This window comes from Neomonachus schauinslandi, chromosome 4, assembly GCF_002201575.2.
Source record: "Neomonachus schauinslandi chromosome 4, ASM220157v2, whole genome shotgun sequence".
In the NCBI taxonomy this organism is placed as follows: domain Eukaryota; kingdom Metazoa; phylum Chordata; class Mammalia; order Carnivora; family Phocidae; genus Neomonachus; species Neomonachus schauinslandi.
The window spans coordinates 85988303-86060391 of record NC_058406.1 but is presented as its reverse complement, the minus strand read 5'-3'; the positions used below and the strand labels follow the sequence as shown (position 1 = coordinate 86060391).

General features: G+C 35.8%; 1 protein-coding gene across 1 annotated transcript; it reads right to left on the bottom strand.

The window, feature by feature from the left end:
- Window positions 1-39815: 39815 nt before the first annotated feature.
- LOC110580499 (pancreatic alpha-amylase) lies at window positions 39816-69175 on the bottom strand. Its single transcript, XM_021690215.1, has 11 exons — window positions 69011-69175; window positions 53371-53582; window positions 52904-53050; window positions 51856-52053; window positions 50989-51219; window positions 50091-50224; window positions 43251-43373; window positions 43042-43141; window positions 41560-41678; window positions 41328-41453; window positions 39816-40051 (listed from the first exon to the last, which is right to left on the bottom strand). Exons 2-11 carry the CDS (start codon window positions 53536-53538, stop codon window positions 39862-39864), a joined length of 1536 nt encoding a protein of 511 aa, XP_021545890.1. The 5' UTR covers window positions 53539-53582; window positions 69011-69175; the 3' UTR covers window positions 39816-39861.
- Window positions 69176-72089: the final 2914 nt, after the last annotated feature.

Genomic DNA, 72089 nt, shown 5'->3' with positions numbered 1-72089 from the left:
TGCTATTCTAATCTAAATCATTATCATCCCTTGCTTGGATCACTGAAGTAAGTGACTAATTGGTCCTCCTTATCACCTCTAGCTCTCTTCTATCCTGCAACCAAGGTAACTTTTCAAATACAAAGCTGATCTTGTCACGTTTTCAGCTTAATAATCTTCACTGTTCTCATAATAAAGGCCAAAGACCTTAATACACCCTTAATATATTCCACAAGATTCTGTTTTGCTATATATTGAAGGGATAAAGAAAAGAAACAACTTTATACAAAATGACTTAATTTTTATAAAACTGTCTCAGAAATTATACACACACATATATGTGTATATATATATGCTCAGGAAAGTCTGTGTGGTGTGTGTGTGTGTGTGGGTGTGGGTGTGTGTCAGTGAAGCAGTCAGCACACACACAATATTTATCAATTAAGTTTGCCATCTTATATGGATGTGGTTCACGGAACCCCAAAACAATAGTAACATCAAAAATCTGTCAGTTTTCTCTTCCGTAAAATTGTAATAGTAAATAACATCTTGAACATAGGGTCAATGAAACAACTGATTGAAATATCCAGGAATATTTCAGTACTGGATGTTGAAAGTGACCAATCAAGAGTAACTATTATTATTATTCTAAGATGGAAAAGAATTTTGGTTGAGAAAATCCTAATATTAAGTGGCTGCATGTGATGAGATGCTGGTACTCATCAGGGAGGAGGTATAAGTAAATTAGTCAGATTGGTCTTCATGATTATATTATTTTTCTGTTGCTGCATAACAAATCACCACAAACTTAAAAAAATATGCATTTATTGTTCTGTAGGTGAGTTGTTCAAGTTTGGGCTCTTCGTTCAGAGTCTCAAATCAAAGCTAAAATCGAGGTTTCAGTTGAGCTGCATGCTCAACTGGAGGTTAGGGATCTCCTCTGAGCTTATGTGGCTGAGGCAGGATTCAGTTTCTTGAAGTAATAGGACTGAAGTCCCTATTTCCTTCCTGGATCAGCAAGGGACTGCTCTAAGCTCCTAAAGACCTCACATTCCTTGCACATAGTCCTTTCCATCTTCAAAGCCAACAAGAGAGAATCCCCCTCACATCAAATTCTTCTCTCACATTGAAATCTTTCTTTATGAAAAAGGACTTACCTGTTGGATCAGTTCTCTCTAGGATAATTTTGCTTTCTTAAGGTCAACTGTGGCATATAACATAACCTAATCATGAGAGTGACTATTCCATAATATCCATATGTCGCTATTTTAGGGAGAGAAACTCTTGGGAAACCATCTTAGAATTTGACATAACACGATGATAATCCAATGAGTTAGACTGTTTTTATTTATTTGAGGATCAGATATTAAGATTTTTTATTCCAGCAATTCTTCTGGTGATGCTATATCCTTTACTAGGGTTTGGCTTGGGACTTATTAAGATAATCAGAGTCTCTTGAAGGCATATTTGGTGACACTGACTACATCAGTGAACTGGGAAAGGTGGGTGGGAGAAAAGATAGTTACTTCCATCTACGCTTAATTTTATGCCTTATATGTTGAATTCCATTACCTTTAATGCTTAAGATGACATAATGTTATATGGAAGAACCAACAATAATCTCAAGACAGCAAATTTCCAAATTTCAACATAAGTTTACTTCCTTATATGTTCTTCTTTGTCTCTCTCAATGCTTTCACACAAAAAGATGCAGTTATAGAGGGAGAATTTTTGAAAGATAAACATATATTAACAATGACAAATAAAAGCCTAGTGTGTAGAAGTAGCATTAAGTACTTTTACCCTCTGAAAGTTAGCCATATATAATCAGGGCAGAGATATGCTCTGGTAATAAATTCAGGTAGGAGCATCATTTTTTTCTTTCATTATTTGATACCCTTTAAACATTTTAACATTCTTAAATCTGGGGCATCTTACAACTGACGGATACATTTAAAGTGGCTTCTGTCTTTTCAGAAAAAAAAAAGAATGGTTAAGATATTGATAGAGTATCTTACAATCAATGGAGAAAATGCTAAATAACTCCTAGCCAGCAAGACTAAAGTATTAACATTTCTAAAAAAAAAAAAAAAAAAAAAAAAAAAATTGCCATTTAACAATGTCAGATTTTTAATTGAAATGACAAAAAAAATGGGGGAAGCGGACTTCAGTAGTGCTCATTTAAGCATTTTCCAGGGTATTCTGGTTCAGACTCTTGATGTATCTATCACAATAACATGCATACCTCTTTGGAGATGGATTTTGCAAATACACTTAATTTTTCTCTTCATGCTTCCTTTATTCTCCTTTATCTGTCTCTCTCCACTTGAATCCTACTCATCTAAGAAGGTTTTCCTGATAAAATTTCTGCTAAGTGAGGCTACATACCACCCCCCTCTCCAATGTTCATACCAGCCTGTATCCAATTCTATCATTGTATTTATCACACTGTAATTTGTTTATTAGTTTGTCTCCCAAACATATTGCACAGTACTGGGCACATAATAGGTGGACAAATACATAAATGGATGAATGATGGTGTAAACCACATTTCAAGCTGAGTGCAGTGTGACAGTGGGATATGAAGCCACAGGAGAGAACAGCAATCCAGAGCATCATCTTTTGACAGTAAGGTCAGAACATTATTTTTATTATAAAAGAAACATAGATATGTTATAAACTATAAAGTGTGTAAACACATTTTAGTTATAGTCTTAGAATTCAAGGTAAATTATTTCAAGCTATAATATCCAAACTCTGTCCATAGAGGCATATAGAGAAAATGTTTGGAAGCCACACTTATGCTTAGGCCTAGGCTGAAGCACTCTGCTTCACTTTATCCATACATTTCTTCAATCGCCCCCCCCAACCCCCTCCCGGGAGTACTTTGGCTGTAGCACTCAGCCAGCTATCCCCAGGAGCAAGTATGCCCGTTTGAGAAGTTAGAGTAGTTTAAATTATTATTCTGGAAACAATATAATCTCCAGTAAGAAGACTGAATAACAAGATTGATTGATTGTTTGCCTAAGGCTGAAATCAGGCCAAAAATATGTTGAATTTACCAAGTTAATGCCCCTTGGTGAGTCCCCTTGGTGACCACACCCCAAATATCTTGATTCACCAAACTTCTACATATGTCTTATGTGTTCTATGTTACAGATTAATCAGAGAAAACGACAACAACACAAGTTTCCAAGGCTCTGGTCATGTAAAACCAGACTTTAGGCATTGTCTAATAATAGTACGCCAAATTCATGTTTAGTAAATAGCTACTACAGATTGCTTATTATTTTTTTTTTAAAAATCATATCCCTACACACATGTATAAAAATTCATTTATTAAACAAATATTTATTGAGATACCTATTATGTGCTGAATGGACACTGAGGATGCAACAGTGAACCAAACAGTATTTCTGCTCCCACAGAGTTTATAGTCTAGTTAGGGAGACAGGCAAAATACAAGTCCATATCTGCCCTATTAGGACACTGGGGTAAAGAGCGAGGAGCAGTCAAGGAAGGGGCTCTCTGATAAGGTAACATTACTGCTGGAATCTCTAACTGGAGGGTTTTGTCTTTTCATGTAGAACTATACAGTCTTCTCTTCTCCTCTTCTTTCTCTTCCTCCTTCTTACTTCCAAGTAACTAATAAAAAGAATTTTCAGAGGACTGGCTCATTGCAGATTAACTGCAGAAGGTATACTTACGAGACTGCCATCGTCCACAAATGCTAGCATGACTGAATCATGAATTAAATCCAAAGACAAGAACACAAGCGCTTTATAAATGGCAAGCAGGTTCATTTAGGATTTGAGACCTAACTTAATTATCCCTTGAGAAGATACAATTTGCTAAGCTTAAAAGCTGTTATGCTATCTTTTCTAAAATTATATTTTTAAACTAATTCCATCTCTCTTGGTAACTTCAGGCAGGAAGGTTGTTTTTGGTATTATTCTTTTCTCTTTACACTTGTGAAGGTGACTATTTGCCTTTAGCAAACTTTTATCCTTATTCGTCTTCTCAGCCTGCTTAATGAGCACCACCTCTCACCTTTGGCTTCTGTAGCTCAGATACTTTATTCTGAGAGTACTGTTTTCATGTAAAAAATAAATACACTGTAATTATAGCTATAACTATAAAAACCGTGACTATTTATAGAGTGAAAATAAGCCTAAATGAATGTTTCTCAAAAGAATATAAGAACATATGATGTTATTTTACTCGGTTTTGATTTCAACTTGTGCATATGAGATACGTTTAATAAGCTCTTGTGATACTCCTTTTTTTCCCAAAATACCAATTCAGAATCTTAAATATTTCCTTTTTCCTAAAATTAATCATTACTAACTTGGACAAAAGTTGATTGTCACACCCTGATAATGACATTTAGAAAAATGGAATCAATTATCTTCTTAACAAGTTGATAAAGAAATGAAAGTAAAAAATAGACGTATTATGGTCTGGAATGTCCGTCTGCTTATTTTTTTGCCCCAGAGTATTAGATTATATTAGTATATCTAAATTTAATCAAAGCTGGATGTTTGAGACTGGGAATTTCAACATGCCTTGATTTTAAAAGAAAAAAAAATCTGCAAAAAATAAAAATTGTAGCCAGTAGGCAACATTAGTTGTGAATGTTTCTCTTTAAAAGTTTATCTGAGATCTAAGATCCTTAAAGTAGTATGAAGTAGTTTTAAAACATTTTAAACATTTTAAAAGATCACCCAAAAAAAGAGAAGTGCTGGACATAGATAGCCTCATATTTGAAACAGCAGTGCCATCTTGTGACAAGATATTTCAATATAACTGTATGCATATTTCGCTATTCTTAACGAATTCTCTTGACTATACCATGTATTTATTTATTTATGTATTTTTTGTATTCATTCATTTATTTATTTATTTTTATTAACATATAATGTATTATTTGTTTCAGGGGTACAGGTCTGTGATTCATCAGTCTTGCACAATTCACAGCGCTCACCATAGCACATACCCTCCCCAGTGTCCATCACCCAGTCACCCCATCGCTCCCACCTTGATCTATACCATATAAAGATATAATGAGAAAAATAAAGTACTTTGATTCCTTTAGGACATTTTAAAATAACTTATTAAAGGAAAAGAGTCAACTTTCCTTTATTTATTAAACTAACAATCATCAGCACTTTTAAACAGCCACTATATTTTAAACATTTTTCTATGCTTTACAAAATTTTGTAAAGGAAGTAGTAATTGGTTCTAAGTACTGCTAGCATAAGCAAATAGAAAGGCTGTCAAAAACAGGCTCAATAAACAAAAAAAATGGAAAATCAATTAAATAGTGAAAAGTAGCATTTGTCAGAGTACCTCAAACAAGAAAGGCATCCTGGAGAGGAGAGAAAATTTCTATTATCTCATAATCATTTACTTAGAATGGAACAGATATTTTAATAGAAGCTAGTTGGAAAGGACATTTTCTTTATCTTAACACTTTTGTTTTGCTCTGTATTTCTATTCCATTTTTCCAGTGATAAAATATGCAAAAATTTTTTGAATATTTAAATTTCTATAAAAAATGAAAAGGACCCAATACAGTGGGATTTTGTGTGGGTGTGCACGTTTGTGTGCCGGAGGCCTAAACTAATGGACCCTAAAAACTTTTTAATGTTTTCCAGTGTATTTTTTTTCTCCCAGCATGCAGTTGTTATGTTTAAAAGGAGATTTTTTAATCTACAGAATATTTAAATCATATAATATGAACTAAAGTGATATGGAAACTACAATGAGGTTTAGTGCATATGATTCAACCCAAATCAACAATTAGATTAAATGTTTACTAGACAATAAAAGGAATAACAAGTACTTTTATCTTCCTGATGTGCAAGTTACTTTTACAAAATTCTAGCTAATAACAAGGGAAATTGCCCATTCCTCTGCCTTAAAATCCAACTCTATCACTCTCCCAACTGTGGGGCCAGACTAGACTCTTGGCTGGACTACAGAGCCCTAATTTTGGAACACTAAAGAGAGAGGAAAAGAAACAATACCAATGACAATGTGTCTAGTTCTCTTCTTCATCCCAGTCATCAGTCTTTTAATTTAATCTTTTTCTACAATATTTAATTCAGCAATCAAAAAAGCAATCAACAAGAGCAAAAGGGTAAGTAAACTGGGCAAAAACAGTTTCTTTTTTTAAAATTTAAGCTTCTTGAAAACTGACGATTTTGTTCTCTGTGACCCAGTGTAGGCTTGAACAATGATAAATGTTCATATGCACCCATCAAAAGGAATGAAATCTTGCCATTTGCAATGACGTGGATGAAACTGGAGGGTAATATGCTGAGCGAAATAAGTCAGTCAGAGAAAGAAATGTATCATATGACCTCACTGATATGAGGAATTCTTAATCTCAGGAAACAAACTGAGGGTTGATGGAGTGGTGGGGGGTGGGAGGGATGGGGTGGCTGGGTGATAGACACTGGGGAGGGTATGTGCTATGGTGTGCGCTGTGAATTGTAAGACTGTTGACACACAGACCTGTACCTCTGAAGCAAATAATACATTATATGTTTTAAAAAAAGAAGAAGAAGAAGATAGTAGGAAGGGAGAAATGAAGCGGGGGGAATCGGTGGGGGACAAGAACCGTGAGAGACTGTGGACTCTGAGAAACAAACTGAGGGTTCTAGAGGGAGGGGGGTGGGGGGATGGGTTAGCCTGTGATGGGTATTAAGGAGGGCATGTACTGCATGGAGCACTGGGTGTTATACACAAAAATGAATCATGGAACACTACACCAAAAACTAATGATGTAATGTATGGTGATTAACATAACATAATAAAAAAATGTTCATTAAATTAAATTTTTTAATTCCTTCATCAATGCTGTTAAGCCCAGTATATTTCAACATTTTGGAGCTATTTTATTATGCTGTTGATAAGAAATTTAGCCATCATTATCCCTAAAAATAAGGCCTTATCCTCCAAAAAAATTTTTTATAACAGATATTTTCAGACATTAAGTTGCTTATAATTCATGTCTATTCATAATTTTAAAATAATCTAAGAGGTCCTTTACTCTCTCAAGACTGCTGAATATAAACCCCTTCTTAAATCCCTTGATATTTTAATACAGAAAATTAAAGAAGTATGTTTTTCCCCTAGGCTAGATTAAATAGAAAAGAGAGAGATTAAAGAAGAAATTCCTCACTACATAGAAATTTGGTGAGAAAATAGAACATTTTTCCCCTGGAAATTTGTTCGTTGATGAGGCACTTTCCCTCTTGACAGTAAAAGACACTTATAAGCCAGAAGCAAGACAAAAAAAAAAAAAAAAAAAGAAACAATATACAAACCAAGAAGAGAAAGAATGAACCTAGAGGGTAAAGAATTGGGGCTGGTTATAATCATTTCAATTTGGATTTCCTCAAAATTTTTTTGTTTCTTTTTATTGGTTTTCACTCATATCAAAAACATACTTATTTAATATCTAGCACTATATCTATCAATATAAAAATTCAAATGTAAAAGAACAATGTATAAAATTTTAAAACAAAGTTAATATTAAACTATAGCTTATTTTTAATGTGATTTAAGGAAAAAACTAGAGAAATATTTATTTAACAGTTCAAAATTAACAAGGATTTTAGATTTCTATTTCAAAATTTTAGCCATGAGAATCAGCTATGTCACAGGTAATGCTTATACATATTTTTAGGATGAAAACAATATCAAATGTAGCAACAGAAAAAGAAAAAATTGGACAAAAGCAACACAACAATGTTTTTAGTTGTAGTTTTAGATTTGCATTTTGAAACACATTAATCCATCCTTAATAAAGTCAGCAGGCATCCACTACTTAATCATTAGACTGAGAATAGTCATATCAATGTATGAATGTACGAGGCACCGATTTATTGTCTCTACCAGATGTTAACTCCAGATAACAGTTAAAACTGTTTAACTCCAGGTTGTATACATTAATTAAAAAATTATTAAAAGACACATTTCTATGTTTCCCATTTTCATATTTTCCATATTTATTAACTGCGTATTAAATCACTTAAAACAAAACTAAAGAAGGAAAAAATGACTTTCATTTTCCCTGCCCTCCCTCACCCAAGCAACAAATGGCTGAAAATATGGTTCTCTGTGTGTTCCCTGAGGCAACAGGATGCTCTTGTGGTTCCTGATGGTCTACAAAAAGTTTCTTCTTGGCAGCTTTCATGTATCTGAGAGCAGCCTCCCCCAAGTCTATTCTTCACTGCAGGGGGAGATGGGGATGGGAAGGCATGTATCTGCAGCAACTCCCCAGAGAAATGAATCTCAGCTTTGGGAGAGGCGGAAAAGGAGAGAAGTTTCCCTAAATTCTGAGTTCGTTCACAGTTCAAACTTCCCCAGTCCTAGGGGTGGCACAGCCTTCTGTAGTTGTTAAGCCATTACACTTAGAGCTTACTTTTACCCCTTTCCGTAGTTAACCCCTTTTTACCTGGTTAGCTATTCTTTATATTAAATACATTTTATTGAAGTTATTTGTGTAACTAAAACCTAAATGATACAAGTACCGAGCATAATAAAAGCAATAAACAGTCATTGTTTGAAAGAAGTATAAAAGTTGGGAGATATGGGGGGGGAAACATCAAAATTAAGTGGAATCATAGCAGATTATTAGCTTTGCTTTTGATTTCCCTTTTTCTGTATCATCTTATATACACATATATTATGTAATACTATATTACTTACATTATATTATATATATGTTTAAGCATCTGTTTCCTGCTTATTATAAATTATCTTATTCCAAAGTCATTATAAATTCTTTGAATCCATGCTTTTTAATGACTGAATAATGAGTCACTATACAGCTAGATTTTAATTTATTTACTCCATTTTCTTTTGTTTTTTGAAATTTAGTCTGCTTTCAACTCTCTTAACCTTTAAAGTGATACTTTAAGAGATAACATAAATATCTTTATTCATGGATAATTATTCTTTCTCCCCCAACCCTGCTCCTTCTTCCAAACCCATGCATCTCTCTGTCTCTCAATTTGGCAACAAAACTGTTAGCGATTAATGTGCAATTTTATAGAAGAGAATGAACTCCATAAACGGTGATATCTATTTTTAGTAAGGAAAAATACCAAATGTATCTCTTAATTATACAACCTGTAATATTTAAAATCTTATAAAATCTGGTGATTCTAGAATAAGAACTGGCATTCGTCAAACTAATTTCTAATCTGTTACCCTGTAGCTAAGAGAGTTGCTTCTGTTACAGTTTTGCAATTTTTTCATGGTACTTGAGCTTTGCCTTTGCTTTCGTTTTATATCCAATCTCCCCTAATGGTTTATCCCCTACATCCTGTAGTTACCAGTGATGGGAAGCCAATATCTCTTTGTTCCACATCTGCTGCAGCACTCGATTTAGACCCACCTTCCCAGACTGTTTGTTTTTCTTTAACTTTTTCAAGCTATAATTTCTTCACCTTCAGAGTTTGGATCTAACTAGATGACAGCTAGCTATCTTCCTGATATAAGATTATATGATTCTAGATTCTGCCCTCCCATGCAATCAATTTCTTACCAAAACTAAACATGGAGTCATCTACAATTCAATAGATTATATTGAGAACTCTAATTGACCTCCCTGCCGCTTAATAAAAATATCTGGCTCTGAAATTTAAAAAAATAATAATAATAATCCTGAAAACTCAACTCTTTCTTTTTAATTAAGTTTTATCTGTAATAAATAGTTGCTGGAATTTTTCCTTCTTTTGTACAGGAGGTTATTTGAATATATCAAATGTTCAAATCTATATTAGCTTCCTATATCTAGGCAAACCACTTCCTTCCATACTAACTTGTCCAGGTAATAGCAAAAAGTAATTTTGAAAGTCATATTTGTATAATTGGAGGTATTCATAGCACAGCTGCAAATCTCTTAAAGTTGTTATAAACCATGCAACACCACTTCTTTGAGACAGTTTGTTGAGCATTTAAATGGAAATCAGAGAACCTAAGCTATCTATTTCAATTCAGCTAGCAATTCTACAAAGCTTAAAAATCTAAATGCCACAGTACTGTGAAAACACAAACTATCAAAAATTTATACAATTAAATTAAAATCTATAAAAATAACTTCATTTTCCAGCATTTACTAATCTCCTTATAAATATACATTTCTTTTACAAAATCATTTAAGCTCTATAATGCCCCTATTATGCATATTGTCTTCAAATTACTCTTACGTTCTGAGTGAATTTAAGCTTTAGTTCAGGGTTTTTGTTTTTTTGGGTTTTTTTTGTTTGTTTTCTAAAGTTAGCTCCATGTCCACTGTGGAGCCAAACATTGGGCTTGAACTCAAAACCCTGAGATCATGAGCTGAGCTGAGATCAAGAGTCGGCCACTTAACTGACTGTGCCACCCAGGCGCCCCTAAGCTATGGAATTCTAAACACAGTTATTTGAAATTGTTTATCTTCCCCATATAAATCTTAGAGAGTAGGCTTCCAGTTGACCACCCTACTGCTACTGTTAAGGTCACCACTAGCAAGGTAACCAGTTGTCTCTTCAACCTTTCTGCCCCTTATGTCTCTCTTATTACTCTTTTTCCTGATTTTAGCTCCTTTGTTTTCATTACACTGATAAACCCTAATTCTGACCTCCAAAGCCATTTCTTATCTCCTTCTATTAATTCCTTTTTCCAATCTTTCACTATTTCTATTCCCATCTTTTCCACCCTCTTTTCTTTCCTTCCTTCCCTTTTCCTCCTCTCTTTTTAGTCTATAAATATAAGTAAAGCTCCACTTAAGGCCTCAACCACACTTATATATTGAAAACTCCCAAATACATATTTATAGCAAAGATTTTTCTTGTAAAGCCAGCTGTCTGTTGAACGTCACTACCTGGAAACTCATGTGTTCAAATCTGAGTTAATTATTATATTTATCTCATTTTATTCACTTCCATTCTTTATCCTTTATTCTTTATTAACCTCCACTTCTCCATTCATATTCACTATGTTCCCCGTTATAGTAATGGCACCATCTATCTCCTAAACTAAATCAGAAATGTATAGATTATTTTTAAAGCATTCTTCTTCACCATCCACATTTCATTCCATTCTCTTAATTCCACTTCTTGAATACTTTTAAAGATCATTTCCTTAATTTCTATCTTCATAACACTGTCTATATTCAGGTTCTCCCCATCTCTCACTAGCAACTACCTGACTAGTTTCCCAACCTCATCAAAATCATCATCCTCACTAATAATAACAACCCATTGCTTTCTTTGTCTTTTTTTTAAATAAAAGTTCCTTGCTATCTCCCTTATCAAGTCATAGATATAGTAAATATAAAATATAATAATCTCTGGAGAACTAACACAAATAAAATGGTCTTCTCCTTTTCCCACTCATGTTTTGCCAAACATTTGACAGTGAATCTTTACACTACCTAATCAGATGTCATGTAGTTGGTGACAGAAACACAAATACTGGCTTCCCTGGAAACATGTCTGATTTGTAATGCTGGGCCCTGTCAACCTATATTTTTCCCTCACTTGCCATGCTTTTAAGCATTCCACTCCTACACCATTTTGGTGGCATTTCTGCAAACATCTCTAGTTACTAGCTGCATTTACTCTCTCTTAGAATTTCAATGATCAGGGTGCCTGGGAGGCTCAGTCGGTTAAGCATCTGCCTTCGGCTCAGGTCATGATCCCAGGGTTCTGGGATCGAGTCCCACATTGGGCTCCCTGCTCCGCGGGAAGCCTGCTTCTCCCTCTCCCACTCCCCCTGCTTGTGTTCGCTCTCTCACTATGTCTCTCTGTGTTAAATAAATAAAATCTTAAAAAAAAAAAAGAATTTCAATGATCAACTATATTATAGCTACAGAATATGGATGGAATGTGATGGGGACTTTAAGCCATCAAACAAAAATGTTATGGGCTACCTTTGAGCAAATCTCTAACCTGTTAAGAAAGCATGTGTTACATATGAATTTTAAGATTGTTTTTTCCTTTTCTGCGAAAAATGGCATTGGAATTTTGATAAGGATAGCGTTGAAGTCTGTAAATTGCTTCAAGGAGATGGACATTTTAACAAATTAATTCTTTCAATCCATGAACATGAGTTATCTTTCCATTTATTTGTGTCTTCATTTCTTTCAACAATGTTCTGTAGTTTTCAGCATACAGGTTTTTCACCTGCTTGATTTAATTTATACCTAGGTATTTTATAGTTTTTCATGCTATTGTAAATAGGATTGCTTTCTAAATTTCTCTTTCAGATAGTTCACTGTTAGTATGTAGAAAATGCAACCGGTTTCTGTATGTTGATTTTGTATCCTACAACTTTACTGAATTAGCTTATTAGTGCTCATAGTTATTTTGGTGGAGTCACTATGATTTTCTGTATATAAGATCATGGCATCTGCAAAAAGAGACAATTTTACTTCTTCCTTTCTAATTTGGATGCCTTGTATTTCTTTGTTATGCCTAATTGTCCTGGTGGGACTTTCAGTGCTGTGTTGAAAATAAGTGGCAAGAGTAGGCATCATTGTCTCGTTCCTGGCCTTAGAGGAAAAGCTTGTAATTTTTCACCATTGAATATGATGTTAGCTGTTGGCTTGTCACATATGGCCCTTATTATGTTGAGGTACATTGTTTCTATATCCAATTTGTTGATACGTGATATCATAAAAGTATATTGAGTTTTGACCAATGTGTTTTTTAATTTATTGAGATAATTTATTTTTGACCTTCATTCTGTTAATGTGGTGTGTCACATTTATTGATTTGGCATATTGAACCATCTTTGGCACCAGGTATAAACCCCACTTGATCATAGCACATGATCCTTTTAATGGGCTATTAAATTCTTTTTGCTAAAATTTTGTTGAGAATTTTTGCATCTATGTTCATCAGGGGTAGTGGTCTATAATTTCCATTTCTTATATTGTCTTTGTCTGGCTGTGGTATCAGAGTAATGCTGGTCTCATAAAATGAGTCTGAAAGTGTTTCTCTTTGTTTTTTTGGGGGGGGGGAAGAGCTTGAGAGGCATTAATAGTAATTCATTTAATGTTTAGTAGAACTCACCAGTGAAGTTACATGGTCCTGAGCTTTATGTTGGGAGATTTTTGATTACTCCTTACCTACTATTGGTATGTTCAGATTTTCTATTTCTTCATGACCCAGTCTTGATAGGTTGTATATGTCAAGGAATTTTTTAATTTCTTCTAGGTTTTTAAATTTCTTCTAATCTGTTAGCATATAATTGTTAATAGTAGTCTCTGAGTATCCTTGGTATTCTGTGGCATCAGTTATAATGTCTTCTCTTTTGTTTCTGTTTTTATTTGGTTGAGTATTATCTCTTTTTTTTCTTAGTTACTCTAGCTAAAAGTTTGTCAATTTTATCTTTTCGAAAAAAGCTCTCATCTTCATTGATTTTTTTTTCTACTGTGTTTCTAGTCTCTCTTTCATTTATTTTTGCTCTGATCTTTGTTATTTTCTTCCTTCTTCCTTTGGGCTTAGTCTGTTCCTCTTTTTCTAGTTCCTTAAGGTGTAAAGTGAGGTTGTTAATTTGAGATATTTCCTTTTTCTTAGTGTAAGCATTTATTGCTAATTTTTCCCCTCAGAATTGCTTTTGCTGCATCCTATAAGTTTTGGTATGCTGTGTGTCCATTTTCATTTGTTCAAGATATTTTTTTACATCCTGTTGATTTCTTCTTTCACCCATTGGTATGGTGTGAAACCACAAAGACCCTGTATAGCCAAACCAAACTTGAGAAAGACAAAGCTGGAGACATCACACTTTCTGATTTCAAACTACATTACAAAGCTATAGTAATCAACAGTATGGTACTGGTATAAAAACAGGCATATAAGCCAATGAAATAGAATACAGAGCTCAGGGGTGCCTGAGTCTGTCAGTTGAGCTTCCAACTCTTGGTTTGGGCTCAGGTCATGATCTCAGGGTGGTGAGACTGAGCCCTGCAATCAGTCCCACATCGGGCTCTGTGCTCAGCAGGCAGTCTGCTTGAGTTTCTCTTCCTCTCCCTCTGCCCTTTCCCCACTCACTCATGCACGCCCTCTCTCTCTAAAATAAATATATAAATCTTAAAAAAAAATAAAGAGCCCAGAAATAAACCCACACATATATGGTCAACTAATCTTTGGCAAGAGTGCCAAGAACATACAATGGGGAAAGGATAGTCTCTTTAATAGATAGTGCTTAGAAAACGATATCCACATGCAAAAGAATGAAACTGGATTCCTATCTTACAGCACTCACAAAAAATAATTAGAAATTAATTAAAGACTTAAATGTAGAACCTGAAACTATAAGACTCCTAAGAGAAATCACAAGGAAAAAGCTTCATGACATTGGTCTTGGCAATGGTTTCCTGGATATGACACCAAAAACGTAAGTTAAAAAAGCAAAAATAAACAAGAAAAATTACATCAAATTAAGCAGTGTATACATAGCAAAGGAAACAGGTAACCTACAGAATGGGAGAAAATATTTGCAAACCATGTATCTGATAAGGTCAAAATATATAAGGAACTCTTACAACACAATGGCAGAAACAAAACAAAACACAAATAACCTAATTAAAAATGGGCAAAGGATCTGAATAGACATTTTTCCAAAAAGGGCATATAAATGGCCAACAGGTATATGAAAAAGTGCTCAACAATACTAATCATCAGGGAAATAAAAATCAAAACCATAATAAGGTATTATTACCTCACACCTGTTATCAAAAAGAGATAACAAATGTTGGAGAAGATATGAAGAAAAGGGAATAATTGTACATTGTTGTTGGAAATGTAAATTGGCACAGCCAATATGGAAAACAGTATGGAGGTTTTTCAAAAAATTATAAATAGAACTACTATGTGATTCAGCAATTCCACTCCTGAGTATATATCTCAAAGAAACGAAGTGTCATGAATTGATACCTATTCTCTCATTTTCATTGCAACAGTACTCACAGAAGCGAAAATAAGGAAACAACCCAAGTTTCCATCAATGGATGAATGGATTAAAGATATGGTATATTTATTCAATCATAAAAAAGAAAGAAATACTGCTATTTGTGATGACATGAATGAAACTGAAGGATATTAGGCTAATTGAAATAATCCAGAGAGAGACAAATACTCTCTGATTTCTCATATATGGAATCTTAAAAAAAAAAAATCAAACTCATAAGAAAGAGAGTAGAATGGTGGTTGCCAGGACTGGGGAAATGAGGAGGTGTCATTTATAGGGTACTCACTTTCAATTATAAAATGAGTAAGTTCTGGGGGTCTATGTACAGTATGGTGTCTGTAGTTAATATTGTATTTGAATATTGTATGCTTGAAAAATTTGCTAAGGGAGTGTATCTCAAGCATTCTCACCACACAAACAAATAAAAAATAAAATAAAATAACTATATTAGGTGATAAATGTGTTAAGTAACTTAATTGTGGTAATTATTCCATTTTTAAAGACAACTCAAGTCTTTTACTTTGTTCCATGTGTCCAAAACTTTGTTACTCCTGGCTTAGTTTAAGAGTGGTGATTTACTTGCCATTTGCAATGACGTGGATGGAGCTAGAGTGTATTATGCTAAACAAAATAAGTCAGTCAAAGACAAATACGTATGATTTCATTCATATGTGGAATTTAAGAAACAAAACAGATGAATGTAGGGGAAGGAAGAAAAAAAAAAGGAGAGAAAGGGAGGCAAGTCATAAGAGACTATTAACTACAGAGAACAAACGGAGGGTTAATGGATGGAGGAGGGTGGGGGATGAGCTAAATGGGTGATGGATATTAAGGAGGACACTTATGATGAGCACTGGGTGTTGTATGTAAGTGATGAATCACTAAATTCTACTCCCGAAACCAATATTACACTATATGTTAACTAACTAGAATTTAAATAAAAATTTGAAAAGGGGGGAAAAAAAGAGTGGTGATTTAATTCAAAGCCTTAGTTCACATGATCCTGGATGAGCCCCCAAATTGTGGTCCAGATGTCATTTACGGTTTGCTTGCCCCTTGAAAGCTAGGTAAGACTTGATAAAACTCCCAATCCATCTTACCTTGGAAATCCAAACCATCAAGATTTCTGTTAAAGGATGGTAGGGAGGGAATGATTTAATATGCTCATGGTCATCTCACAGTGTTTCACTGACTTTTTTAACTCTCTTCCCTCTTCAGTCCCGAATTTTATTTCCTTTCCTAGAAAAAAAAAAATCCCCTCCTTTCTAGTACAGACTAGAAAACCATATTTACTCTTGAGGTCTTGTCTCAGAATCTCCCTCTCTATCTGCCAGTGGATTTTCAAGATATCTTCTTAAAGAGGAACATTTTACCTAGGAGAGAATTCACATGCCAGATACTAAAATAATACATTTTCACCTTCTTATAACTGTCTTTTTATTTAAATTCTATAATTTGGGAAGTTATTTCTTAGCTGTAAAGTTGGCCATAGAAAGGAGGCCCTATCAAGTATTATAAATATCATCTTGTCCAACATCCTGAGACCTATAGAGGAAAATGTCTTTCCCAAGATCCCATATTAATCAGAGCCATAATGCATCTTGAGCCTCTGGATTCTCATTCCAGCGTTCTTTCTATTACTCCATACTGCACTGATATTCCAAATAAATGCAATCATTATTTAGGCAACTCACTGAATTTTCTTCATTTAATCAAATGATAAAAATTCAAAGTACTTAATAAGAAAATTTAAACTTATATTTTCCTTGATACTGATATTTAAATTGACAGTAACCACTCATGGACCAGATGTTCTTTGTGAGTTTACATTTAAAACCTGATTATGTATGCGTATGATTTAAATCATAGTTTAAATCATAGTTTCACTTACAAATCATAGTTCAAAATGCCACACTGTGAGCCATCTGGGTGGCTCAGTCAGCTCAGGTCTTGATCTCAGGGTCGTGAGTTCAAGCCCCATGTTGGACTCCACGTTGTGCATGAAGCCTACTTAAAAAAAATTAAAAAGCCACATAGTAATACAATTGCTAAATCAAATTCATCAGTACTGTGAAGTCAATTTTTATTCACATTTTTAGTTCAGTATATGTAAATTCAATTTAAAAAAATTTTTAAAAAGATGTTTAAGTGGAAAGAATCCATTGAAGTAACTAAATTAAATTGGTTAGTATCTACTCAATTTATATAATTATATAATTATTTATTTATTCTTTCTAGTCAAGATAAGAAGGTTTTATTATAATAATAACTATAATTTGTTGCACATTCATTGAGGCAGACACTGTGTCCTATATACTATCCCATTTCTGTAACTTCTCAGTAAGTTAGTATTACTTAGCATAATTAACTAAGGGGCGCCTGGGTGGGTCAGTTCGTTGGGCAATTGCCTTCAGCTCGGGTCATGATCCTGGAGTCCCTGGATCGAGTCCCGCATCGTGCTCCCTGCTCGGCAGGGAGTCTGCTTCCCCTCTGATCCTCCCCCCTCTCATGTGCTCTCTCACTCTCATTCTCTCTCTCTCAAATAAATAAATAAAATCTTTAAAAAAAAAAAGAATAATTAACTAAGAACACTAAGGTTCAGAAAAGTTATATAAATTCCTCCAGCCACACAACAAAGTAGAAGGTATTAAATTCAAACCCAAATCTGTCCCACCCAAAACCCACACTTCTACTAATGTGAAAATTGATTATTTAATGAAGAATTACATTTTCTTTCAATTACTCATCAATTCACTCAACATATATTTATTTAAAGCCTATTTTGTGGGGTGCCTGGGTGGCTCAGTTGGTTAAGCGTCTGCCTTCAGCTCAGGTCATGATCCCCGGGTCCCGGGATCGATAAAGCCCAGCATGGGCTCCCTGCTCAGCGGGGAGTCTGCTTCTCCCTCTCGCCCTCCACCCACTTGTGCTTGCTCTCTCTCTTTCTCTCTCTCTCTCTCTCTCGAATAAATAAATAAAATCTTTAAAAAAATAATACAAAACCTATTTTGTATCAGATATCATGTTAGGTGCTAAAGATTTAGTATATCTTTAGATGTATATAGGTATTTAAATAATTATAAAGATTTGTCCTCCTAACAACATTTTATGAGCTTTTCTCAAATTATATATATTTATTAAAATAGATAACTAGAAATACTTAATGCAATAATAAACTTTGAAAATCTTTTTCTAAGCTGTCTGAGGTATTTTTCCTTTATAAGCCTTGCCAGTTCCTCATTTAAATTTTTTTTCCCCAAAATCTCTGGAATAATGAGAATGCAGTTTTGCCTGACCTGTACATGAACCCAATCTCCCAATTATATTTTCTTAGCTTTTTTGACTGTCCCTAACATATTGGTTCATACTTGCACAGTATTCATCTTTAGGCAATAAAGTCTAGGATGGGGTGACGGGAAGACTCTACCTAATTGGCAATATGTCAGCATTTTCCTGGGTGAATGTAATGATGGACTCGGCAGCAGTAAGAGCATGGGCATAACTGACCTAGCAGCATGTAAAGCACTCATGTAACACAGATGATTTAACTACATGAACAGCCAACATTCCCAGCATCAATCTTTTTTTTTCTAAAATAAAGCAGTCATTTTTTAAAGTTTTAAACTCATGTATTAAAATACAGATTTGACTTTAATCATCTATCAAAGATAAGCTAAATGATACAAATCTGTTCCAAAATCAAATATGACTTCAGTTAATTTGATGGGAGATAGAAGGTCAAGAGGAGCAGAAACTTTTTTGGACCTACTTTAATTTTGCCTAAACTAGGAGATTTCAGAGAAACCCTCAATTTTGGGAATTGTCTAGGACCCACACCAGGGCCTCCATATTAGCTTGTGCACCTCCTTCCACATCAAAGACAAAATGATATAAGGTATTGTCTGAGACATGTGAGAAAAAGAGAGAATACAAAATCCTTATAGGGATAATTCTAATATACATCCAAATACCAGTGTCACCATTTTATGGTATATAAAGGAAAAGAACAGTTGTCCCACATCTATCCCTGGATGGTCCACCATACAAATTCTCATCCTTACTGCCTCAAACTCCATTGTAGGCCACTATTCATGTTTATCCTTTCAGAATTCTTTTGGAGAATATTGCCCCTTACACTTAAATGGCAGAAGTAAGGACTGGCCACACTTGCCTGTTACTGCCCTGAACCTTTTTCCTCTCCTGTATAATTCAGTCATTACTGAAGATTGGGAGAAATTAGAGCAAATATAGGAGAGGAAGAATTCAAGACAGTAAATTTGATTTTCCTCATAGTTCAAAGAAAAGGTACAAAACCAGATAAACACTAAATACAGAGTTTTTTTCCCAGACATGGCTCATTCTTAAAGACTAAGCCATTCATCAAGCTAACTCTTCACCTATTTCTTTAAAGTACCATATTACAGATCTATAACATTCAGTAAAATCCAACTCTGTCTAATATGTTGATCATGCTCTAAGAATGCATGTTTTTCCAAATCCCCATTATGCAGTGTGACATAGATCCCTAGAATTTTCCAAAGTCTGTTTAATACTCTGAGGAGACTACAGCAGGACTGCCTAGGTTTTAACCTAAGACTGATCATGCAATAGGCAAATTAGTCTATTCTTGTGGCTTTGGAAAAAGTGAAATAGGAAAAAATATATATATAGCTTGGAAAATTTTATATTTGTTTTTTTTTTCTTTTTAAGATTTTATTTATTTATTTGAGACAGAGAGCATGAGAGGGAGGAGGGTCAGAGGGAGAAGCAGACTCCTTGCCGAGCAGGGAGCCCGATGCGGGACTCGATCCCGGGACTCCAGGATCATGACCTGAGCCGAAGGCAGTCGCTTAACCAACTGAGCCACCCAGGCGCCCAATATATTTGTATTTTTAAAAAGAAAAACATTTAAATATAATACAAAACTCATAACTTTGTTAGAGTTCCTTGCATTTATATGCACTTTAGTATTTCATTTGTTTCTTTTTAAAAATTTATTATCACAGGGACCCCTGGGTGGCTCAGTTGATTAAGCCTCTGCCTTCAGCTCAGGTCCTGATCTCAGGGTCCTGGGATTGAGCCCCGCGTCAAGATCGCTGCTTAGCGGGGAGTCTGCTTTTCCCTCTGCCCTCCTTCCCACTGCTTGTGTGCTCTCTCTCTCTCTCTCTCTCAAATAAATAAATAAAATCTTTTAAAAAAATTATTATTACAAAGGAATGTGGGTTTCAAAATGATTTTAGTAGTTAATGACTCTAAAAGTTTGAATCTAGCAATGGCTTTAGCACTCTAATTCAGGTGGCCTTTGATATTTAGAAATAAACTTGAAGTGAAAATAAGGGTTCTTCTATTTGTTTAGGGTATACCTATTACAAAAATGTCTGTATTGTCTCTCTCTGTGTCTCTCTCTCTCTCCATCTCTCTCTATTGTGGATATTATGCATTGACTTCTAAATTTAAAAGACTATAATTTAGCAATATAATACATCCCTCACATATGCACATTTTCTTTTTCCCATCCTCCCAACTTGGTTTTATTAGTTAAATCCAATATTACGTCTATGTAAACATTTTTCATTCTGAGCCAAGCATTTCATTATCTTCCTTAGACAATAATTTTTACTTTTCCAGGTTAATTTTTTAATTTACTTTTACTTGTTTGACAGTTTTCAAACACCTACTAACGAAGCACCTGGGTGGCTCAGTCAATGAAGTGTCTGCCTTGAGCTCAGCTCATGATCTCTGGGTCCTGTGTTCAGGCCCCATGTCAGGCTCACCACTCCACAGGGAGTGCTTCTCCCTCTCCCTCTGACCTCCCCCCGCCCATGCTCTCTTTCTCCTCTCTCAAATAAATAAAATCTTTAAAACAAACAAAACAAAAAAACACAAATATCCACTAAAGTCTTCTCAAACTTCCAACAGTTCTCTATATAATGCCTTTTAATCAAATTATTCACATGGCCATAACTGTCAGATGATGGATCAAGTTTATTTTTCTAAACACACCTTTCTCACAAATCCCACTAATGTCCTGATCCAGTAGTTACTTGTTTACCTCTAGCCTGCTGGAACCCTACTGTTTGGAGACTTTCTGTCATTATATTGAACATTCCTTTAGTCTCTTTTTGGTATTTAATTCTATCTCAGAAATTTTCCTCCTTCTGAGGTTACTACCTCATTTTGGTGAAAAAAAAGTACATGGGAGTTACAATTTTTTAGGTTTTCACATGTGATAAATATCTATGCTCTCCCACAAGTTATGACTGATAGTTTGGCTGGCTACAAAATTCTAAGTTAGAAATTCTCCTCAGGATTTTGAAGATATTGCTCTACTATGTTCAAGTTTCCAGTGTTGCTGTTAATAAGGTTTTTTTTATTATGTTATGTTAATCACCATACATTACATCATTAGTTTTTGATGTAGTGTTCCATGATTCATTGTTTGCGTATAACACCCAGTGCTCCATGCAGTACGTGCCCTCTTTAATACCCATCACCAGGCTAACCCATTGTTAATAAGTTTTCTAATAATACCTAACATTAACATTCCTAAATTCTAAATTCTATTCCAAGTTCTATACTAGCCTGTTCATTCCTTATAACAAACTTATGAAAAAGTAATATCCTTAATGACAGACAAGGAAATTGAAGTCCAAAGAAATTAAGTTTCCCTTTTCCCCCTTAATTTTCTGAAATATTACAATATGCATCGCTTTCAACATTTCAATTTTTAATCTATATGCTTGTGTGCTCTCTCTCAATATGCTTGAACTCACAATTATCTTTCGTCTGTTTTCCCTATAGTCTCTTCAGAAATCACCATAATTAAATGCTGAAATTCCTGGAATAATCCTCTAATTTTCTATCTACTTTATTTTATTTTCTCTCTCTTGTCTTTTTCGTCTGTTTCCTAAGATATTTCCTTAGTTTTACATTCCAACATTCTACTGAGTTTTTTATTTTAGTGCTCACATTTTTAATTTCAAAATATTTAATTCTCTGAAAATTTAATTTTTCTACTCATATGTATAAATATATTTCCATTTCATTTTTGTGTATCTTAAAACATTCTAGAATTTTCTTTATAGTATCAATTTCCATCTTTGTTACATTTATTCTTACATTCCTTATGGTTTTGTTGTTATTGTAAATCATGTTTTTAAATTACTTTTTCCAAATTTTTTGGTGTTTTTTAAGAATGCCATTGATTTTGTACTGCTGTCTTTTGTTTATATTCCTTTCCTTCTCTTATAATTATTTAACATGGGCCATATGTCATTTAGTTTTTTATTATTAACAATTTTTATTATGAGTGGGTCTCAATCTAGCTAAAGCTTTGCATTTGTGTGTTTGGGTTTAGGTGGCCCATGTGAGCTGGGACAGCATCATTTTGTGTACATTGTCTCAGGGCCCTTTTTTCATCAACTTTTCTGTGTCAGCTCTAAGATCATTTATTTTCTTCTTTGTACTTTTGCCTGTTTCTAAGTATGTTTTTGGAATGAACAGAAAATCTGTATGGCTCATTATGAAGCTTTTTATGTTATAGGTTTCCTCTGTAGTATTTGTGCATTTTGTTCCTCCAAGTCAAACATAGAACTTGATTATCAAGTCAGAGATCTTATTTCAGCGTTACCCTTACTTTCAAAGTAAGGGTATAGTCAATCAAAGATATAGTCAATCAGGAGGTTTAGACAAAACAGAGAAAGGCCTAAGATATCCACAACAGCTCCCCAGGTCCCATCTTCCTGCACTGGATCAGAATGATAGATCAGGTCTCTAAATAAGGATCATAGATTCACGTCACACACAGGAGATTTTAAGATATAAAATATCTCCATTTTAAATCTGAGCATTGTATAACTTATAAGACATCACCATGCCTCATAGATTATAGATTCCAGTTATTATAGGTAACCCTTAGCCAGAGACATTCTACAAAGGGCATTTCAAAGATAAGGTTTCTTCCTCCCACCAAATATCAGTAGAATCTTTCCCCAGAAATATAGCTGGCAAAGGGATGCCAGGGCACCTACCTCCTATTCTTCCTCGCAGGGCATCTGACAGTCAAGAGAGTTAATAGATTTCAGGTGAACTGCTTTAATTACTTCTAGACAGCCCTAAATGGACTTGATACAATTATCAGGCTGATCATCAGACATGTTCCTTGCTACTACTCGCAAATCTAATTAACTTCTTCTGGAAAAGATAGGTTCTCTTTGTGGTTCTTCTATTCTCCCACCATGGAATGGGATTTGTGCATAGTTTCAAACCCCCCACTACATTCTAGTAACTCACTGTTCAAAGAAAGAAATCTTCGATTAGATCTTTAAGGTCAGAGGCCACTAGATTTCTAAAAGGTTTGTGCCATGCACAAAATCTGGTGGTACTACTTCCTCTATAGGTTATTCCAAATCCCACTTGATTGGCATCTCTGTGCCAGTTTTATTGTTTATTATTTGGTCTGGAAATCCCACAGTTTTATTAGAGATGAAGGGGATTTTTTTCCTATGATTTTTGTTTTTGTTATTTTCTGTTTTCACCAAGGGGGGGGGGAGGTTGGAGTGGGAATAACTTTGTAATCTTCAAACATAAGAAAATGAAATATTGTCTTAAAAGCCTTCTATTGCTGTGACTCAAAGTTCTATGATTTGAAGAAGTTTCCAAAAACAAAATTTGCTTCAAACTCATGTGTTTGATTTTTTTGTAAATCAGTTTTTAAAAATTTACAATCAACAAAAACCCTATCAACTTAACTTTTAAAATATGCAAAAAGTTTTTGGAAAGTAAATGTTTAAATTTTAAAATAAATTTTTTAAAATTAAAAAAAAATTAAATTTTAAAATAATGTTACCTGTCAATAATTGGCAGACAAATATAAGGGTAAATAAATACAAACAGAACTAAAATTTGATTCATTTTCAACTATTTCTAATCTATCTACAGTGTGAAATTTTATCTGCAGCAATAAGGGATTTAATTCATTTCAAGGATACAGTGGAAAATATTGTATTTTACTATATGGTTCTTTTTTTTTTGAATTAAACTTCTTATATATTTTTGCGTTAACAAGAGAATAAGATGCAAAATTCTCTGATCTGCAGGGAACTACTAGCCAGATTTCAGTAAATGACAGGCTCTTCAGAGCACCTTATCTTTTTACCTCTCAAACCTAGCATTTTATCTTGCTGGTGGTAGTCACTCTTCCAGTATGTGTGCATTGAACTGCTGTAAAAAATGTGCTAGAAATATTTAAACAATATTCTTTTATTATTATCATTATTCCAATAATTGTTATATGTCAATTATAACATCGGTACTTTTTCCATAAGTGCCATCTCATTAGTCTCTATGGACTCTAAATGTTATTTTCAATGAGTTAAAAGAAAACAAACTATTCTTTCTTGGAGGGCAAATAGAAAATCTTCAGCAAAATAACACTTTCAAAAAAAAAAAAAAACAGAGAGAGAGAGGGAAAGAAAGAGAAAAAGAAATATCCCAGTCAAATTAAATTACAGAGAGGATTGACATTGATAGAATACAAGTGTCTAAGATAGAATTGTGCAAAATTCCTAAAGTAACACCCAATTCTTATAAAATGTACCACTAAGAAACAGAGGTTCCATTTTACATCTCATTGCATCTGAAAAAGCAATCTTCTTTAGCAGAGTCCCAACATCCCTTTTCAATTTCAATATGACATTTTATTCTGAGGTTAATAGATATTAATAATACGTACAACTACAGAATATCAGCTACAACAAGACACTAAATATAGAGAAGGTAATTCTGTGGCTTCTATTCCATTAGGACACTATCACAGGGCCCAAATCTGACCAGAGGTAAGATCTTTACACTTTAACTCACTCAGTCCACTATGGCACCATAGAGCATCTGAGCAAGCCCCTCAGTGACAGTGTTTTACCGTACATCTTTCCTGACTTAGTTTGCTCTCTCACAGAATCTCATAGGAACAAAAGTGTGGAACCTATAGGTGTACCATGAAAAACAGTGTCATTGCAAAAAGATTTGGGGTTTAAATAAGATATGTTACTAAATGCTAAGAATTATCACAGTACTGAGTTAAAGTATATTTCAAAATATAAGCATTGGTGTATTTAAATGTTATAACAACTGTATTGGTAACCAAATAAATAAATACATTAAAATAAGTGAAACAACAAGTCAATTCCCAGTAGAATTACTTAAATATATGTGCTCAAAAGTAGGGGGCTTGGAGCAGATTTAGGTGCTAACGTGTGTCCAAAATAACCATCCCAGGTAGTCAAAAAAGGAAGCAAAGTGTAAGTCTGATGATTGAAATAATTCTAATAGGGCACCTGGGTGTCTCAGGCAGTTAAGCCTCTGCCTTCAGCTCAGGTCATGATCCCAGGGTCCCTGGGATCCAACCCCACATCAGGCTCCCTGCCCAAGGGGGGGAGTCTTGTTCTCCCTCTGCCCCGCCCCCCGCTCGTGTGCATGCTCTCTTTCTCACAATAAATAAATAAATAAATAAATAAATAAATAAATTGTAATAGCTCCCTAATTTCTATCAAAGAATGACGGATCCATTGAGAAATCTGAAGTGTTTCTGCTTGCCTATATTACTCCATTATATTTTAGTGTTAAGCTTCTGTGATCTTAACCTGCATTGATCTATTTGCTTGTATTCTGAGAATAGGATGGGATAATGAAACAAATTTAGCCTGTAAGTTCAATGCCTGTAAGAATCCATGAAGCCAATATATCCAATCTGAAAGGTTTTATTTTTTGTGGTGGATTTTCAACATAATCAGAAGCTGTAATAATGATAGAATTCTACCAATGAAGAAGACTGCAAGGGGCAAGTCCTCTCTCTCTCCCAAAAAATCAAGAAAGCTTGAGGAGAGAACTCCTAGAAAGAAAAACAAAACCTGGAGCACCTGGGTGGCTCAGTCAGTTAAGCATCTGACTCTTGATTTCAGCTCAGGTCATGATCTCACGGTCGTGAAATCGAGCCACACATCGGGCTCCATGCTGAGTATGGAGACTACTTAAGATTCTCTCTCTCCCTCTCCCTCTGCCCCTACCCCTGCTCTCTCTCTATATATATATAAATAAAATCTCAAGAAAGAAAAAGAAAGGCAAAACCTGATCAAAGGGTTAAAGGAAAGGAATAATTCTGAGTACCATAATATTGCCTCCATCTCTCAAATGTTTTTTTTGACAAGTACCCATAGATTAATTGGTAAGGTCTAGAGAAGGAAACTATGCATGTAAATTGATAATCTTTGTGATATATTTTAATTAAAAGGCAATGCTGATTTGAGACTTATGGTATGTTTATCATTGTTGGGAGTGGGAGAAAGGGATTCAAAACAAGACTTTGGCACATCAAGAGCTCCCATCCATCAGTAAGCACACGAGCTCTATTAGTAGTTTTGGGATGGAAGTGTGGCTTCACTACATCATGGCCTTTTTACAAGGAGACTTAGCATCAGCAGGGAAGGGGCTGGCCATCTATATTGATCAAAAGGCAATTTCACATGGTTTCTTAACAAGCACTGAGGGAGCCAGAAAAATGGCAGGTACCACATGGTTTAGAAGAATACATTCAGCCATGAGATATGGCATCAAGTCTTCCAGACACAGAATTTAGGAGACTGAAGGGAAGCTGTCAATGACACAATAATAGGTATAGTCAGCGTCTAAGATATACAATGAAGTACATAAAGTTTGGGATACACTTTCACTGAGATCTGGAGGTTAATATGAATGCTTAACTGAGGAAATAAAAGTATTGGTTAAATAGCCATTTTATTCAGCAAGTTGGCACTTTTAGGAAAAATAACAAATGCATTAGGACTATGGTGAAAAATTAAGATCATAAGAAAGTAGATGATTCTTGAAAGATACAGGGACATGTGTGTGCAAGCAAGGTGATATGACAAGTGAGTCCAGAGAAGGAGGATTTTGGAGAAAGACTACAGAACAAAAAACAGCAAAAGATGTTAGTATGAATGGTATGGATTTCAAGTAACAAACTGACTCAAGCACAATGAAAATGTGTTAGTTTTATAACCGGGAAATACAGGAATACAGATGGCTTCAGACTGGAATTAGTAGCTCAGAAAAACCTCAAAACATTTTCTCTCTCCATCTCTTGGCTCTGCCTTCCTATGTCTTGGCTATATTTGGTCATGCTTTTCCCATGCAGTGGCAAAGCTGTTCAAACATAGTGTCAAGCTTACTTCCTAACAGATTGGCAAACTCAGGGGGGAAAAAGTAAACACCTCTTTCCCAAAAATTTAAGCCAAAGACCAAAGGGTGACTCTTAATTGATTTGGCTCCATTTATAAGCCCATCCTGGAACCCAAACTTTGTGAGAGGGGAATGGAATGTTGTGAAAACAATCAGCATAGATCACGTTCCTACCCCTGGAAATGAGAAATGAGGTCAACTGTGCCTTCCCAGCATGGGTGAAACATGGTCTCTGGGTGGTTTATTAGCAGGAAGGTGATGTACTGTTACCAATAAAGAAATGATGTTTGATTCACTTCTGGTTCAGTTGATCCTAGAAGATACTATCACCAAAAGTTATTGCTAACCAAAATAATTATAAAAGGGAACTATAAAATCTTAGAATTATGGTAGTGGAAAGTGTGTACATGCATGTAATGCTGTCTAATATGTTCAGAATTCAGAATCATATTTGTCCTAAAGTATCCATGATAAAACCTGAGTTTGGTTTTTTATTTTGTTTGCTTTTGATATTTTTCATTTGGATTGCTATTCCAAACTCTTTAGTTGCCACTGTTAAAGAAATACATACCCATGTCTCTTGCTATATGACTTTGCAATTCCTATTGGAATATACAATGTATTTTCCCACTCAATCAACTCATACTGGGGTTGTTCATGTGTCTTCTTTTGACCAGTGGAATTTTTGCATATTGAGGCAAGCAAAGCCTAAAGTGTCCTTTCAACGACTTGGTCCCTTGTACCATGAAAAGAACATACCTTGAGTAGCCACTGATTAAAGAAAATAGATCAGACTTAACTTTACCTCACAGCCTGGAGTCAAGCCCAGGTAATTGCAGCATGAACCAGTCTCCTCAGATAACCTGCAGACAAGAAAAATAATCATTTGTTGTTTTTAAGTTACTGATATTTTGAAACTGTTGATTGTACAGCATTATTGCAGCAGAAAACTAAATATTAAACTTCCCTGCTACACTACTTGTGAGTTATATTCCACTTATTTTCAACATAGTATATTGTATAAAAATGGTGCTGTTAAAAAAATGGTGCTGTTAAAAATAGTAAAAAATTTTGACATGTAACATTTATTTTAAAATATGATTTAACACAATTTAACTCTTAAACTGCTCAAAAACAATTTCCATATAAGATAGTGAAATTTAAAAGATATAAAAAATGCATTTTACAGATTTCTTCCCATACTTAAGTTTAAAAACAATGTATCGTGCCCCTCTAGGTGCTGTCAAGCTGTTCTGAAGAGGGAGGGAGAAGATGGAGGCAAGCTATCCAGTCCCTCACCCCATCCCCCTGCAACTTTAGAGAAATCCCATTGCTAGATTTTTTATACACTGAGATTCCACATAAAGTTTCAGTTTTTAAGGAGGGGGAGGGAATTCTTCTGCTATGTTAAAAAACAAGTTTGTAATCTATTCACTACACAATCGTCTTACCTAGAAAAATAAAAATTTTTCTCCCTACTCATAAAAGTAATTTGTTTATATATACTGTAATTAAATCCAACTATAAATAGTTTAAAAATAATAAATAATTATGCTAAATTGTGCATCATGGAGGAAATCCTCTTTTCCCCCACAGCCTAAAGAATCATGTTATGAAAAGCAGGTGTTTTTATTATCACCCCTTTAATCATGCCTTTACCAGAGTATGTCTCAGGTTAAAAATGGTCTATTTTAAAAATTTGTATTCCTTGGGAAGGATATTTTTGAGGGAGGAAATGAAACATTCTCTGTCATTTGCACTCTGAAAGGTCTACACCTGTGAAAAATATATGCTACTAATAAGTAAAAAAAATAAAAAAATATTTTCATGCCACTTTTCAGTTGATGTATGGGTAGAAATGATTATGACAGATTTTGACATTCAGAGCATTCTTTAACCTTAAGTGGAAAATGAAATAGTAGGCAGTGATTGACATTTAGAGATTGGAAGACTACCCAGAGCCTACTTATATATCTTTCCCATTGTGATGTCAATAATTATTACTACTGAAGTCACACCTTTGAGTTAAGACATTATCTCCAGATTTTTAAATAATTATTAAAATTTAATTCAGTTAAAAAGTTAATTTATTTAATAAAAACTATATTAAGCCATTAACATCAACTAAATCTTTGAGGCAGTAAAGAGAGATAAATTCAATTTTCTTTGAAGGCTCATTTCTTCTGTTTTGATAGCTTACCAACAAGCTGACACCACAGGTCTGAGCAAACTCAGTGGGAGAAAAGGTATTACCAGAAACTGGACTCCAGAAGCCACTTTTTCTAACAGAGTCACTTATGTACTCTTACCTCTCCATATTTATGTCACATTGTTAGGAGTGGGGGGTCCTTTTTACTGGAGTACTGTGCTAGTCAAAGCATAACTCTCAGTGGAATAATAAAATGTCTATAATATGTGTTTGTAACACTCCTCAGTAATCCCTTTTTTATATTTACTATAATGAAGTTAGAATCTCCTTTGAATGACAAACATGTTACCTTTGAGATTACTTAACAAAAAGGAAAAATGTTTTAATGAAAGAATTTTGGAGAGTAAAATTGTATAATTTCAGGATGCTCTTCTTGTTCCATAAGGGTGGGAGGGTTCCAAAAAACAAAAGGAGACCAACAACAATCATGGGGAATTCAAAAGCAAATTTACTACTCTAGAAAGCGCTGAAATTTTATTTAAAATGTCACTAGCAAAGAATAATGAAAGAATAGAGAAAGAAACTATAATTCAGAATTTTTTTTCGTATTCTTTTTCTTCTCCTTCCTTTTCTCCTTTAAAATTGTTGATTTTAACACAAAATACTTATTACCCTTCTAAAATACCAAAAAGCACGAATATGATTTTTCCCTACTCCTTGTTTCTTTTCCTAAGGAATAGCTACAGTCACAGAACACTCTGGCTTCACTGTGGTACTTCACTCACTAGTGGAAGAGGGTAGCATCTTCTTGATGTTTGGAAAGAAGTATTGGACACACGTAGCCCAGCTCCTTCTTCTCTTTCCCTTGGGAGGAATTCAGATATTCTGCTGATAAAGACATTCTGCTTTTTTGTTTTCGAGAGATGCTTTGCTCATCTCTTTGGGAGAACTCTGCCCCATTTCAGGCTGTTGAGTGGGAATGCCTAATTAAGTCTTAGTTTCACCATTAGAAATGCCACTTGCCCATTGATACAAATTGCATTCTCCTATATCAGCTTGTTAATAAAGGTGATGTTTTGGTTTCCATCTTCCTTATTCTTGTTTGCTTTTTAGTTTGACCCCAGGACCCAGAAAAATGTACTACATATTGGGAAGCATTTAAGCCTGCATACAGTACCTCTAAAATATTTCCATATAGTATCTCTAAAATTAAACCTCTGTAATATAACACTGCATTTTGCTGAAACATTCACTTTCTAAGAAAAATTTCTACTGAGATATCAGTCCTTTTTTTCTACCCTTTTTAAGCTGCTTTTGTTAAATGCATACACATTTCTTCTTTGGTTTGTTACCTTTAGAATAAAAGGCAGACAATATACCAAATGCTTTTCCTCTCAAATGAAAATTATAGGTTTACTTTCACTGACGGGGAATTTTACCGGACATAATTCCATATTTTAATTTTAAAACATATTAATACTCATTATATTATAGGGAAGCATTTTATATATGAACATTCTTCTACAAAGCCAGGAGTATTACAAAAATCATTAGTTCCTGGCAGATTGAGGGGCTTTGTTTGGTTTATAGTATGTTTGAAGTACCACTTGACTGACAGTTAAATCAAGAGATAGTTCTATTATTTCCATCCCCAAACATGTAAAAATAGTAAGCAGGAAGCAGTTTGTCATTCAAAATCAATTATTTCAACATATGACAATAGAAGCCTGGAGTGAAGACTGACAAATATAGGTTCAGGCAAATCTGAAAAAATCAAAGACTGGCAGACTTATGAGCTAGTGGACTGCAGAATTCAGTTTCATTTAAACTACATAGCTGGGAGGGACGCCTGGGTGGCTCAGTCGTTAGGCGTCGTCTGCCTTCGGCTCAGGTCGTGGTCCCAGGGTCCTGGGATCGAGCCCCGCATCGGGCTCCCTGCTGGGTGGGAAGCCTGCTTCTCCCTCTCCCTCTCCTCCTGCTTGTGTTCCCTCTCTCGCTGTGTCTTTATCTGTCAAATAAATAAATAAATAAAATCTTAAACTACATAGCTGGGAGATGGTGGGAGGAGGGAAGCAAACCATAAAGTTTATACACTAAAACTTAATAAACCAATTCTGTATTAATATAAGGAATGATAGTTCCTAGAATTTCATTATCTTGCATAGATAGTGATATCCTTTTTATTCAGAAATGTCATTGCTTGTATCAATATGTAAAACCTAATAGGGAAGTCTTGAGAGAAAAATGTATTGTTTTTAGTCTTACTTTACCTTTCTAACCTATGTTCCATTAGTATCCCATAAGTCCCCCTCTCCAGAACTAATCAACTAATCTATTCCTTGCTATGTAGTCTCATTTCTTTGTGCTTTTGTCATGCCTTTTTTCTTCTTGGAATATCCCTGCCTCTTTTCTCTTCCTTACAAATTATTCTTACCCATATCAAGACCTTCCTTTTCCAGAAAGCTGTCTCAGACCATTTCAGCACATGCATTATCTTCCCCCTTTGAAATCAAACAACCTATTATCCATACTTTATTATGCATAATTTTAAATATTTTCTTCTAATTTCATTAATGTATCATGTAGTTATATTTTGTTTTCCCAATCATACTTTGTACTTAAACGTGGGTAACATATTTCAAAGTACTTAAAAGAGTGCTGTGCACTTAATTAATGTGTTGGATTGATTGATGTGCATTTTCTTTTTTTTCCTAATCTTTGTTTTTTTAATCTTTTTATTATGTTATGTTAGTCACCATACAGTACATCATTAGTTTTTGATGCAGTGTTCCATCATTCATTGTTTTGCATATAACATCCAGTGCTCCATGCAGTGTGTGTCCTCTTTAATACCCATCACCGGGCTAACCCATCCCCCCACCCACTCCCCTCTAAAACCCTCGGTTTGTTTCCCGGAGTCCTTAGTCTCTCATGGTTCATCCCCCGCTCTGATGTGCATTTTCACTGTCACATACAGATTTGTTTAATCTTTACTTATAGCTCTTATAACACATGTAAGATTATAATATACAAAGCTGAGACTGAAGTTTCTGATAGAGGAATTTCTACAGATCTTATACAGGACCTAGAACTGAATTAGAAACACTATATTCAAGACAAGGATTTTCTGTCAACTAACTTTCAGTGAACGGCACATAGGTTGAACCTGGCAAACTTTCAAATTAGAATAGATGTTATTTTCTGTTCCAATTCCAATGTTTTGTGGGATTTTTTTTTCTCCTTTTTTGAGTTACATTTTAGGAGAGTATCAAGTTGTTAGCCCTCGGTGTTAAGGACACATCTTTACTGAAGAGATGAAGAAGTGTGCATTTAACCAGAAATAGTGGTTAGTGTATTATATACAATTTCTCATTCAATACACCAAACTAAAAAAGTAGATATTACTTTCCTTTTATAGATGAGGAAACTGAGGTTCAGAGAGGTGTTTTTAAAATGTTCATTGAATTGATTATGAAAATATAATTATTTCATGACTCAAAAATCTTTAAAAATATCAAAGAAAAATATTGAGTTGGATTTGACAGATTTGCAATTATAAGGAAATAATAAACGTCACCTTATATTCTAGTGTAAGTGGTGCTGTTTCAACCTAAACCCTTTCAACACAACTATTTCTTCCTAAATAGGTTATGTGAATGGCTCCAAGCCACACATTCTGTTTTTATTTTTTTTTCCCCCTCAGACTTATGTTCAAGGGCAAAAAGAGCACACAGATTGTATTTGCCCATCTGTTCCATTTCTTGTGAAAGACCTTTAAAGGTCTTTTAATATATCACTTTATTTCGGTTGGTTTTTTTTTTTTTAATTTCTATTTTTACTAGAGTTCTTAGATTATTTCATCTAAAACCTTGCGATTTTCTGCAAAAAAAAATGTGAGCTACATCTGACATATCTAGATTTTTCTGCTTTATATCTACTTTTGTGTGTGTGTGTGTGTGTATGTGTGTAGAAAGACTTGCAAGGGCAAATAAAACAGAAGAAAAACTAAGACTCACTCAAACTAGCCCTGAGTTAGGCCCCTGAATTTTTTTCCAGGCAATTCCAAATTGGAAGAAGGAATTTACTTTAATATATCCATAAGAACAAAATACAAGTGTTCAAAAACTTTGGTTTAAATACTCAGAGATTTTTCTATCTTTGTACAAACTGTTTCATTTATCTCTTAATACCACAGAGAGTGATCTCTTTAGAGATTTGGTTTATTGAACGTAAGTGTCTTTTTGGAAGCTTTTATCATTTATTGGTCCAACATCTAGATGTACTTTATTTGGAAGCTTAATGATAATAATAATGCTACTATTAATCACAATGTTGAGATTAGTCTGGAAGGGCACTGAGCTTGTTTCAATCATTCTCTGTGATCATATTCCATGATGATGTTTAGTGGTTCAGTTTTGACTTGCAAGTGAGAGTCTAATCATGAACAATGATTCTTCAACATATTTTCCCTTCCATGAGAAGAGAAATAGCTCAGGATTCACAGGCAGAATTGCTTCTATACATAAAATGATACATTTAAAGGAAGAAACTGTTAAGTTCTTAAGTATGAGAAATCACTAAGAACATAGCATAAATGGATTTAAAATGTGTTATATCCAGATCAATGTGGCATCATTTTTCCTGTTTTAAGAATACTATGTTGACAAAAGAGGGGGATAATTTACCAAAAAAATTGACTGCTCTTATAACTTAGAGATCCTGAAAACATGACGGGACTTTGCTAAAGTACTTGACTTCTCCATGATTTTGTTTCCAGCTTTACTGAGGAATAATTGACAAAATTGCATATATTTCAAGTGTACAACGTGATGCTTTGATATACATTGTGAAATAATTACCAAGATCAAGTTAATTACCACATTCATCACCTCACGTAATTAACTTTTTGTGTGTGTGTGAGAACTATTAAGATCTATTCTCAGAAAATTTCAAGTAACATGATACCCTATTATTAACTATAGTCACCTTGCTGTACATTAGATTCTTAGAACTTATTCATCTTACAAATAGAAGTTGATTATCATTTACCTTACATCTCATTCTCTACCCCCATGCCCTGACAATTACCATTTCCACTTTCTGTTTCTGTGAGTTCAGCTTTATTTTTTTTTAGATTTCATATATAAGTGATACCATGCAGTATTTGTCTGCCTGGCTTATTTCAGTCAGCATAATGCCCTCCAGGTTCATACATGTTCTCATAAATTACAGAATTTTCTTCTTTTTATGGTTAAATAATATTTCATTGCATATATATTTTTTCTTTACCCATTATCTGTTGACATTTAGATGGCTTCTGTATCTTGACTATTCTTTTTTTTTTTTTTTAAAAGATTTTATTTATTTATTTGAGACAGAGAGAATGAGAGACAGAGAGCATGAGAGGGAGGAGGGTCAGAGGGAGAAGCAGACTCCCTGCCGAGCAGGGAACCCGATGCGGGACTCGATCCCGGGACTCCAGGTTCATGACCTGAGCCGAAGGCAGTCGCTTAACCAACTGAGCCACCCAGGCGCCCATGTATCTTGACTATTCTGAATAATGCTGCAGTGAACATGGGAGGGCACATATCAACCAAAATAATGATTTCATACCCTTCAGAAATATAGCAGAGATTTCTGGGTCACATGGTAGTTCTATTTTTAATTTTTTGAGGACCTCCATACTGTTTTCCATAATGGCTGTACCAATTTACATTACTAACAGCAGTGTACAATGGTTCCCTTTTAACCTTGCTAACATTTGTCATCTTTTCAACAATAGACATCCTAATAGGTGTAAAGTGACATCTCATTATGGTTTTGTTTTGCATTTCTCTGATGATTAGTGATGTTGAGCACCTTTTTATGAACCTATGGGACATTTGTATGACTTCTTTGGAAAAATGTCTACTTAGGTCTTTAGCCCATTTTTAAAATGGGTATTATTGTTGTTATTATTATTGCTTTTGAGTTGTAAGAGTTCCTTATATATTTTGAATAGTAACCTCTTATCAGATATATGGCTTACAAATATTTTCTCCCATTTTGTAGGTTGTCTTTTTATTTTGTTGACTGTTTCCCTTGCTATGTTGATACTTTTTAGTTTGATGTAGTCTCACTTATTTATTTTTACTTTTTCTTGTCTGTGCTTTTAGGGCTATATCCATGAAATTATTCGAAGACCAATGTCATGAAACTTTGTTTTCTTCTAGGAGTTTTATGGTTCCAGCTTCTACAGTTAAGTCTTTTTGTTTTTAAGATTTTATTTATTTTAGGGAGAGAGAGAGTGAAAGAGAGAGTGAGCACAACCAGGGAGAGGAGCAGAGGCAGAAGCTGAGGGAGAAGCAGACTCCTCGCTGAGCAGGAAGCCTGATGTGGGGCTCGATCCCAGGACCCTGAGATCATGACCTGAGCTGAAGGCGGATGCTTAATGGATTGAGCCACCCAGACGCCCCTACATTTCAGTCTTTAATTCATTTCTAATTAATTTTTGTGGGTGTTGTAAGATAGGGGTCCAGTTTCATTCTTCTACATGTGGATATAGTTTTCACAGCACCATTTATTGAAGAGACTATCTTTCCCCATTGTGTGTTCTTGGCACTCTTGTCAAAAATTAGTGACTATATATACATAGGTTTATTTCTGGGCTCTGTATTCTATTCCATTCATCCATGTATGTGTATTTATGCTGGTTCCATACTCTTTTGATTACTATACATTTGTAGTATAGTTTGAAATCAGAAAGTGTGATGCCTCCAACTTTGTCTGTCTTTCTCAAGATTGCTTGAGTTATTTGGAGTCTTTTGTGGTTCTGTATGAATTTTAGGATTTTTTTCTATTTCTTGAAAAAATGTAATTGGAATTTTGATGGGGATTGTATTGAATCAAGAGACCACTTTCGGTAGTATAGACATTGTAACAACATTCTTTTCTAATCCAAGAACACGGGGTATCTTTCCATTTATTTGTGTCTTCTTCAATTTCTTTCATCAATGTCTTACAGTTTTCAGTGTAGAGATCTTTCACCTCCATGGTTAAATTTAACCCTCAGTATTTGCTTTGCATGATATTACAAATGAGATTGCTTTTTTTTTTGCTAGTTCATTGTTAGTGTATTGAAATACAACTGATATTTGCATGTTTACTTTGTATCTGGCAACTTACTAAATTTATTAATTCTAACAGGTTTTGGTGGAGTCGTCAGGAGTTTCCATGTATATGATTATGTCATTTGCACACAGAAAATTTTACTTATTTTCTGATTTGGATGCCTTTTATTTTTATGTCTTGCCTAATTTCTCTGGGTAGGACTTCTAGTAGTATGTTGAATAGAAGTGGTGAAAATGGGCATCCTTGTCTTGTTCTTGATTTTAGAGGAAAAGCTTTCAGATTTTCGCCATTGAGCATGATGTTAGCTGTGGGCTTGTTCATATATTGGATTCACTATGTTGAGGTGAATTCCTTTTATACCTAATTATTGAGAGTTTTTATTATGAAAAGATGTTTAATTTTGTCAAATAAATTTTTGTTTCTATTGAAATTACATGGCATTTATAACCTAATAAATCAGAGTAAACAGGAATTAATTTAATTGGGGAAGAACTGGGGAGGGAATGAGAAGAATCACTAGCACTCCTTCTCAAAAACTGATAAATTTTTTCTTCTTCTCCTTCATTATCTCAATTTATTTTATAAATAATTATTGAGCTCCTACCTAATATGTGCCAAACACGGTCTTGACTCAAGGATTCAATAAAGAACAAAATAGACATTGTCCCATAGTACTATGATGAGTGATAAAAAGAAAATTACAGAAAGTCATGACATAATAAGAGGACTTGACATAATCCTGGGTAAATGTCCATGTAGAAATGGTCTTTGAGCTAAGATTTGAATGATGAATAGAAGTTATTAGGAGAAGAGGTGAGAAAAATCTTTCCAAGTAGAAGCAGCAGAAGTGCAAGGAACCAAGAGATAATTTGAAGATACAATTAATAGGTCACGCTAAAATTTATGCGAGGGGTTTGGGCATTGTTGAGAGAAGGGGAAAAGTCAAGGAGATACCCTAGGTTTCTAAGTAAGTGGTGAGACAGGGCATCAGGGAGTAGTAAAAGACTTGAAGAAAAAAAAAAATTGAAGGTTGCATTTTGAATATATTAAGTATAAGATGTCTGTGAAATCTTGAAGTGGAGTCAAACATCTGCTGGAAATGTGAAGCTAGAGTCCAAAAAAAGATCTGCATTGGAGATATATGTCTTCATGTAAAAGTCTGTGTTTTAAATCCATGGAAAAGATTGCAAATACTTAGAAAAGAGAGGATTAAAAAAAAGATGAGAGTTAGATCCAAATGAGTCTTTAGGTCAAACAGAAGATAAGCCAGTAAAATCGGAGTGGGAGACGAACCATGAGAGACTATGGACTCTGAAAAACAAACTGAGGGTTATAGAGGGGAGGGGGGTGGGGGGATGGGTTAGCCTGGTGATGGGTATTAAAGAGGGCACATACTAAAAAAAAATAATAATAAAAAATAAAATAAATAAATAAGTAAAGAGGGCACGTACTGCATGGAGCACTGGGTATTATACGCAAACAATGAATCATGGAACACTACATCAAAAACTAATGATGTAATGTATGGTGATTAACATAACATAATAATAAAAAAAAGATACGGTAATAAATAAATAAATAAATAAATAAATAAATAAATAAATAAATAAATGTTTGGTAGAATTTGCCTATAAAAAAAAAAAAAGAATATGAAAAAGAGCAACCAGTGAGAAAGAAGGAAAACCAGAAAGTAGATAGAGGCTGAAGGAAGAGAGGAGAGAGGTTGGCTCACCATGTTGAATACTGTTGCAAAATGAAGTAAAATGAAGATAGAGAAGCACATTGGATTAGTAACATCAATGTGTTTGGTGATGTTGACAAGAGCAGATTCAGTGAAGTCATGATTAGAAACTGGACGATGAGGAGATGAAAATGACTAATGTTGAAGATGTAGAGACTATGTGGTAAAAACAGAAGCTTGACTAGGAAGGGAAGCAAAGAAGTGGGTTATACCTAGAAAAAATCTGGGAGTCACGGATTTTTTAATTGGAAGACTAATACATGTAATCTAAGGGGACTAATCTAGCAGAAAGGGAAAGATTATTCAATCAGAAGAGAAAGGATTTTTTTTTTTTAAGAGAGGAAGAGTGAGAGGTGGGGAGGTGGGGGCAGGTGCAACGGAAGAGGGAGAGAGAGAGAATCTTAAGCAGACTCCATGCCCATTGCAGAGCACACACGGATCTTGATCTCACAACCCTGAGATCATGACCTGAGTGGAAATCAAGAATCCCATGCTTAACCAATGAGCCACCCAGGCACCTCGAGAAAGGGTAATCTAAGAAATAAAATCCCTCATGAGATAAAAATGGAATGGTATTAACACAAGTGAGGAGAATGGCATTTGGTAAAATGAAGTACACCTTCTTCATTATGACAGGAGGAAAGAAGAAAATAATAGGGATGGGGTACCTGCATGGCTCAGTTTGTTAGGTACCTGACTCTTGTTTGGCTCAGGTCATTATTTCAGGGTTGTGAGATCAAAACCCACGTGGGGCTCCATGCTGGGCTTGGAGTCTGCTTAAGATTCTCTCTCTCCCTCTCCCCCACCCCTCTTGCTCTCTCTCTCTCTCAAAATCATAATAATAATAATAAGGATAAGGATAAGGATAATTACAGATAAATTTACAGGTGAAAAGAAGAGGGAGTTTCCAAATTATGGCTTTTATTTTATCACTCAAGCATAAGCAAAACAACTGAGACTTATAAAACACAGATGAGATCCTTATCAAATTCCACATTTAAAGTCAAGGTGAAGGAGAATAAATAGCTAGAGGATCAGGAAGAAAATCCAGAACATATGGTGTAATAAAATCCTAAATGGTTACATCCATCCATACGGGGGGTAAGAAATGGAACAAAAAAACCGTACATCTACATCAAGTTAAAGACATTACAAAGAGAAAGAGAAAAATAGAGAAAGTAAGAAGATTCCTATGAGTTCCATATAATTGAGACTTATATCTTGCATAATTCAAGTTTATTTTTTAACTTATTAACTGTAAAAGTGCTTTCATAAGTTGAAGTCACTCAAATGCTCTAACTTTGTATGGGAATAATTAAATCAGCTATCCCTAACTAATTACTAGAAACACTTGATGGAAGAAATACATAAATACATACTGGGAAATGGTGTTAATGGCAAGAAACATATTTGTTAAGATGCCTCTCTGAATTCTTAGAAATTCCTTTGACAAGTCATCATGAGTCTTCTAAAATATAACATGGTGTTAATTGTAGCTATCTTATAATTATGTAATTATATGTGATTTTTATGCTTTTCTGAGTTTTTTCAAGTTGATCACTTAAAGCTTTTACCAAAAATTAATGAATTGTAAGAATACACACACACACACACACGAAAAGAAATGCACTTGGTTATTTCTCTGTGTATGTGTATTTATTTATTTCAAATTTTATAATTTAGATTCAGCATGAATTGCAATAAACGGATCTTCAGCAGAGTTACTAATGGAAAAATGAGCATTTCCATCCCCAGAAACAGAGATTTGAATTCCTGTACAGTGGCCATTAATTTTATCTCCAGAAATAACATCACAATATGTGCCAGCAGGAAGACCAGTTTGCAAAGTTAAAGATAATGTCCTGAAAATAAAATTTAAGATTTAAGTTGAATTCAGCACAATAAAAAGCAAGAATTCAGACTATCTCTAAAAGCTTAGCTTTGTGCCAAGACCTCTCCAGTAGATGTGAACAGTTTTCCAGGACTAAAAGTAATCTTACAGAAGACTTAGCAATTTCCTAGTCAGCAGTGAGTATTAACACAAAATTACGGTTGAGGAATATCAGTAAAGATTTGAGTGACTTGTCATCCTTAGATAAAAGTACTTCCTTTGGTAAACATAAATATTTTTAAATTTTCCCCATCTAAACGTAAGCAAATACTAATTATTTTCAATAATTTAAATTTGGTTATTTCTGCGAAGATCTTTTTCACAAGAGGAGAAAATGAATTTGGGCTGGATATAAAAATAATCTAGCATTTTATGAAGAGGTATATGGTTTTAAATATAAAGCTGTCTCCTAAATTTATCTTGCTTCTCCCATCCAAAAGACAGAAATTAAAGGATTAGCCATAGCTTCTTTTGGTGGCAAGAAAGAGATATATTTGATTTATCTTTTTGTCAGTAAAATATAATATAGGACAAAATGAGCTAAGCATGAGTGAAAGTTGGCCTTGGAACGGAGACATTTCAACTGCTTGCAAAGACATCTTCTAAGTCATAGTTCTATATATTAGGGAATCAATATACTAGAGGCAGAGGATGTAAGTATAACCAGTGAAGGTAAGAAGTCGTCTCAGAACCAAAACTTGAAAATCTCCTGAGGTGAATCACTGACCAACCATAAGATACAAGTTCTTTATACAGATGCTTTAAAAAATATATTATTTGTCAGAGGGACAGGGAAGTGAAAAAAGAAGACAAAACAAACAGATAAAAGAATACTGAAAAAAAAAAAGAGCTAAAAAGAGGTACTTCAGTATTGAGGCAATATTTTTCCATTATTTAAAAAGGGAAGGGGGGCTATAAGACAGTTCTTCTAGTGATTTCACAACCTTTATATTAACTACTTTGTGTATTTTGTGTGGGGTGTATATGTGAGCATATATGTGTGCCTCATACCTGCACATGAAATGCAAGGATGCACATAACATAACTCTACTTAGAACAGAAAGCCCTTATAAAGAAGAGATCAGAAGAATAAAAGCCATCATCATTTTTCTTCTGATTTCTGTGGTTTCTTAATCCATTGACTAAAGGATTTTTCAGATACAAAAAAAGTAAATGTACAAGAAGAGAAAGTGGTAAACCAAGAACATATTAGTATAAAATGTTATCTGTAATTGATATCTACTTACCAGTCATCATTGTTAAAGACAATGAATCCTCTGTTTCCTCTTCCAAAAGCTACTTGGTTGCTACCATTATCCCACCAGTTTGTAAAAGGTTGGCCATCAACTACATTACGGAATATAACCATGTTCCTAAAAATAAAATACCACATAAAATGCTGATGAATACATTAACAGTTTAAAATAAAATGTTAAGAATGTTTATGATTAGAGGATGTCTCTAAATAAGAATGCCCACCTTATCTGACGCCATCGATGTTCACAGACCCAATCATTACCACAAGTAGTGTCTGGATTAATAGTAACTTCTTTAATTACCCCATTATCATTTGGTGGCCCAATCCAATCATTAACATCCTTAAGTAAAGAGAAAAAAACTGAAAAAGCTCCAATTTTTAACATTTCATGTATTTGTCTCTTTCCTCTCCAGTACACCAAACCCAGTCTGTCATGTGTCTCTGCATTGTCTTCATTTAGAATCTAACTCCCTCAGTATTTTTAAAGCCTTTTACCAAGTCCTCACCATTTTCTCCCCAATTTTTCATTCTCTAGTGCCATATTTTGAAGGTAGGATTTTTTTGCCCTTTCCATTTTCTTTCCAAGGAATTGCCATGGAATTCTTAATATCACTGTCAGTAGTGCAATGATATTGAAATGGCAAGGACTTCCGTGTCAGCAACAGCAGAATGGAAACAAAGATTGTATTACTATTAGTTAAGAAAACTTAGTTAATATACATATCTTCTCTGTGCCTAATTTTCTTCTTCTGTGGGGATATTGCTTAGTTGCTATAAAAATTAAATAATGTATGTGAAAATGCCTTGAATATGATAATTGCTAAATAAGTATTCATTTCTCTCATTCTTCCTTCTGGATAAATGTGCTAATCAATACATCACAATATTCTTTACTAAACTGATCAAAGTTTTAATTTTGTGCTTTTCTGATTGGCACTTTTAACAATAGTCATAGGAAAAAAAAAAAAAAAAGGAAGAAACCAGGTAAATATCAGCCTGGTTTGTAGTGAAGTGTTTTTTACTTTAGGTATGAAGTTGCTGTACAATGATGCATCTGAAATCTTCAGTTAAAAAAAAAAAAAAAAAAAACTTTCCACTAACTTTGCAAATACATTCATAATTTTATTTCTGTTTCTTTTTAAAATTGCTACTCAATACCCCATACATTACTCCAAATATTTTTCTCATCTTTCCCTTTCCCAAAATAGTCTGCAAGTTTCTCTTCTCTAATACATATATTTTCCTTCCACTTATAAGATACTTTCCCTATTTAACCCCAGTTCAACTGAATAGTTTCTTTTCATTCCATACAACTTCTTTTCCAAAGTATTTAAAAATATATATTGTTCATATTATGGGCAGGTGCTATTTTAAGTTCTTTAAAACTGTTAACTTCTCCTTATATCAACCCCATGAAGTAGGCACTTAGGAAAAGTACATATTTTACTTACTATATCCTTATTTTTAAGTGCTTCTTTGGGGTGAGGGTGTGTTTGTCATATTTCTGATATAGCTTGCATACTCTGACAATAGAGACCATGAATTTTAATTCTTAATATCTACTGCTTTACGAAAAGTGTCCTATATCAGGTTTACACTTCAATATTTGATAAATAGTAAATATACTAGCATCATGTACAATCACAACAAAACTGCCTTCCCTTCCGTGAGAAAAAGATATTTTGGATAATACCAAAACTTACTTGTCCATTTACAAAATGTCTTGGCCAACGGAAGCTTGACATTACTCGTGTAAATCCATATGGATGAGCAAGCATAAATCCAACTCCCATTTTGTACAGTCTGAAGGTTACAAAATGATATCAGCAGAGAAGAAAACAGTATTTTTAGCGTCATTAAAAGGTAGGTAAAAAAAAAAAAAAAACGGGGTGGAGGGGTCTTTATTTCCTACCTAGAGTCCCAGAATGTAAGAATAGATGCTCCTCCAGCTCCATGACCTCGCTGATTGTCATGGTTATCCACAAAGACAAGTGCTCTATCAGAAGGCACGAAACCCCATCCTTCTCCCCAGTTCCTATTAAAACACATATACACACACAAACATATGTATTCTTTTGCAGTAGCTTTAGGGTAACCTAAAGGTGTATTTCTTTTGGTATGGCAGGCCTAAATGAAATTCTCTAATTAAAATGATTATTCTCTAGGAGTTTTTAAAAAATATATACAAACTATATATAGATATATTATACATTCTTTGTATGTATATATGTATGAATTACTTATATTACATTCATGTTACAGTTATACGATTTTCGTTATAAAAAAGTCATTTTAGAGATTTCACTACATTATAATTTAGATAAAACTTCAGAATGATCGGAGGGGGGAAAGATGGCGGAGGAGTAGGGGACCCATTTCAACTGGTCCCCGGAATTGAGCTGGATATCTACCAGACCACCCTGAGCACCCACGAAACCAGCCTGAGATGGAAGAAGATCCGGATCTCTATAAACAGAATATCGCAGGTGGTTGGTTTCAAGGTATGAAGCAGAGAGCCGTGATTCTGCGGGCAGATATTGGAGCATAAACGGCAGCAGGAGGGCGCCTGGCCGTGGGGATCCTACACCAACGGTGAGTGACAGCCTCGCGCGCTGCAGACAGGCACAGACTCGCAGACCGGTAGCGGCGGGGAAAGGACTTTCCCCGGGGTGGAAACCCGGAGCGGCGGAGTCACACGCACGCAAACTGGGAGTGGCTGGCGGTTTTAGAAGCACAAAGGGCAGAGACGTGCCCCAAACTGGAGGCAGGACTGGGGGCACTGCGAAGGGGCGCACGACCCAGGACTCTGCAATTTATAGCAGCACGGACAAAAACGGAGAGAGTGTGGCCTGGAGAACTAACTGAAGAACAGACTGCGATCTCTCTGCTCTGAGGCAGAGGGTTGGAAACGGTCTGTTCTGCTCTGGCTTGCGAAAGAGACATGGAAAGCCACCAGGGAACGGCGCCAGAGAACAAAAGCCCCCAAAACTGATTCCCACTGAGCCCATCCCCCGCCACAGGGGTGCAGGGCAACTCTGCCCAAACAGGGTTGCCTGAGTAATAGTGTGGCAGGCCCCTCCCGCAGAAGACAGTCTGGGAAAACAAGAAGCCAGCAACCCTAAGGTCCCAAGAAAACAGGTGCATCTTGCTTGGGTTCTGGTCAATAATTTGGATTCTATACATTCCCTCAAGCACCCATCAACAGAATGACTAGCAGGAGGAGCCCCCAAAACAGAAAAGACTCAGAGATTATGACTTATGCTGCAGATTTACAAATGGATACAGATATAACCAAGATGTCGGAGATGGAATTCAGGCTAGCAATTGTGAAGACAATGGCTAGAATGGAGAAATCAATTAATGGCAACATAGAGTCTCTAAGGGCAGAAATAAAAGGTGAATTGGCAGAATGTAAAAATGCTATCAATGAGATCCAATCCAATCTAGGTAATCTAACAGCTCGGGTAAGTGAGGCAGAAGAACGAATAAGCGACCTGGAAGACAATATAATAGATAAAAAGGGAAAAGAGGAGGCCAGGGAAAAACAACTCAGAATCCATGAAAATAGAGAAATAAGTGACACCATGAAGCGTTCCAATGTCAGAATAATTGGAATCCTGGAGGGAGTGGAGAGAGAGAGAGGACTAGAAAATGTATTTGAGCAAATTGTAGCTGAGAACTTCCCTAATGGGGGGAATGAAACAAACATTTGAGTCCTAGAGGCAAAGAGGACCCCTCCTAAGATCAAGGAAAACAGGCCAACACCCTGGCATGTAATAGTAAAACTTGCAAACCTTAGAACCAAGGAAACCATCTTAAGGGCAGTTAGGGGAAAGAGATTCCTTACGTACAGAGGGAGGAACATCAGAATAACATCAGACCTATCCACAGAGACCTGGCAAGCCAGAGAGGCCTGGCAAGACATATTCAGGGTACTAAATGAGAAGAACATGCAGCCAAGAATACTTTATCCAGCAAGGCTTTCATTTAGAATAGATGGAGAGATGCAGAGCTTCCACGACTGGCAGAAGCTGAAAGAATATGTGACCACTAAGCCGGCCCCGCAAGAAATATTAAGGGGGGTTCTATAAAAGGAGAAAGACCCCAAGAGTGATATACAACAGAAATTTACAGGGACAATCTATAAAAACAACATCTTCACAGGCAACATGATGACAATTAATTCATATCTTTCAATAATCACTCTCAACATGAATGGCCTAAACGCTCCCATAAAATGGCACAGGGTTGCAGATTGGGTAAAAAGACAGGACCCATCCATATGCTGCCTACAAGAGACTCATTTGGAACCTAAAGATACATCCAGACTGAAAGTGAAGGGATGGGGATCCATCTTCCATGCCAGCGGACCTCAAAAGAAAGCTGGGGTAGCAATTCTTATATCAGACAAATTAGATTTTAAACTGAAGTCTGTAATAAGAGACACAGAAGGACACTATATCATTCTTAAAGGGTCTATCCAACAAGAAGATCTAACAATTGTAAATATCTATGCCCCCAACATGGGAGCAGCCATATACATAAGCCAACTGTTAACCAAAATAAAGAGTCATATTGATAACAATATGTTAATTGTAGGAGACCTCAGTACTCCACTATCAGCAATGGACAGATAATCTAAGCAGAAAATCAACAAGGAAACAAGAGCTTTGAATGATACATTGGACCAGATGGACCGCGTAGATATTTACAGAACATTCCACCCTAAAACAACAGAATACTCATTCTTCTTGAGTGCACATGGAACTTTCTCCAGAATAGACCATATACTGGGTCACAAATCAGGTCTTAACTGATACCAAAAGATTGAGATTATTCCTTGCATATTCTCAGACCACAGTGCTCTAAAACTGGAACTCAATCACAAGAAAAAATTTGGCAGAAATTCAAACACTTGGAAGCTAAAGACCACTCTGCTCAAGAATGTTTGTGTCAACCAAGAAATCAAAGAATTTAAACAATCCATGGAAATCAATGAGAACGAAAACACATCGGTCCAAAACCTATGGGATACTGCAAAGGCGGTCCTAAGGGGGAAATTCATAGCCATCCAAGCCTCACTCAAAAAAATAGAAAAATCCCGAATTCACTAACTCTACACCTTAAAGAACTAGAGAAAAAGCAATAAATGATGCCTAAGCCATGCATTAGAAGAGAAATAATTAAGATTAGAGTAGAAATCAATGAATTAGAAACCAGAAACACAGTAGATCAGATCAATGAAACTAGAAGCTGGTTTTTTGAAAGAATTAATAAGATCAATAAACCACTGGCCAGACTTATCCAAAAGAAAAGAGAAAGGACCCAAATTAATAAAATTATGAATGAAAGGGGAGAGATCATGACTAACACCAAGGAAATAGAAACAATTATTGGAAATTATTATCGACAACTATAGGCCAATAAACTGAGCAATCTGGATGAAATGGAGGCCTTCCTGGAAACCTTCCTGGAAACTGCCAAGACTGAAACAGGAAGAAATTGACATCCTGAATAGACCAATAACCAGTAACGAGATTGAAGCAGTGATCAAAAACCTCCCAAAAAACAAGAGTCCAGGGCCTGATGGATTCCCTGGGGAATTCCACCAAACATTCAAAGAAGAAATAATACCTATTCTACTGAAGCTGTTTCAAAAAATAGAAACAGAAGGAAAATTTCCAAACTCATTCTATGAGGCCAGCATTACCTTAATCCTCAACCCAGGCAAAGACCCCATCAAAAAGGAGAATTTCAGACTGATATCCCTGATGAATATGGGTTCCAAAATCCTCAACAAAATCCTAGCTAATAGGATCCAACAATACATTAAAAGGATCATCCACCACGACCAAGTGGGATTTATTGCCGGGATGCAAGGGTGGTTCAACATTCGCAAATCGATCAATGTGATAAAACACATTAATAAGAGGAGGGAGAAGAACCATTAGGTCCTCTCCAATGGTGCAGAAAAGCATTTGACAAAATACAACATCCTTTCCTGACTAAAAGTCTCCAGAGTATAGGGATAGAGGGAACATTCCTCAAGTCATAAAATCCATCTATGAAAAACCCACAGTGAATATCATCCTCAATGAGGAAAAGCTGAGAGCCTTTCCCTCAAGATCAGGAACACGTCAAGGGTGCCCACTCTCACCACTGTTGTTCAACATAGTACTAGAAGTCCTAGCAACAGCAATCAGACAACAAAAAGAAATAAAAGGTATTCAAATTGGCAAAGAAGAAGTCAAACTCTCTCTTTTCACAGACAACATGATACTTTATGTGGAAAACCCAAAAGACTCCACCCCTAGAACTCATACAGCAATTCAGTAATGTGGCAGGATACAAAATCAATGCACAGAAATCAGTTGCTTTCTTATACACTAACAATGCAACTGTAGAAAGAGAAATTAGAGAAACGATTCCATTTACAATAGCACCAAGAACCATAAGATACCTCGGAATTAACCTAACCAAAGAGATAAAGAATCTATACTCTAGGAACTACAAAACACTCATGAAAGAAACTGAAGAAGACACAAAAAGATGGAAAAATATTCCATGCTCATGGATCGGAAGAATAAACATTGTTAAAATGTCTATGCTGCCCAGAGCAATCTATACCTTCAATGTCATCCTGATCAAAATTCCAATGACATTTTTCAAAGTGCTGGAACAAACAATCCTAAAATTTGTATGGAATTAGAAAAGACCCTGAATCGCCAAGGAAATGCTGAAAAAGAAAAACAAAGCTGGGGGCATCACGTTGCCCGATTTCAAGCTATATTACAAAGCAGTGATCACCAAGACAGCATGATACTGGCACAAAAACAGACATATAGACCAATGGAACAGAATAGAGAACCCAGATATGGACCCTCAACTCTATGGTCAAATAATCTTTGACAAAGCAGGAAAAAACATGCAATGGAAAAAAGACAGTCTCTTCAATAAATGGTGCTGGGAAAATTGGACAGCCACATGCAGAAGAATGAAACTCGACCATTCTCTAACACCATTCACAAAGATAAACTCAAAGTGGATGAAAGACCTCAATGTGAGACAGGATTCCATCAAAATCCTAGAGGAGAACATAGGCAGTAACCTCTTTGACAGCAACTTCTTTCAAGACACATCTCCAAAAGCTAGTGAAACAAAAGCAAAAATGAACTTTTGGGACTTCATCAAGATAAAAAGCTTCTGCACAGCAAAGGAAACAGTCAACAAAACAAAGAGGCAACCCACAGAATGGGAGAAGATATTTGCAAATGACACTACAGATAAAGGGCTGGTATCCAAAATCTATAAAGGACTTTTCAAACTCAACACCCAGAAAACAAATAATCAAGTCAAAAAGTGGGCAGAAGATATGAAAAGACACTTCTCTGAAGAAGACATACAAATGGCTAACAGACACATGAAAAAATATTCATCATCATTAGCCATCAGGGAAATCCAAATCAAAACCACACTGAGATACCACCTTACACCAGTTAGAATGGCAAAAATGGACAGGGCAAGAAACAACAAATGTTGGAGAGATTGTGGAGAAAGGGGAACCCTCTTACACTGATGGTTGGAATGCAAGTTGGTGCAGACACTTTGGAAAACAGCGTGGAGGTTCCTCAAAAATTTAAAAATAGAGCTACCCTATGACCCAGCAATTGCACTACTGGGTATTTACCCCAAAGACACAGATGTAGTGAAAAGAAGGGCCATATGCACCCCAATGTTCATAGCAGCAATGTCCGCAATAGCCAAACTGTGGAAAGAGCCGAGATGCCCTTCAACAGATGAATGGATAAAGAAGATGTGGTCCATCTATACAATGGAATATTACTCCGCCATCAGAAAAGATGAATACCCAACTTTTACATCAACATGGATGGGACTGGAGGAGATTACGCTAAGTGAAATAAGTCAAGCAGAGAAAGTCAATTATCATATGGTTTCACTTACTTGTGGAACAGAAGGAATAGCATGGAGGACATTAAGAGAAGGAAGGGAAAAATGGGGGGGGGAATTGGAGGGAGAGATGAACCATGAGAGACTATGGACCTGAGAAACAAACAGGGTTTTAGAGCGGAGGGGGTAGAGGGGATTGGTTAGCCCGGTGATGGGTAAGAAGGAGGAAACGTACTGCATGGAGCACTGGGTGTTATACGAAAACAATGGATCGTGGGTCACCACATCAAAAACTAATGATGTATTGTATGGTGACATAACATAATAAAATTAAAAAAAAAAAACACTTCAGAATGATCAATATCCATATGATATCATACGGAATGGAAACCTGGGTTAAAAGTAGGTTTCAATCTTGGGTTGTTATAATATGAATATTCTAATATTTGAAAATAATTGATGATAATATATGTAAACTATTTGATGTAAAATATGTAAATAAATATAAGTAAATTAAAAATAGCCATGTAGTAAGTACTTCATAAATGATACAATCATTTTAATAATAATGTGGCCTTCACATATTATATTCAAACATTAGCCAAATCTTGTATAGTTATATAATACATAAAGTCTCTAGGGTGTGTTTTGGGTTTCTCAATATCCTCACGATTGACATTCTTAATAATAAAGATGATAAATTGGAATTTGAGGAACTATAACCCTTATTACCAGTAACTGAATCCTTAAAAGTTCTAAATAAGTTCCTAAGATAACTCAGATTGGTATAATAAGACTAATACATCTGTGAAATAATTTAAAAGACAAATCATATTTCATTTACTTTAAGTAAGCCATCTTCTCTCCATTCCACTTGCGCAGAACTGTGCCTAGTTTTGCACCATACTTGAATTCTGTCACACGGCCATTTCCAAAGTACTCGTTGCTTTTAATTGGCTCACCGCCCAGATCAATTACCTAGTAAAAATATAGGGAAAATATCATTTTAAATAAGAACTTTAGAGGCTTTTAACGAGCAAGTTAACATTATACAGAAAATGGCTTGAAACTATTTATATTATTTGAAATACCTCAAATGGTTTTCCTTAAAGGAAGATTCTTTTTTTGTGCTAAATTTTATGCTACAATATTAAAAATAACATGATAACAAGGTGATCTGTTGTCCTGCGAGAATGTTGACCTAACTTTAGTCTTGCACATAAATGATAATAACGATGGCTTGCATTTCTATAGCACTTGATATCTGGTTCACAACATTTCTAAGTGCTTGACAAATATTAACTCATTAATATTTAGACAAAGACATAACTATTATCATCATCCTTTTTATTCATATGAAAAAAAAAATGTTGCCTAGACAGGTTAATCAGTTTGCCTGTGTGAACACAGCTAATAGTGCTATAGCCAGGATTTAAAATCTGATAGATGACTGGCTCAAGAAAACAACTATAATATTATCTGTCTTGGGGAGATGGCAAATGACACAGATGTTTGCAGCCTAAATAAATCCTCTGCACTTCCATAAAATCTCTTGTGATAAAGAGTTAGATGTTAGATACTGTCTCAACAAAAGAGGGTTCACGAAAACTCTTCTATATAAATGATTCAGCCCTTAAACAACAGAAATTGTTTTAATTAAATCTATCACTTATTTTCTAATGAATTATATGATATTATTTCATATACACATGAAATATAGATACATATATGAATTAATATACCTCCTGGTAAATGAAAGGTTTACTTCCTTCAGAGAACCACTTTGTATTTAGATTATGCAGTTTATCCAAAACTGCCTTTATGTCTCCAGGCCACATGTGCTTAGAAGCATCAATTCTGAACCCTGCTACACCAATGTCAATGAGGCGGTTCAGATATTCAGCAACCCTGGAACGCACATAATCTTTCTCCAGTGCAAGATCAAGAAGACCAACCAGACGACAATCTCTGACCTATTGCGGTAAAAAATTTGTGATTGATACACAAAACATTGCTTTTACCTGAGAATCCATTTGATTATGCATTCATCTATTCATTCACAGATATTTCTGTAGTGTCTTCTTTGCATTGGGAACTGGAGATACTGACATTCTAGTATGGACATACCTCGGAAATATTTTCTAGTATAAAAATGGAGTATGTAAGAAATAAAGTAGATGAGCTTTTCTGACTGGGACAAATTAAATTGGGAAAAATGTTTTAAATATTGATTTGCGTTTCTTATTTTTAAATAGTCAGAGTTGGAATCCTATTTTCCTAAGGAATCCAGGCCAGTATTTAAAATGAAGATCGGGGTGCCTGGGTGGCTCAGTCAGCTAAGCGTCTGCCTTCCGGCTCAGGTCATGATCCCAGGGTCCTGGGATCCAGCCCTGCATAACATCAGGCTCCCTGCTCAGCGGGAAGCCTGCTTCTCCCTCTCCCACTCCCCCTGCTTGTGTTCCCTCTCTTGCTGTGTCTCTCTCTGTCAAATAAATAAATAAAATCTTTAAAAATAAATAAATAAAATGAAGATCAATAAACTACATGTAGATGATTAAAGGCACAGATAGCTCTTTATTCAGATCACTGTGGTTTTTTTCTTTAATTACCTGATAAGGATCGTTATAGCTCTCAATGTCTCCATTTCTAGTTCTACATTTACCATCATTAAAATCCCAACCAGAGAATGGGACTGCTGGAAAATTTCTATTTCCAGGGTTGAAGTAACTTCCACAAGTACTGCTGGTTCCCGCACTCACACTATTCCCACACATATGATTAATTACAGCATCCGCATAAATATGGACCTGAAAAACAAAGTTTCTATTTCAGTTTGACTTACAGAGAGGTAGAAATCTATAGTATTATTGACTAAAGTTTATGGTATGTTAATCACACTCCAAAATAGGTCTTTGTTATTTTTTAGCTTATCTTCTTAGTAAACCAAAAGTCAAGCATGAAGGGAAACCATTGTGAACTGAATACCAATCTGCATTCTACCGTCTTGGTAAAATACTTACGTATATGATAAACTAATAAACTATAGAACTAAAACTACCATAACTATGAAAAAATGCAAACAGCCTTTTTTGGGGGGTGAGGGGAAGTAAGAATCAGCTGAGACAGGAGAGAGTAGTGGTCTTTGAAATTTCCATGCATCATCCTAAGAAAGAAGCAGCTAGCCTCTATTATCTACCAAGCATCTGAAGGTAAATATTGTCTCTCATGCTCCTCATCAAAAAGAATATAATTATTTACCATCAAAAACCCCGTGGGAAAGAAGACCCAGAAATTATAGGTAAAAATACAAGTTACATAAAAATTACAGCAAATATTGCAACTGGAATTTCCAATTCCCCACAAATGTGTATGGGATTCCCCAGAAAATGTGTATAGTTATAGGGCTAAAAGTTGATACTTGCTTTATAAGTAAGTTTGGCTTTAAACTTTGACTTAAATTTCTTTAGTAGACAAAGAGCACATATACAAAAATTTACAAAAGCTGAACATAAGGTAATAATTAAGTTTTAGCTATAGCTTAAATGTAAAGTAAAATAAAAAATAAATATGGAAAAATTTCTGCTCAAAAGGAACAGGAGAGAGGAGAGAGAAATTATTTTTCTAAATATTTTTTAAAGGAAACTTTAATTCACTTACACCAACGTTGTTACATCTAGTCACCATGTCTTTGAATTCATCTTCATTTCCTGATCTTGTGCATATCTTGTAGCTAACTGGTTGGTATCTTTCCCACCAAGGTCTTGAAGGGTTATGAATCACAACATTTTCATTGGGTGGAGAGATCTATAAATAAAAAATCATAATAAGTATCAAATTATGGGTTACTTTATATCATTGGATACTCTCAAAACTAATCAATAATCTAAAATAATTTCTGAATCTTTGCATATATAGTTACATTTTTAACAACCACATGAAAATATTAACAGTATATTGGAAATGTCCTGCTGAAGAAAGATTATATCAGAAACAAAACATAAAGTTGCCAACAATACTAAACTTTTTTCTTCCTCAGTAAAATGTTCCAGCTTCACAGATACAGATCATAATACCATTTACTATAAGCATAGAAAACTGCAATTTATACTATGAACAATACCCACCTGAACCCCTCCAAATCCTTTTGGAGCTAGGTATTGCTCACATTCAAGAGCAATGTCATTCCAGCGCCACTCAAACAGATGGACAATAGATGTCCGTCCAGATTTGGTGTTTGGGGCATACTGAGCCCAGCAGAACCCAATGATTGAAAGCAATAGAAAGAACTTCATTTTGCTTTTAAGTTGCCAGCATTCTTTCTAGCAACTATTTATTCCTGTAAGAAACATATTTTACTAAGTAAATGTTAACATGAATAAATACATAGAGCATAAAGTGTTTATTCATAATCAGAAAATGATTATCAATAATAATATTAACAGGTGAAGAATATCTAAAACAACCTGCCAGGCAAACAATCTAAATGACCTTTTAGAACTTAATGTTTTCCTTATTGAGGGAATATTAACCTTTTTAAACATCTGGCAGTTTATATGTAAAGAATCCTTAATCATGTATTATTTAATTAGGATTAGGTTTTATTTCTGAAGTCCTTCACTAACAGAAGGAAAATCACAATGAAAGCCAACTGAACTTAGAGTCAGAACATTGCCTTAACTATCTATTTGCAAACATTATAGTGTTTCAATTTCAAAAAGAAATAGGATATTCAATTCAGTTCTGTTTTTACACCACCAACCCTAATTTTTAGTTATTTAAATTTCTGCATTAAGAGTTAAGAAATTATTTGGAAGGTGAATGCCCATGAATTGAGGAAACAGACCTTTCCCCACATCCATCAAACCAGGTGCTTAATGCAATGGCTATAGCAGTAGAATGTTTGGTTTTTTTCTCCTTTTAGCTAAATATCTCTTATACCTGATAGGACACTACAGTCATGAATTCAATCCCATTTCCTCCTTAATGTAAGTAAAAACCTATAAGAGACAATAGTACAGGTGGGGAAAACTTAATCCATTAATCCAACAAGCATTAACTGAATACTGCTTTTTGCTTAAGCATGTGGATGATACTCAAGATATAGTGATGAATAAGACAGGATTCTTATTCTCAAAGAACTTGCATTCTACTGTGAAGAAAACATATGAATGCCCAACATCACTCACCATCGGGGAAATACAAATCGAAACTATAATGAGCGATATATTACCTCACACCTGTCAGAATGGCTAAAATTAACAACACAAGAAACAACAGGTGTTGGCAAAGAGGTGGAGAAAGGGGAACCCTCTTACACTGTTGGTGGGAATAAAAATAGGAGCACTGGGTATTATACGCAAACAATGAATCATGGAACACTACATCAAAAACTAATGATGTAATAATATATGATGGTTAACATAACATAATAAAAAAAAAAAAACAGGTGCAACTACTATGGGAAAACAGTATGGAATTCCTCAAAAAGTTAAAAAAAGAACTACCTTATGATCCAGCAATTGCACTACTAGGTATTTACCCAAAGGATAAAAAATACAGATTCAAAGGGGTACATGAACCCCTATGTTGATAGCATTATCAACAATAGCCAAACTATGGGAAAAGCCCAAATGTCCATCAACTGATGAATGGATAAAGAAGTAGTGTGTGTATACATATATGTGTGTGTGTGTGTGTGTGTGTGTGTGTATTTATTTATTTATTTATTTATTTATAATGGAATATTAGCCATAAAAAAGAATGAAATCTTGCCATTTTCAACAATGTGGATGGAACTAGAATGTATTATGTTAAGTGAAATAAGTCAAGCAGAGAAAGACAATTATCATATGGATTCACTCCTTTGTGGAACATGAGGAATAGTGCAGAGGACCATAGGGGAAGGGAGGGAAAACTGAATGGAAAAAATTAGAGAGGGAGACAAACCATGAGAGACTCCAGACTCTGGGAAACAAACTTAGGGTTACAGAGGGGAGGGGAGTGGGGTAATGGGGTAACCGGGTGATGGGTATTAAGGAGGGCACATGTTGTGATGAGCACTGGGTGTTATACACAACTAATGAATCGTTGAACACTACATCAAAAACTAATGATGTACTATATGTTGGCTAACTGAACATAATTTAAAAAAGGAAAAATAAAATAAGATAAAAACAGAAAGGGAGGCAAACCATAAGGGACTGTATAGGTAATAGAACAAACTGAGAGTCGCTGGAGGGGAATTGGGTGGGGGATGGGCTAAATGGTTGATGGGTATTAAAGAGAACACTTGTTAGGATGAGCACTGGGTGTTATATGTAAGTGATGAATCACTAAATTCTAATCCTGAAACCAATACTACAGTATATGTTAACTAACTTGAATTTAAAATTTTAAAAAATGAAATCTTGCCACTTGCAACAACATGGATGGACCTAGAGTTTATTACGCTAAGCAAAGTAAGTCAGTCAGAGAAAGACAAATATCATATGATTTCACTCATATTTGGAATTTAAGAAATAAAACAGATGGGGTGCCTGGGTGACTCAGTCGGTTAAGCGTCTGCCTTCAGTCCAGGTCATGATCCCAGGCCGGGGATCGAGTCTCACATTGGGGGGGGGTTCCCTGCTCAGTGGGGAGTCTGCTTGTTCCTCTCCCTCTGCCACTCACTTCCGTTCATGCTCTCTCGCTCTGCACTCTCTCAAATAAATAAAAATCCTTAAAAATAAAAAAATAATAAATTTTTGAAAAAGAAATAAAACAGATGAACATATCGGGGGGAAGAGCAGAGAGGGAAACAAACTATAAAAGACTCTTAACAATAGAGAACAAAGTGAGGGTGGAGGGAGGGAGGTGGGTGTGGGATGTGCTAGATGGATGATGGGTATAAGGGAGCGCACTTTTTATGATGAGCACTGGGTGCTGTATGTAAGTGACAAACCCCTTAATTCTACTCATGAAGCCAATATTGCACTATATGTTAACTAAAATTTATATAAAAATTTGGTAAAAGAAAAAGAAAGAAAAAAGGAAATATATGAGTAAATAATAATATAATAATAATAAAACAATTGAAGATATCAATAAGAACTAGTATGAATTAACATAATAAAATAGAAAGTGACTTTGTCATCAAGGTATTTTAAACTGGATAGTCAGGAGGATTTCTCTGTGGAAATGATTTTCAGCTAGGATTTGAAGGATTAGAAGGAGCCAGTCATTTGAAGATGAGAGAAAGAGCAATCTAGAGGAAAGTACAACAGAAAAAGCCCACGGAAAGAAAAAACCCAAGTGACATTAAAAAAAAATTAAAAATCAAAACAAAACAAAACAACAGTGTAGCTAAACAATGTGTAATAAAATGAAGGGTAAAATGGGAAGGGTAAAATGATATGAAGTCTATTAGGCCAGATCATGTAGGACCTTGTAGAATATAATGACAGAGCCTTTGAGTCTGTAAAAAGCAGAGCTAAGAAACTTTGGTATACTTTAAAAGGAAATCACTCTTGCTGCCATGAAGAGATTGGATTATGTCAAGACAACAGTAGAGGTAAGGAGATCAGTTAGACTTTTTTGGCGGTCTAGGAAAGAGGTGAGTGGCTCAGACTAAGGGCACTGACAGGATATGTTTCAGAGACAGAAAGGCAAAAGGTTTATGGATAGATTAGAGCTGAAGAATGAGGGACAGAGAAAAATTACAGAAAGGTATTTGGCGATATCATTCATTAAGATGAGGAAAAACAAGGAAGTACCTGTTTTAGGGAAGGGTTATGTAGAACACTTTGGTCCTTAACTATTCCTCTATCAATCCTAATGCTCTCCTTTGGTCCTTCTAACCCACCATGTAAACAAAATTTGTCCTACTTTCTTAGCCAGTTCAAGTTGTTAAAACAAGATCATCATAGACTGGATGGCTTAAACAACAAATATTTATTTGTCATATATCTGGAGGCTGGGAAGCCTGAAATCAAAATGTCGGCAGTTCCAGTGTCTGGTGAGAGCCCCCTTCCAGGTTCACAGGTAGCTATTTTCTTCTGTATCTTTATATGGTGGAGAACAGAGAGCTCCAGTCTCTTTCTCTTCTTATAAGGAAACTGATCCCATCATGGGGCTCCACTCTCATGACTTCATCTAAACCCAATTACTTCTCAAAGACCCCACAGCCTTATACCATTGCACTGGGAGTTAGGGTTTCAACATGTAAATTTTGGGGGAAAGGAGATACAAACGTACAGGCCCTAACACTTATCCATTACCAAACTAAAATTCCCTCATATTTCACAAGCAATTTCATTGCTCCATGATTTTCCAAGTATTTTCCTTCTTTCTAGAATCACTGTCCAACATCCTTGTGTACTGAGTAACTATTCTTCCTTCCAGATGCAGTTAAGCAACATCTTTTGAAGCTTATCCTGATATTCCCAGGCATAGTTACTAATTCCTCTGTATGAGAGCTTTTTAACTTATATGACATTAAGCTGTATTTGATTTATATTGTAAATATATTATAAATAACTAAGGATTTACATGTTCATCATTCTGTTACCAAACTTTTTTTTTTTTTAAAGATTTATTTATTTATTTGAGAGAGCGAGAATGAGAGAGAGTACATGAGAGTGCGGAGGGTCAGAGGGAGAAGCAGGCTCCTCGCTGAGGAGGGAGCCCGATGCGGGACTCGATCCTGGGACTCCAGGATCATGACCTGAGCCGAAGGCAGTTGCTTAACCAACTGAGCCACCCAGGCGCCCTGTTACCAAACTTCTTAAAAGTAGACTTCCTATCTAATATTCTTAGAAACTAGCAAAACAAAAAGCATAATGGCTTATGTGATCAATAAATTGTTGTAACATAAGACTCTAAATTCCAGGGATACCTGGGTGGCTCAGTCGGTTAAGTGTCTGCCTTTGTCATGATTCCAGGGTCCTGGGATCGAGTCCCACATTGGGCTCCTTCCTCAGCAGGGAGCCGGCTTCTCCCTCTACCTTTGCCCCTCCACCTGCTTGTCCTCTCTCTCTCTCTGTCAAAATAAATAAAGTCTTAAAAAAAAAAAGACTCCAAATTCCAGGCACTGTACAAGACATTGGTGTAACTTGGGTTATGTCCTCAATGATTTTTCAAAGTAAACAAACACTCTCAGAAATTATGTGATACAATCTAATCTTTGTAAAACCTTTGTACACGTGAAGGAACAAACCGAATAAATTGTCCAGGCTCATATGGTAAATAGAGCCAGTGATTTGATAATAGATCCTACGACAAACCAACATTCTCTGTATTTACCAATATTCATCATAGAGTTCTAGAGATGTAATGTCCAATATGGTAGCCACAGGCAGTATCTGGTGAATGAGATCCTGAAATATTAGTCTGAACATAGATGTGCTGTAAGTGTAAAATATACTCCAAATTGTGAAGAATTAGTATTAAAAATTAATGTAAAAATTAATTTTATGGCATTTATGTTGAAATAATATTTTGTGATGCATTAGGCTACATAAAATTTATTAACATTAATTTCCCCAGTTTCCTTTGACCTCTTTTTTTAAAAAAGATTTTATTTATTTCAGGCAGAGAGCGGGAGAGAGAGAGAAAGCCAGAGAGAGAGAGAAAGCATGCACAGGAGCAGGAGGAAGGGGCAGAGGGAAAAGCAGACTCCCCACTGAGCAGGGAGCCTGACACCGGGCTCAATCCCAGGACCTTGGGATCATGACTTGAGCCCAAGGCAGATGCTTAACTGACTGAGCCACCCAGGCACCAGAGAAATGTTTTCAAAAACAAATAGGAAGGAAAATTTTCAAGGAGGACAAGAGACTAACTGGATGTAGATGAATATTCGAATGAGAAAAAAGAGAGAAGACTGACTAGACAGTGGTTGATATAAGGCTGATGGTGATAAAGAGTTGAGAACTAGATAAGAGCATGGTTTGAACTTCGTACTTAAGCTTCCAAATGTTAAGAAAATGACCTTAGGAGTTAGATAAACTACAGTCCAAATCCTGATCTTGTCATTTATTATCTGTGTGGCCCTGGAAAATAATTTTTTTTTTAAATAATCTCTTTTAAGTTTATGAACTAGAGAAAGTACTATGTACCTCATAAAGTTGTCATTATGATTGAGTGAATTAACACCAATAAAGCTGTTACCCCAGTGCATGATACATTAAAAACCCAATATATTTGGTCTCTGTAATGTTGTTATTACTGTTTTATTTTTATTGCTGGTACTATTCAAACTGCTCTAAACTTATGCTCTCTTTCCACTTCCACTTATAGTCACTTGGACATTCCCTCTTTCCATTCCACTCTTTCCAAATTCTAATAATACTTTCTACTCCCCCTCACACACAGGAATAGATAGTGATAAGAAGGAACTAGCAATGTTTTCCATCTGCTCTTTTTTCCACACTTTTTTTTTCTTTTCCTCTCTTTTTGTTTTAACCTCTTCAGAGCTTCTAGGAGATCACATGTTGATTTTGAAATAACTTCTCATCAGTGCCTCATCAATTAACTCTGAAATGTTTTTAATAGTGTTTCACATGTATTTTAGGATGTTATTAAAATAACAGATAACTTGCAGACATAAGCTGAGAAATTTTACTAACATCACAGCATAGGTGGATGTATACAATTATACAATCATCTTCTATCAAGGGTCAGTCATTGTCATAGATTTTCTCATTTAATCTTAATTTTCATCTCAATCAATCTAAAGAGATATAAACTCCATAGGAGAGGCATTAAAACAACTAAAGCAGGGCACCTGGGTGGCTCAGTCGGTTAAGCTTCTGCCTTCAGCTCAGGTCATGATCTCAGGGTCCTGGGATCAAGTCCCACATCGGGATCCCTGATCAGCGGGGAGAATGCTTCTCCCTCTCCCTCTGCCTGCTGCTCTCCTTGCCTGTACTCACTACTCTTTCCCTCTGTCAAATAAATAAATAAAATCCTTAAAAAAACAAACAAACAAAAAAAAACCTAAAGCATATTTATATCTTGTGAAGTAAAATCTGCAAACAAATCCTTGACATCTTTGATATCAATAACAAAACAAAAAAGGGGCACCTGGGTGGCTCAGTTAAGCATCTGCCTTCGGCTCAGGTCATCAGGCTCTCTGTTCAGTGGGGAGCCTGCTTCTTCCTCTCCCTCAGTCCCTCCCTCTGGCTCGAGCTCTCTTTCTCTCAAATAAATAAGTATTTTTTTAAAAAATAACGAAACAAAAAATAAGAACTTGAAATAGTTGTTATGTCTACTTTCCATTATGGATTTCCTAAAATTGTTCTCCTCAGAGAAGATATTCACAGTTATTAATACTAATATCAGTGATCTATTGCCCACATCTCCTATTGCTCGGATTGTCTTACAAAGAGGAAATTTCCTTCTATTTTAAAGCTTTAAGGGCTACTACAATATGTCAAATGAGTTGTATTGGGAGTTCATTAAAAATATGAACTAGGACATTTGGTAAAAAGCAATCCTCCTTAAGAAGTATTTATATTTGAAGTGCCAATAAAACATATACAATGTTAAGAAGAAAAAAATACTATTAACTTAGACTTCTCCATAAGTTTGCTAGTTTCTGATGTTCTCAAGTATTTTTTTCCTCAATCAGTATTGAGATATTTGTTATTTATTTAATGTCCACAATATAAATGACATCATAGGGGAAAGGCTCTAGAATAAATTCAGGATTTCTCTTAATACATGAAATACCATAAATTTAGTGATTCAGCTTAAATGCTACTGAAATCATACCATGTCATAAATAGAATAAAGGAGCTCTATTAAAATGCTAGGCAAAAAGTAGTAGTAAAAAAAACTAGTATCTATTTCTATAGCTTTCTTCCTACTTATATAAATGCCAGTTACCTATATAAGTATTAGCTATGACAATGTTCTTTCCCCCTATCCTAAGCAGCCTCACATCTCAGGCAGATAGTAGTGTATTTCTTAACATGTAAATAAATTAACATTAACCAAGAAGAGACAAGTCATCTACTCTTATCATTTGTAGTTATTAGCCTAGATACCTCATAGTTAAATATCTTTTAACAAGTTTTTTAATTAAAGTACCATTAAGCATTTCAATGGAAATACCTTAAATGTCACATCTATACTTATTTTGTCATTTTTATTTATCTCCAAGTGTTTTTTTTTTTTCTCTCTATTTTCATAGTTTTCAATATTCTAGAGCTTCAGGTAGTATTATTACTACAGTATTTGGTCAAGTTAGTGGTTTGTCTTACTGAAAAAAGTGATAATTCCTCTAAATTTTACATTGAATCATGTACAAATTTCTCAAAACTGTCTCCCACAAGCTCTCTATCCCCACAAAAAAAAGAAAAGAAAAGAAAAGAAAAACAGGAAAATGAACCTGAGCTCAAGATAATAAATCACATGTGAAGGTTAGAGAAAAGAGGCAAATATAATCAAGTTTGCCTACCAGATTTCTTAAATGAGAGAAACATTTTGAGCTACAGCTCAGACATACTTCAAACACAAAGAGCACAAATAGTACATTTTGTGCCACTGGAAACTGAAACTTGAGTTGTCAACAAACCTAGAATAGATTGTGAAACTCTGAATAATATCAAATCATATGACAGAAACCATTTATTTCAAGACAAAAAGTGGGGGGGAAGGACTACATGATACTCATAAAACATTAAAATAGAGGGGGGCGGAGCAAGATGGCGGAGGAGTAGGAGACCTGGATTTCGTCTCCTCTCAGGAATTCAGCTGGATAGGGATCAAACCATTCTGAACACCTACAAACCCAACAGGAGATCGAAGAAAGGAACAGCAACAACTCTCTGAACAGAAAAGCGACCACTTTCTGGAAGGTAGGACGTGTGGAGAAGTGAATCTGAGGCGATATTCGGGAGGATAGACGGCGGGGGAGGGGCCTCCGTCGGCCGCTTCTGGCAAGTGATAGAGCCGCGGAGCACAAAATCGGAACATTTAGAAGTCAGCTCCACCGAGGGACGTCACTCTGGTGGCTAAGCGGGGGGTGGAACCCTCTGGGACAGTGTGGTCTGAGGACCCTCGGGGTCACAGAAAGACCGGGGGTGCCTGAGTGTGGCAGAGCTCCCAGGTAACGGAGCAGGGAAGCCGGCTGCAGAGGCGGAGCCCAGGCGCGGGTTCTCAGCTCGGGGTTGCCATAAACCGTGATCCGCAGCACAGTCGGGCCACTGCTCCTCCAGCAGGGACCCAACAAGTGGCAGATCCGGGGAGACTCACCTTCCTCCCCCAGGAGGAGCCGCGCGGGAGTGCACCACAGGGATCTGCTGGGTTTGGAGACTCCACCCGGGTCGGGCGCCGGAGATAGAAACACGCGGTCACAGGCCGGGTGAGCACGGAGTGCGGCCGGAGACCGGGGAGATGGGAGTGACTGACGGCTTTTCTCTGGTGGCTCACTGAGGAGCGGGGCCCCGAGTTCTCGGCTCCTCCGGGGCGGAGATTGGGAGGCCGCCATTTTCACTCTCCGCCTCCAAAGCTGTACGGAAAGCTCGCAGGGAACAAAAGCTGCGGAGAGCAAACCCGAGCAGATTACTTAGCCGGGAGGGGGCAAGGGCGGGGCAATTCCGCCTCCGGCAAAGACTTTTGGAAACCACGGCAACAGGCCCCTCCCTAGAAGATCAGCGAGAACAGCCAGCCAAGACCAAGTTTACCGATCAATGAGAACGGCAGAACTCCAGCGCTAGGGGAATAAAGCACAGAGAATTCATGGCTTTTTTACCATGATTCTTTAGTCTTTCAAAGTTAATTTTTTTTTAACTGTCTTTTTTTTTTTCTTTTTGAATTTTTCTTTTTCCCTTTTTCAACCAAAATCTTATCAATTCCTTTTTTTAAAAAAAACATTTTTATTTTTCATTTTTAGAGTCATATTCTATCCCTTCATAGTAGTTACCCGTATTTTTGGCTTATATATATAAGTTGTTCTCTCTTTAAAATTTTGAGATAGTTTCTTCTAACAGATTAAAATATACCCTAAATCTCTAGTATATGGTGTTTTCTATTCCCCTGCCTGATCACATCCTCTCCCTTTTTTTTTTCTTTTTTCTTTTTTTAAATCCTCTTCTTTCTTTTTTTCAAACAACTTCTTATCAATTCCTTTTATAAAATTTTTCATAATTTTCATCTTTACAGTCATATTCCATCCCTTCATCATATCAACCCTTATTTTTGTACATATATAAGTTTTCTTTCTTTAAAAATTTGGGAGGCACTTTTTTCTAAAAGACCAAAATACACCCCAAATCTAGTGTGTGACACTGATCTATATACCAGCCTGATCATATTTGATCACATTCTGTTTTTTTTTGTTGTTGTTGTTGTTTTGTTTTGTTTGTTTTTGTTTTTATCTTTATCTTTTTCTTTTTCTTTTTTTTTCTTTCTCTTTTTTCTCTCTTTCCCTTTCTTTTCCCACTGCTTCAGGTCTTTTCTGATTTGTTTAGAGTATATTTTCTGGGGACGTTGTTACTCTGCTAGCATTTTGTTCTCTCATTAATCTATTCTCCTCTGCACAAAATGACAAGATGGAAAAAATCACCTCAACAAAAAGAACAAGAGGAGTACCGACTGCCAGGGACCTACTCAATACGGACATTAATACGATGTCAGATCTAGAGTTCAGAATCATCACTTTAAACATACTAGCTGGGCTTGAAAAAAATATGGAAGTTATTAGAGAAACGCTTTCTGGAGAAGTAAAAGAGCTAAAATCTAACCAAGTAGAAATCAAAAAGGCTATTAATGAGGTGCAATCAAAAATGGGGGCGCTAACTGCTAGGATAAATGAGGCAGAAGAGAGAATCAGTAATATAGAAGACCAAATGATGGAAAATAAAGAAGCTGAGAAAAAGAGAGATAAACAACTACTGGATCACGAGGGCAGAATTCGAGAGATAAGTGATACCATAAGACGAAACAACATTACAATAATTGGGATCCCAGAAGAAGAAGAAAGAGAGAGAGGGGCAGAAGGTATAATGGAGCAAATTATAGCAGAGAACTTCCCTAATTTGGGGAAGGAAACAGGCAGGAAAATCCAGGAAGCACAGAGAACCCCTCTCAAAATCAATAAAAATAGGTCAACACCCCGACATCTAATAGTAAAACTTACAAGTCTCATAGACAAAGAGAAAATCCTGAAAGCAGCTCGGGAGAAGAGATATGTAACCTACAATGGCAGAAACATTAGATTGGCAACAGACCTATCCACAGAGACCTGGCAGGCCAGAAAGGACTGGCAGGATATATTCAGAGCACTAAATGAGAAAAATATGCAGCCAAGAATACTCTATCCAGCTAGGCTGTCATTGAAAATTGAAGGAGAGATAAAAAGCTTCCAGGACAAACAAAAACTAAAGGAATTTGCAAACACAAAACCAGCCCTACAGGAAATCTTGAAAGGGGTCCTCTAAGCAAAGAGAGAGCCTAAAAGCAACATAAACCAGAAAGGAACACAGACAATATATGGTAACAGTCCTTACAGGCAATACAACGGCACTAAATTCCTATCTTTCAATAGTTACCCTGAATGTAAATGGGCTCAATGCCCCAATCAAAAGACAAAGGCTATCAGACTGGATTAAAAAACAAGACCCATCGATATGCTGTCTGCAAGAGACTCATTTTAGACCCAAAGACACCCCCAGATTGAAAGTGAGGGGGTGGAAAACCATTTACCATGCTAATGGACACCAAAAGAAAACTGGGGTGGCAATCCTTATAACAGACAAATTAGATTTTAAACCAAAGACTGTAATAAGAGATGAGGAAGGACATTATATCCTACTTAAAGGATCTATCCAACAAGAAGGTCTAACAATTGTAAATATCTATGCCCCTAACATGGGAGCAGCCAATTATATAAGGCAATTAATAACAAAAGCAAAGAAACACATCAACAACAATAAAATAATAGTGGGGGACTTTAACACCCCCCTCACTGAAATGGACAGATCATCTAAGCAAAAGATCAACAAGGAAATAAAGACTTTAAATGACACACTGGACCAAATGGACTTCACAGACATATTCAGAACATTCCACCCAAAGCAATGGAATACACATTCTTCTCTAGTGCCCATGGAACATTCTCCAGAATCGATCACATCCTAGGTCATAAATCAGGTCTCAACCAGTACCAAAAGATTGGAATCATTCCCTGCCTATTTTCAGACCACAATGCTTTGAAACTAGAACTCAATCACAGGAGGAAAGTCGGAAAGAACTCAAATACATGGAGGCTAAAGAGCATCCTACTGAAGAATGAATGGGTCAACCAGGAAATTAAAGAAGAATTAAAAAAATACATGGAAACCAATGAAAATGAAAACACAACTATTCAAAATCTTTGGGATGCAGCAAAGGCAGTCCTAAGAGGAAAGTATATAGCAATACAAGCCTTTCTCAAGAAACAAGAAAGGTCTCAAGTACACAACCTAAGCCTACACCTAAAGGAGCTGGAGAAAGAACAGCAAATAAAGCCTAAACCCAGCAGGAGAAGAGAAATAATAAAGATCAGAGCAGAAATCAATGAAATAGAAACTAAAAGAACAGTAGAACAGATCAACGAAACTAGGAGCTGGTTCTTTGAAAGAATTAACAAGATTGATAAACCCCTGGCCAGACTTATCAAAAAGAAAAGAGAAATGACCCAAATCAACAAAATCATGAATGAAAGAGGAGAGATCACAACCAACACCAAAGAAATACAAACAATTATAAGAACATATTATGAGCAACTCTATGCCAGCAAATTAGATAACCTGGAAGAAATGTATCAACTACCAAAACTGAACCAGGATGAAATAGAAAACCTGAACAGACCTATAACCACTAAGGAAATTGAAGCAGTCATCAAAAATCTCCCAAAAAACAAAAGCCCAGGGCCAGATGGCTTCCCAGGGCAATTCTACCAAACATGTAAAGAAGAATTAATACCTATTCTTCTGAAACTGTTCCAAAAAATAGAAATGGAAGGAAAACTTCCAAACTCATTTTATGAGGCCAGCATTACCTTGATCCCAAAACCAGACAAAGACCCCATCAAAAAGGAGAATTACAGACCAATATCCCTGATGAACATGGATGCAAAAATTCTCACCAAAATACTAGCCAATAGGATCCAACAGTACATTAAAAGGATTATTCACCATGACCAAGTGGGATTTATCCCTGGGCTGCAAGGTTGGTTCAACATCCGCAAATCAATCAATGTGATATAATACATTAACAAAAGAAAGAACAAGAATCATATGATCCTCTCAATAGATGCAGAAAAAGCTTTTGACAAAGTACAGCATCCTTTCTTGATCAAAACTCTTCAGAGTATAGGGATCGAGGGTACATACCTCAATATCATAAAAGCCATCTATGAAAAACCTACAGCGAATATCATTCTCAGTGGGGAAAAACTGAGAGCTTTCCCCCTAAGGTCAGGAACGCGGCAGGGATGTCCACTATCACCACTGCTATTCAACATAGTATTGGAAGTCCTAGCCACAGCAATCAGACAACAAAAAGAAATCAAAGGCATCCAAATGGGCAAAGAAGAAGTCAAACTCTCACTCTTTGCAGATGATAGGATACTTTATGTGGAAAACCCAAAAGACTCCACCCCAAAACTGCTAGAACTCATACAGGAATTCAGTCAAGTGGCAGGATATAAAATCAATGCACAGAAGTCAGTGGCATTCCTATACACCAACAACAAGACAGAAGAAAGAGAAATTAAGGAGTCGATCCCATTTACAATTGCACCCAAAACCATAAGATACCTAGGAATAAATCTAACCAAAGAGACAAAGGATCTTTACTCAGAAAACTATAAAAATACTCATGAAAGAAATTGAGGAAGACACAAAGAAATGGAAAAACGTTCCATGCTCATGGATTGGAAGAACAAATATTGTGAAGATGTCAATGCTACCTAGAGCAATCTACACATTCAGTGCAATCCCCATCAAAATACCATCCACTTTTTTCAAAGAAATGGAACAAATAATCCTAAAATTTGTATGGAACCAGAAAAGACCCCGCATAGCCAGAGGAATGTTGAAAAAGAAAAGCAAAGCCGGCGGCATCACAATTCCGGACTTCCAGCTCTATTACAAAGCTGTCATCATCAAGACAGCATGGTACTGGCACAAAAACAGACACATAGATGAATGGAACAGAATAGAGAGCCCAGAAATGGACCCTCAACTCTATGGTCAATTCATCTTTGACAAAGCAGGAAATGATGTCCAATGGAACAAAGACAGTCTCTTCAACAAATGGTGTTGGGAAAATTGGATAGCCACATGCAGAAGAATGAAACTGGACCATTTCCTTACACCACACACAAAAATAGACTCCAAATGGTTGAAAGACCTCAATGTGAGACAGGAGTCCATCAAAATCCTAAAGGAGAACACAGGCAGCAACCTCTTTGACCTCAGCTGAAGCAACTTCTTCCTAGAAACATCGCCAAAGGCAAGGGAAGCAAGGGCAAAAATGAACTATTGGGACTTCATCAAGATAAAAAGCTTTTGCACGGCAAAGGAAACAGTCAACAAAACCAAAAGACAACCGACAGAATGGGAGAAGATATTTGCAAATGACATATCAGATAAAGGGCTAGTATCCAAAATCTATAAAGAACTCATCAAACTCAACACCCAAAGAACAAAGAATCCAATCAAGAAATGGGCAGAAGACATGAACAGACATTTTTCCAAAGAAGACATCCAAATGGCCAACAGACACATGAAAAAGTGCTCAACATTGCTCAGCATCAGGGAAATCCAAATGAAAACCTCAATGAGATACCACCTCACACCAGTCAGAATGGCTAAAATTAACAAGTCAGGAACTGACAGATGTTGGCGGGGATGTGGAGAAAGGGGAACCCTCCTACACTGTTGGTGGGAATGCAAGCTGGTGCAGCCACTCTGGAAAACAGTATGGAGTTTCTTCAAAAAGTTGAAAATAGAGCTACCATATGATCCAGCAATTGCACTACTGGGTATTTACCCCAAAGATACAGAAGTAGGGATCCGAAAGGGTACATGCACCCCGATGTTTATAGCAGCAATGTCCACAATAGCCAAACTGTGGAAAGAGCCAAGATGTCCATCGACAGATGAATGGATAAAGAAGAAGTGGTATATATATACAATGGAATATTATGCAGCCATCAAAGGGAATGAGATCTTGCCATTTGCAACGACGTGGATGGAACTGGAGGGTATTATGTTGAGTGAAATAAGTCAAACAGAGAAAGACATGTATCATATGATCTCACTGATATGAGGAATTCTTAACTGTAGGAAACAAACAGGGTTGCTGGAGTGGGGGGTGGGGTGGGAGGGATGGGGTGACTGGGTGATAGACACTGGGGAGGGTATGTGCTCTGGTAAGCGCTGTGAATTGTGCAAGACTGTTGAAACTCAGATCTGTACCTCTGAAACAAATAATGCAATATATGTTAAGAAAAAAAAAAGAAGAAGAAGAAGGTAGCGGGAGGGGAAGAATGAAGCGGGGGAAATCGGAGGGGGAGACGAACCATGAGAGACGATGGACTCTGAAAAACAAACAGGGTTCTAGAGGGGAGGGGCGTGGGAGGATGGGTTAGCCTGGTGGTGGGTATTGAGGAGGGCACATTCTGCATGGAGCACTGGGTGTTATGCACAAGCAATGAATCATGGAACACTTCATCTAAAACTAATGATGTAATGTATGGGGATTAACATAATAAAAAAAAACATTAAAATAACTTACCACATCATTTCTTTAAATCAGCAAACTCAAATCCACATCAGTCTTTTCAATTATAAAATAACAAAAATCATGCAGTTCTTGTTTTGCTTCTCTTCCCAGTGGGGGATAAAAATGCTGAATTTAGGACTTTAGAGTCCTATTACAGCCTAATTCTCCGAACCTAATCTGTAAAAAAAAAGTCTCATGTGAACTCTACAATGATACTTGATTGGCTACTATCACTTTCTGATTCCTTAACAAACCACTGTCTTCTCTACTCTGCTCAGTTTGCTGCCCTGCCACCTCTCCTAATTACACTGGGCCTTGGTTGTTTGCTTTCTTTCTCTTTGCTATCTTTCTTCCTTTCTCTTTCTCAGTATCCTCTCCCAATCTCAATTCATCTTTTTTTTCCCCTGAACCATCTATAGCAATCTGTAAGAATTTTTTTTGATAAAATAACCTTAAAGACATAGATTAAAATGATTATGTCAAATTAAGTAAGTGTGACTAGGATGTAAACAAGACTCTAAACCAAAAATCTAATTTTGAATTTGCGCTTTGCCATCTACTATGTGAACCTTAGAGAAACCAAACACTGTAGATTGCATTTAGGTCTCAGTTGGAAAATGGGGGGTAATAGTATTATTGATAAATATGATAAAAATACAAAAATAACTAAAAACAGCTAACAATATGAATTGAGTGTTACTATGTGTCATTTCAGTGTATTATCATTTTGATTCCTCACATAAACATAAATACAAGATAGAATTATGATTATACCCACTTTTAAAAGAATGGAACTGAAGCACATTATGTAAGGTCATTTGTCCACAGTCAAATTTCAGTAACTGCTGAGACTGAAATTCAAAACCAAGCAGTTTAACTCTATAGTGAGTTCTTAGCCACTACTCAGGCTTATCAGTCTCCACCACTGAGTTGTAAAGAAAATCAAATACTCTATGTGAAGATATTTTAGAATTTGGAAATTTCTGTTTAGCTAATATTAATGTTTAGAAAATTGCAAAAGTAGGAAGTATTCATCATAATTTCCTGTTTTTCAAATTTTTACACTAAACAAAATTAATATTTCTCTGTTACAATGTGGGTTTTGTTTGTTTGTTTGTTTTAGAGAGAGAGCATGAGCATGAAAGGCAGAGGGAGAGGGAGAGAGAGAATCTTAAGCAGGCTTCACACTCAGTGCAGAGCCTGACACGGGGCTTGATCTCACGACCCTTAGATTATGACCTGAGCCCAAATCAAGAGTCAGCTGCTTAACCAACTAAACCACCCAGGCACCCCTGTCTGTTACAGTTTTTACTCCTGATCTCACACCCACAGAACGTATTATTATTCATAAATATTCAGTGCTCCTCCCTGCAGGTGAAATACACACCTTGTCCTGTTCAATTTGGGAATGTCCATGTCATTTGCTTTGGCAATGAAATAAAAGCAGAAGTAATATGTTTTACTCTGGGGCCTCTGTGATTGTTAGCATATATCGAAATGAAGTTTCAGTGACAGATCGTAAAGCAACTAATGTGAAGAGTCTCCTTCTTGATCTAAGGTAAACATGAGAAATAAACTTGGCTATTGTTAAGCCACTGAGAATTCAGGTTTTTTGTTATTGTGGCATCACCAATTCTATCCTGATTGATATAACCATTAAGTTCCCTTAAGCTCTTTGATTCTTAGACATTCTCTTTGACATTTCTTTTCTCTTGGGATGTAGGAAGAAAGAATAAATCATAAGATCAGAGAACATTAATACTGAAAGAGACTACTGGAATAAGCTAGTCCAATCGTTTCCAGATTTTGAGCTCTAAGTAATCAGTAGAATTTTTTTTTAAATTGTGTAAAAACATATTTTCATATGAAAGTCATGAAATTCAGTTTCATAAAAAAAAATCCACCATTAATGTATTATTTTCATCTTGTTTAAAATTTGGAGCCACTTATCTAAATCTAATTCTCTTATTAGGAATGAGACAAGCAGTATTTATATTGAATAAATAACAACTTAAAAAAAATGGACTGTGATGTCAGCATCATGGTAGTGTGAGTCATTCCTTTTTCCTCTCCTCTTTGATTACAATTAGTCACCTATAACTGAATTAAAGTGCCTCTCTACATTATACCAGGGCACCTAGGAAATTTCAATCTACTTGTGCATCCAAAAGTAAGTGGAGAGGATCTCAGAGGGGACTGTGGATTCAGGGGAGTTGGTGAACCTGCTCCACCTGCACTTGCCCTGATTAGAGAAGAGGAACCTGGAGAGTACACAAGTGGACAGATACTCATGGGAGATGAAGAATCTGTGGAGGTCCAGTCAGCCTGACAGGAGAACCTGGCACACCATCAGAGTGGAATAGAGGTGAGTTTGGAGGCAGAGGACAGGGAGGAACCCACTGAGGCAGCCTCCCTCTCCAGGGCAACAATGCAACACTCCGAGCTTTGCAACAGAAGGAGCTACCTCTCTGGCAGAGGAAGTGATAAGTGAAAGAAGTGACACACTGCCTAGCTACATGTGGGTTGCAGCTGGAGGGCTTGTTTCTCTCCTGCGACACAAGAGTTCTAAGGAGGGACGTCCATGACTTGGGGGAGGGAGAGGGAAGGGAAGGAGGCAGACAAGGAATATCAAATGGCACCGAAGGAACTTTATTTCCTTCTGTATGCTTCAGGATTTCAGCTGTAGGTCTGCCCATGGATCTCTTGAAGTTCCCTACACTAGGATCCACCTGATGGGCTGTAGGCACCCCCAAAGTTCCAGATGCTAAAACCACATGTCCCCCAACTCTGCTGCCAGCTCTTTTTGCATACTTCATCCCAAGAGCCATTTCCTGTAGGAGAAACCTAAAACTTGAGCTACAGTGCCCCCTTCTGGACTACCAAAGAAAGTTTTCTAATTGCTAGCCTGTTGAGCTGTAAGAGCCAAATTACACAAATTCTTAAATAAGAAAAGTGTTTCCTACTTCAAATGTAAAATGTAAAATCAAAATGACACATATTGTCAGACATAATGAAAAATCAAGGTAATATGATATCATGAAAAGAAAATAATTCTCCATATACTGAACTCAAAGACACAAAATACTGAGAT

Bases quoted from the DNA above. Each gene is read 5' to 3' on its own strand.
- LOC110580499 (XM_021690215.1), bottom strand. From the start codon at position 53,538: ATGAAGTTCTTTCTATTGCTTTCAATCATTGGGTTCTGCTGGGCTCAG. The intron at 52,054-52,903 runs GTAAGTGAATTA...TTTGTTTTTCAG, and splicing joins CTAGATGTAACAACGTTGGT to GTCCATATTTATGCGGATGC. The intron at 40,052-41,327 runs GTAAGTAGATAT...TTTTATTTTCAG, and splicing joins GTCTTTAACAATGATGACTG to GACATTATCTTTAACTTTGC.